The sequence below is a fragment of the Python bivittatus genome, unplaced genomic scaffold, assembly GCF_059951505.1.
Source record: "Python bivittatus isolate LINGU-HERP-01145 unplaced genomic scaffold, Pbiv_v1 ctg000430_np1212, whole genome shotgun sequence".
Taxonomy (NCBI): Eukaryota; Metazoa; Chordata; class Lepidosauria; order Squamata; family Pythonidae; genus Python; species Python bivittatus.
The window spans coordinates 4,020,999-4,081,946 of NW_028277071.1; the positions used below are offsets into that span (position 1 = coordinate 4,020,999).

Genomic DNA, 60,948 nt, shown 5'->3' on the forward strand with positions numbered 1-60,948 from the left:
TGGGATATTGATATCATCCATGGGGTTATATCCCTTGCAATTCATACAAAGGAGGTTCTGGGATTCCAGAATTTTGTTCAGATGAGGAACCCCACTTTAGATAAGGAAGATGGGTTTCTAACCCAATTCTGGCAGGAGACATTTGATTGTTTGCTCCCAACCTCCATGCAAGAAAGAGAGGATGAGATGATCTGCACTGGGGAGGAGAAACTGGAGAACCTCCCAATGACTGTGTTTGAAATGGGAATAACTGCCCACAGCTACAGTATCTACAATGCTATCTATGCTGTGGCACATGCTTTGCATGCCCTGTATTCATCTGTAAGCAATCAAGGACTGAAGCAGAGACAGAATCTGCCATGGAAGGTAAGCCCTTGAGAAGGATAATGTGGAACATCCACCCTTCCTGAAACTGGTCCCTGCCAGAGGGAATGGACCACAATTCCATGTATTTCCAGGCAGAAAGAATATGACTATGCGTGCTGGGCATTGTGGGTGTTCTTATCACTGAATAAGGAGAGACATCTCTCCTGTTAGCTCTGTAGTGCTCATAGCATCCACATCCAGTTTATTCTAGACACATTTATTCTAGAGTTGATGTGATTGTTTCCATGAAACCAATGAGTTATAGCTTTTTATGTTCCATTGTCCAGGATCACCTATGTCTGGCTATACCTGGATAAGGGTGATTGTACATCTTCTTTGCTTTGATGTATATTAGTCTTGAAGTTCTCCCTGCACTAATGGAGCATAAATGAATGCAACCTTGTTTTGCTCCTGCTGAACCTTTTAAATCCCGATGTAGCTAGTTTTGAATTTATCTTGTTACCCAATACCCGAGTTTTGGTCAAGGAATATGGGAACAATTCAACCTCCCAATTTCACTGGGTTGGAAGAAAGATTAATGTATTGCTATTTCCTTCTGTTTTCATTTTCAAAGGCTGTGATGCAACCAGTATATATATTTAAATTAGATTTCTTGGTTATAATACAAATACAACACTCTGGTATGGCCATGTTCTCTCTCTCTCTCTCTCTTTTTTCTTCTTTTTCTTTTTTCCTCTCTCTCTCTTCTTCTCTTCTTCCCCCTCCCCCTCCCCCTCCCCCTCCCCTTCCCCTTCCCCTTCCCCCTCCCCCTGCCCTCCTCCTCCTCCTCCTCCTCCTCCTCCTCCTCCTCCTCCTCCTCCTCCTCCTCCTCCTCCTCCTCCTTCTTCTTCTTCTTCTTCTTCTTCTTCTTCTTCTTCTTCTTCTTCTTCTTCTTCTTCTTCTTCTTCTTCTTCTTCTCATACTACAAGCTAAAAACTACTTCTAGTTTCAGGCATAAATTGTACAATATTTCAGGCACATATACAGTTAATCATTATAGAGAATGTGGCAATATTGATCTTCCACTGAACATTTCTGTTAATTGCATTATAAGATTCCTTTAAACACACACACACACACACACACACACACAGAAACCTCGTTACATATCATACATCATATCAGCCCACATAATTATAGACTCTGATATGAAGAAGTTGGTTTCCATCATATGACCTTTTTTCCCTGTCTTGTATTTAGCTCCACCACTTTCTGAGAAGTGTATCATTTAATAACAGTGCTGGGGAAAGGATTTCTTTTGACTCAAATCAGGAATTCCTTGTGGGATTTGATATTATGAACTGGGTTACATTTCCAAACCAATCCTTTGCTAGAGTCAAAGTTGGAACGATCGACCCGTGGGCACCTCCTGGCAAGCAGCTGTCTGTTTCTGATGATGACATTGTCTGGCCCAGTTGGTTCAATCAGGTAGAGCTCCTATCATTTGATGTCTAGTTTAATTCTTTTCCCAGTGTTGCAATGTAGCTGGATCTTCATGGAAAGAAATAGCGTTGTTTCTCATCAAGTAACACTTTTAGTTTTTTGTTTTCAATCAAATTTTGACCTAAGGCTTAAAAAAAAACACCTGGAAAAAATCTAGTACATTACTTCTCTATCCCTTTTCTCCTGTAAACGTTGTAGGAGAGCCTGACCTGTTGGAGAACATTTCAAATGTTCTTTGCTGGAGAATATTTCAAAAATAGCCTCCTCAAATTCCAGATTCTAGAACACAATAAAGATTCCTTATGCCCTTTATACTCCATCTATCTCTGTAATATTCTGCAATATTGCTTGGTTGTAAATTTATAAAGTGAACAAACCGCTCAGGTCCGCTTTCAGTATTCCTCCCTTGTCACATCTGGAACCTAATAAATCAAACAATACTACATCATTTCCTTAAGCATAAAGGGCAAAAGCAGCCATTTCTGTAGGTATTTTGACTTCTGAAAATTATCACAGATTTATGTCTGTGCCCATTTCTGCATTTTTAACAAAGAATGGGATGGCTTTAAGGGTGCTGTTTGTACTCACCCCTTTAAAAGCCACCCAGAGTCACTCATTGCAATGGGCTGCTATAGAAATCAAAGAAATAAAGAAATAAAAATTTCCATATCCATAGACAGAATTAGTAGGCCAAAGTATATCAGGAAATATTAAAATGACCAAAAAAAAAAAGGCAAAATTAATCCTAAATAAATGTGGGAGGGGGGGAGTGAAGGGAGAGATGGCATTCTCTACTCATGCTCTAAAGGATTCTTAGTTTATGACTTCATGTACATGAAAAGAAGAGATTTTATCCCCTGGATTGGTCAGAATTTGAGTTTGCCTCAGAGATGTGCTTTCTGCTACTGCTTTGACTAGTTCTAGGCACAGCTTTAGACAAGGCTGTATTCTTATAGCCAGGTATGCTCTTAAAAGGGCAGAAGCTTTCTTGAATATTGCTGATAGATAGTTCAGAGGGCGTGCACAATTTCCATTCTCCCTGTTGCCTTCCTCACCTTTGTCTCTTCATGTCACACAAGTGAATCCAGTTGTCAATGTTTTCTCCTGTGCATCTCAGGGTTTTGGGCTGTTGGTGGGCCCAGTTTCAACCCTCACTGCAACCCATCTCGAAAGCTTGTTTTCTGAATGGCTTACCATCTTCTTCTTTCACTTGTGGAAGGTGCAACCTCTTTCCCTGTGCAGTGATAAATGCCATTCTGGTTACAGAAAGACCAAAATTGATGGGAAACCATTTTGTTGCTATGATTGCACTCCATGTCCAGCAGGGAAGATTTCAAACCAGACAGGTAAGAGAAATTGCAAGGGAGAAAGCATTTGAACCATTTGCGCACGCACAGACACACACACACACACAATTTATTTATTTATTTATTTATTTATTTATTTATTCATTCATTTATTTATTCATTTATTTATGCTTTTCTATATGGTATCACTATACAAAGCAAACAGAAAATGAGATCCAAAGTCAGAGAAAGAGAGAAAAGAAATAAGAAAAGGAAGAAAACATACAATTCTGCCTTCCAGCCGTCTTTCTTTCTAGTAATTATCATCTTAATTTTTCCCCCTCAAGTTCCTATATTCTGAATCCTGAATCAGTCGCATTTTTTTTTTTTTACAAAGGCAGTCTCAAAGAACCAGATTTGTTACTCCCCCCCCCCCTTTTCACCCAAATTTAAGTTTTTGGATGTTAAAAACAAACATTTACTGACCTTTGTACAAACAGGTAAGAGAAATTGCAAGGCAGAACCCATTTGAACCATTTGCGCACACACACACACACACACACACAGTTCATTCATTCATTCATTCATTCATTCATGCTTTTCTATAGAGTATCATTATACAAAGCAAACAAAAAATGAGATACAAAGTCAGAGAAAGAGAGAAAACAAATAAGAAAAGAAAGAAAACATACAATTATGCCTTCCAGCCATGTTTCTATTGAGTAATTATCATCTTACTCTTTTTCCCCTCATTTTCCTATATTTTGAATTCTGAATCAATCACATTTTTTTTTACAAAGGCAGTATCAAAGAACCAGATTTCTTGCTCTCCCCCCCCCACCTTTTCATCCAAATTAAAATTTTGGACATTTGTACAAATTGTCCCAAATTCCCAAATTCATCCCAAATTTACAAATCCATTCTATTTTTTTTAAAAAAATCTCTAATCAAGGAAAAATATGTTCGGGAATTCTTAATAAGCGACCTAATAAGAATTTAAGTTTCTCTTATATTACTAACTCCTTTTAGGAACGTGCCCCAGAATTGATGTTAATGTTTATCTAGAAAGTAATATATTTGAACTCTCCATGATCCAGGAAATCTTAAAATCCCATGACAGGATACTAATTTTTGTTCAGAAATAAAATAAAATAAAACAACTTAAATTTTCTGAAAACGTTACCTACAGATATGCAAAAATGTGCATTGAATTAAGTCTTACAGAGAAATAGCTAAAAATATTATTTATTATTCAGCATATTTTGAGATAGCCACATTCAATTTTTTCCTCTCAGCTAGGTGATTTCCCCACAGAGTTATGAGAAAAAAGGCAGTTTTTGATGAAGGATGGCTCAAGAACACCTAACTATTTTATCTTGCTGTCTGCCAAAGATTTCCAAAAAAGACGTTGAGTCTTTGCCTCCCTTGGGTTCCAGGTTTGACATGTAATTGGAAAAGATTGGTGCATAGTCAGCACATTCTAATCTTCCTTATAGGCTGTTCTGCATTAAATATGTGCTGTGCAGAAAATGCAGCCCGAGAATTACATCCCCCCACCCAAATATTGACTTTTTTTTCTTCCAGAGCCCTTCATGCATAGATGCCTTTTGGAGGATTAGATCAAACTTTTCAAGGGCCAGGATGAAAAGAATGTCAACAGGCAACTGCCATTTAGATTGAATTGTGGGAATCAGAAAGCAAGCTTATCATTTTGCAATGAAAAAGAGGGCACAGGTTTTGAATCCAAGAGGGTATAAAGTGGAGCATCAGCTTTAAATGCCAGATGGTATCAACTGGCAGAAACAGCTTTAGCTGTAGTGTTATAATTAATTTTAAAAATTAATTTTAAAAAATCTATCTTTACCATGCCATATTGAATTTCTAGGAAATTTCCGTCAGCGTCGAGGTTGCCCAAGGGATCTGGACACCAGCTGAATTACACATTTTAATGAGATAAAGGGGGTTATTATTAAATATATGTTTTTAAAAAAACATTACATTCCATATTTTTCCATATTTTCATACATATATCATGTTTTCATATTACTAATATATTTATTTATTTATTTATTATTAAATTTATATGCTGCCCATCTTCCCCAATGGGTGACTCCTAATATATAATTTTGGTTTTGGCTTTCCTTTACATTTTGACTCTATATACATTTTAAAGTATTCCCAACACAGCAGGAAAAAGCTACTTTAATCTTATACTAGCATAGACTTTCACTGCTGGTCTGTGTTGCAGCAATCAGAAAGCACCTTGGCTAAAATCAGAAGTTAGGACATCTGGTTGGAAGGACAGGAGCCCAGTCAGTCCCTCCTCAGTTTCCTTCGGGTTGTAGAGCAGACTCCCTTGCCTCTGAAGATGCCAACCACAGTTTCCAGTAAAATGTTAGGAAATCTCTCCTCTAGACTATGATCCCTAAACCCTGAAGCCCAAGACTGCCTGCTTTAATCTTGGGGGAAGCAGCTTGCTCTGTCCCTTTTCAGGGAAGTCAGAAGTCAGGAGATGCTGTTTTTCTGCAATGGGGTTGGTTCTCCATATAAGCCTCTGTGGTATGTTTGTTGGGCTCCAACTTTATCCACCTTCCAGAAACACCTGAAAATTGAATTTTTCCATAGGGTATTTAGGTTTGATGCCAGGTATTGTTTTGGGCTCTATGTGTATTCCTCTTTTAAATTATGATGATGATATTATTTGTTTTTCTTACTTGTGAGCTGTTAAGGGTCTATGGTGATGGACTATTAAATAAATAAATAGTCCCCTCTGCCACCGAATGTTCCAACCCTCAACAACAACAACAAAAAGTTAATTTACCCTGTTCTCATTCTGTCAAACTTTCTTTAGTTTAAGAGGAAAAGGCTAAGGAAGTTAAAATCCATGAACCTTGTTCATTCCATAACTTGTAATTCCATAGTATGGCATGTAAGATGTTATGGCTTTAATAAGTATGTGCTATTTGGTATGAAACTGCATCTTCTGAGATTGTTGTCAAAAAGCAATTCATACCAACTTTGCTTAATATATTGGTTGCATAGTAGTAGTATTAGTAATCATGATCATGATCATGATCATCATCATCATCATCATCATCATCATCATCATCATCATCTATTATCGATATTATTTTTATTATTAGAAAAGTTCCCATGTATCTTAACTGAACTATGTCTATTTGCTTTCCTAGATATGGATGACTGCTTCCAGTGCCCAGAAGATCAATATGCCAATAATGATCAAGATTCGTGCCTTCTCAAGGATCTAAGTTACCTCTCCTATAAAGAGATTTTGGGGACTGGTTTGGCCACTTCAGCCCTCATGCTTTCTTTCACCACAGCTTCTGTGCTAGGAATATTCGTGAGATACCAAGACACTCCCATCGTCAAGGCTAACAACTGCAGCCTCTCTTTTACCCTCCTCATCTCCCTCCTCCTCTCCTTCCTTTGCTGTCTTCTGTTCATTGGGAGACCCACAAAAGTGACCTGTCTCCTTCGACAGACTGCTTTTGGGATCATCTTCTCAGTGGCAGTTTCCTGTATGTTGGCCAAAACCATCACTGTGGTTCTTGCTTTCATGGCTACCAAGCCAGGATCAAGGATGAGGACATGGGTGGGGAAAAAACTGGCCTTTTCTGTTGTTTTCTCGTGTTCCTTTATTCAAGCCACACTTTGTGCTGTCTGGCTGGGAATCTCTCCCCCCTTCCCAGACATCAACATGCACTCCATAGTGACTGAAATCATTGTGGAATGCAATGAAGGGTCAGTTGTCATGTTTTATTGCGTCTTGTCTTTTATGGGCTTCCTGGCTCTTGTCAGCTTTATTGCAGCTTTCCTGGCCAGGAAGTTACCAGACACCTTCCAGGAAACCAAATCCATCACATTCAGCATGCTGGTGTTTTGCAGTGTGTGGCTGTCCTTTGTCCCTGCCTACATAAGCACCAAGGGGAAGTACATGGTGGCTGTGGAGATCTTCTCCATCTTATCCTCCGGTGCTGGGCTCCTGGCTTGTGTCTTTTTCCCCAAATGCTACATCATCATGGTGAGGCCTGACCTGAACAAAAGGGAGCATCTAATAAAGAGAAGTATTTAAACCATGTTGTCTTTTTGTTGCCTTTGTCAACAGCATTGTGGGGTGGCTTGTTTGAGACTGCAACTCTTTTGAGACTGTTACATCAACATCATGAGGCCTGATGTAAATAAAAGGGAGTCTCTAATAAAGAGAATTATTTAAGCAATTTTGTCCTTTCTCTTTTACCAACATGAGATTAGCATTGTGAGGTGAATCTCTTGAGGCATCAATTTAGAGAGATACTTTAAAGGTCAGATAATCCATTTTCATGGCCCTTGAAATAAGTCCAGTGTATAACCCAAGATACAAAAATTATGCAGTGAAGTTGTAGTTATTGGCCCTATTTATGTGATATTCTGAATCAGATAATCCTCTCACTCATAATTGTAAGGTTTACCCCATCCGTCTAGAGAAACTCTCGTGACACATGTGTTCAACAAAGAAGTTTATTCAAGCATAACATACGTAATTACAGACAAAGCCAGAACTGGCTTGGCATATTTTTCAATACAATTTATAGTTCCCCTGTTCCCACGCTTTGCCCCGTTGCTATGTTACAAATCACCCGTGGTAATTCCCCCCTTCACCGAAATGGCAGATTCAGTTCAGTTCTTTTGTCCTTGATTGCTTTTCACCCCCGTTGCTGGGACCACGCCTTCATTAGTTCTTTCTTTTGCGGTCAAAGCCGTGGTTTTCCTAATCGTGGTTTTCCTAATCATACGCTGATCGCTTTGCCGCTCGCCTCTGCTCAACCTTTTGTCCACGGCGCTCGAGGCTAATGGGTGCCAATTCAAAACATCCGCTCTGTGGTTTCAGTTAAGCGGTCCCAGCTGGCCCATTAATCAGTCCATGGTTTCACTTCCCCTTTTTGCTTTGCTACACTCAGGCAGTGGAACTGACTCAGCGTGGCTCGGCAAGTCCCTAGCCGTGCTGCGCCGGCTGAATCAGACAATAATAAGCTTCTTTGGTGTTAAATTTAATAATTTTAGAAGTTAAGAATATATCTTCATTATATCTACTAAAAAGAATTCTATACAATGTTTACAGGAAGTTACAAGGCCGAAATTAACATGTATAAACATTTCCTAGATATAGTTAAAAGAAAATAAAATGGTACAGGTTACTGAATACTGTAACATTTAAAATTAATAAAACAACTGCATACAAAAATAATTGATGAACTTATGAAAGTATTTTTTGAGTAAAACATTGAAATACTGATATACTGAGTGACTAATGTATTATGTGCTTGGAAAGAAAGAAAGAAAGAAAGAAAGAAAGAAAAAGAAAGAAAGAAAGAAAGAAAGAAAGAAAGAAAGAAAGAAAGAAAGAAAGAAAGAAAGAAAGAAAGGTAAGTTGATAGATGATAGATTGAGTAGGTAATATTGAATAGGAAAGTTGCTGGTGTAAAAGGGTTCTGGTTCACCTCCTGCCTATACTGGGCTGCCTAATTTGGCTTGCTGTACCTGGAGAATATGTCAACCCCATATTGCTGGATTGTGTTTCTATCTCTTGATAGCTCCACAGCCCAAAGGACTTTACATGAGAAGCCACATTGCTGTCAATCATTCTGGATTATGGCTTTCCAGAAAGAGGGGAAAAAATGAAGAAGGATCATGGCAACCAGGACATGGCTGGAAAAGTAAACTTTGAGGAAGAAATAGAGCCAACATCTGTGGGCCCTAAATTCCAGGGGGATCATCCCAATTTCTAAATTAAGAGCTACATTTGAAACAGAGTCAAGTAGTCAGAGAGTGCCACTTTGGTGTAATTGTTAAGGCACCAGGCTAGAAACTGGGAAACTCTGAATTCCAGTCCAACTTTAGGCATGAAGCCAGCTGGGTGACCTTGGGCCAGTCAATCTCTCTCAGCCCTAGGAAGCAGGCAGTGGCAAATCATTTCTGAAATCTTGCCACGAAAACTGCAGGGACTTTTGCAGGCAGTCACCAGGGGTCAACATTGATTTGAAAAGAAAAAAAAAAAGTACTCAGAATATTACTGTAAGGAATCTGGATGTAACAACATCTAAGGGCTTTGAGTTATATATGTGCATCTTGGAGATGGATTGTGGTTTGAAGAGGATGATGGCAGCAGGCAGCATACGTTGCCTCCTTCGGTACGAAAAAGGCCCAGAATGTCCTTAGCATTCTTGTTTTCCTTTTCAGAAATAGATCCAAATGGTTCCTTGCAGATTCCAGAGGGTTGGAAAAGTATCCCAAGATACTGAAAGAAGAAAAGGACTCTGTATTATTGTTGTTTATCTGGCAATGATGCTTGAGGCATCTAAGTCCCTTTAAAAGAAAAAGAAAAACACAAAAGGGTTTTGGAAGAGTTTATGATGAGCCTTTCTTCCCTACAGGCCAAGTAGATTCAGAAAATCATGGGCACATTACTAGCAGAGCAAAGCAGAGCCAGCTGCCCATTGTTAATGCTAGAGAGCTGGCATTCTTCTTTGGTTCAGGGGGTGAGTATCAGTAGAGATCTGTTCCTTAGTGTGATTTTGGTCTTTATGGTCAGCAGATAGGACTATAGATTCTCTCTAGAGGGCCCTGTCTCTCTTTTCCTTTCTGCTGAAGAAAAGTAGTGCTAGATTCCTATCATAGACCAGTTCCGGTAGCCATAAATGCATGGGATTTGGACATCCATGTGCACTTCACTGAATATCTCCACTTCTGTATTTTTCATGACCGGTTGCATCATTTATAGCACATTCAGAAAAGTTTGAAGATATTCTGGGAATCTCTATAAAATTTATCCAAGCCAGAGTGCTCAGGTTAGGAGCCATCTTGAACTACTTTGCCCTCTGATTTTTAGCATGTCATGAACATGCACAGATTTCAAATTAATGCAAATCTCATGAAAAATATTCTTCAGAAATTACTCAACTTTTTTGTTCACTTCCCCCCACTCCAACATCCTTTGGGATACATATTACAGTATTGACCTAATTGCACCCTGGGAATATGCTGACAAACCTCTGTGCAATACCAGGAGAAACATATTTTTTTCCCCTCACTGCTTTGAATAATGGAGAACTCTGGTGAGGTAATCATCTGCCTGGTCTTTAGAATCTTGACTGACTTCTCCTTTCAGTTTGGCAATTCCCTGTAAAAGATAACAGGACATTGCCAGTCTGTCACTTTAAAGCTAAAGGATGCTTCAAGCATTACCCTTGAAATTAACTCAACAGGTAGAAGTTTGTTGTCAACTTCCTTGGTTTTCCAGTTGAAACCTGGCTGTTCATTTGGAGAATACTCCTCCAATCATGGGGGAAGTGAACAGTTTTTTTACAGGAAGATTTTCATATATTACAGTTGGGATGTTGGTATTAGGAATGCTTCCTATGAGTGTTTGCAAAGTTTCTTTTTCAAAAGGAGCTAGCAGTGACCCCAGTCCCTTTGTTCACAAATACCATGAACCAGGGGACCTGATTCTTGGTGGAATAATTTCTCACAGCTTTGTAGCTTCAGAGAAGATCACATTCAGAAGACATCCTTTTGAAGACATTTTTGTTGAATTTATGTAAGGAGTTGATGCTTTAGACCTCTATTGTATCTCTGTCCTGGTAATCATCCGAAGTGATGAGAATGCAGTTTGCTTCTTGTTTTGTGGGGAGAAGAGATGAGGTGAGGTGTGTGTGTGGGGGGGGGGGGGATTTCTGCTTCCAAATGATTTTTTCTTTTTTATATCACCAATCTAGAGGAGGAGACGGAGGATCTGGAGTATTAACACTGGAAATAATATTTAGAAGCACTTACACACAAACACACACACACAGACACCTCTCTCTCTCTCTCTCTCTCTGCTCTTGCAAAAGTCAAAATTGTTTAAGAGTTTTAAATCTTATATGTGGATCATTTCTCTGTGAAAGGTTAGAAATTCAAACATCCAATCTCTTTCACTGTTTTCTTTCCAAGAGGTAGATGATACGTAGAGAGATAATTATTTCAGTCAATGACCAGAAAGAACAAAACCTATATAAACTCATTAAAGGACAAAGTTTTCCAAGATAAATTTCCAACCTGACAATTATTTAACTCTATGAAGGTAACCATTTCTTTCTATCTTTTAAAAACCACCAAGTATTTTATTTTAGAAAGACCAGGAGGGTTTCTCATCTGTACAAACTCTCCCTGAAGTTTGCAGAGAAAGGACAACGGCCTGCACATTAACTCCTTTTTTGTTTTTTATTTTAGGGAATGATGGACATGATCCAGATGTAAAAATGGGTAGCATTACTTCTACCATAGATCTCCTGAGAAATATATACAACACATTTTGTACAAGTAGAATTAATAGTGGAATTATATTTTTAATATTTAGCTGTTACCTTCTAAATTTATGGTAGTACAGATGTGGAAATATTTCCAATATATTGGATTTGAAATCAGATAGTAATCATGTCCAGACTGATTAATATTGCAAGTAGGTCTCTCAGCAAATGATTGTACTTAAGGGAGTTTTTAATTGAATTGCAGATCACTAACTCAGATCTATCAACACATCTTGGCTCTTGTATTTGCTGTAAAGGAGATTAATGGAAGTCCCCAGATCTTAACCAATGTCACCCTTGGCTTCAACATCTATAACAACTATTTTAATCCAAAATTTACATATGCAGCTACAATGGAAATTCTCTCCACACCACACAGATTCATCCCAAACTATAAATGTGATTTCAACAACAACCTGGTAGCAGTCATTGGAGGACCTCACTCAAATGATTTTCTTGACATAGCAACTATTCTGAGTCAGTACAAGATTGCACAGGTACTTTTTTCCTCCATGAACAGCAAAAAAGGAAAAAGAAATTCAGGAAATTGTCCACAATTCCCTTTCCTGTTAGAATGGAAAGACTTTTTAATCTGTGGGGTGGGTATTGGTGGGCTCCTATTCTTATTCCAGGAAAACTAGATAAATGCCATGTTCCTCTTTTCTTCACACTAAGGAATCTCTACCTAAATCTGTTAAGAAGTGGTCATTGGATGTGAAAATTGTAATAAGATCAGGACCCCATGATCCCAGTCTGTTGCAAGCAACACAATCAGAGGAATCAAAATATGCAGTGCTTTATTGGGGGAAAAATGCATTTCTTGTGGAGCAAACCCTACTGTTTTCTCACTTTGATTCTGCTTTTCCAATTGCATTCAATTAGCTTGCATATTCTTCAGCTCCAGAGGTGAATAGACCAAATCAAGCAATTCCCTTCCATTGGATGTTCCCAAATGCTGATTATCAATACCATGGGATTCTCCAGCTGTTCATATATTTCAGGTGGACATGGATGGGCATATTTTATAATGATATTGGCAGTCAAACAGAATTATTGCTCCGGAAAGTATTGCCTTTCTTTTCACAGCATGGCATCTGTTTTGACTTCATTGAAGAGATAGCTGGTGGGACATTAGATGAGACTGAACGGTTTTTGGAAGCAACCCAGGCCAAAGTAAGCCTTGTCATGAACAGTACAGCTAATACAGTGATCGTCCATGGAGAATTTCAGAGTGTAGTATTTTTATGGATGTTACTCCAACTTTCAGAATATGATGATATGGCAGGAAAAAAAACAAAAGTCTGGATCATGACAGCAGATGTAGACTTTTCATCAATTCCGCTTCAAAGAAGCTGGAGTGTTCATTTTCTCCATGGTGCTATATCTCTGGCAATTCACTCACAAGAAGTGTCAGGATTCCAGAAATTTGTTGAAATGAGGAATCCTTTATGGCATAAAAGAGATGGCTTCCTGAAAGAAATTTGGCAGCAGGTCTTTAATTGTCTGCTTCCAAACCCTACCAGTGGCCCAATGGAAGGGAATGTCTGCACTGGAGAGGAGAAGCTGGAGACTCTCCCTGTAACCATGTTTGAAACAAGGATGACTGCCCACAGTTACAGTGTCTACAATGCTGTCTATGTTGTTGCACATGCTTTGCATGCCCTCTATTCATCTATAAACCAGCAAAGATCAGGGGTGACATGGAAACCTGTTCAAGAGCAGTCATGGAAGGTAAATCAGCTTCTTGGAATATTGCAAGATATCTCACTCTATCTGTTGATGCAAAGCAAAATTACACACCTGCTATGTTTAACTGATCCCCGGAAGATGTTTGTGAGATTTTCATATTTCCATGAAGAAGAGCCATTGTCTTCTTCATGTGGGGTACATATACTGTATTAAAATCTCTGGCTCAAGTATATCTGTAGAGCAAAAAGCTGGGGTGAGCTGCCCCATGCTTTGTGTTCTATACATCTTTAGTTAGGCTTTTTTTTTGGGGGGGGGGATATTTCTACAATTCCAGTTCCAGTTCCCAGCTGTTGCAGCTGCTGCTCCCATAAAAGTTATCTTGTCCCTTTATCTTCATAAGAATGGCTAACATTCATTGCAGATCTTTATTTGGTTATTGGTTTTGTACTATTTTTCACCAAGAAGAGGAATGCTCTTGTCTCATTTTCATATTGTTCTAAACATTTTTAGTTTTTCAAAATGTATCCCCTTATAAAATCCCACTAACTAGGTCTATGACTTCCTGAGTATGATGTCTGACAGATATATTGGGATCATGACTCGTTTCAACTCAGAAAGAGATATTGTTGAAGTTCAGAAGGGTTTTAAAAGGAAACATTTCATAGGATCTTCCTCTACTCCAACTTCTGTATATTTGAATTTTAGTTTTTGAGTTCTACCATCCAATTTTCCTGCTTTCTGGCATCTTATTGATAGCCCTGCACTTGCTATATAACCAAGATGCTTATATCTTACAACTATAATCACATACCCATCTCACTATAACAGCGTGAAGTTGCATAAACCTGTTTGCTCATCCTTATTTAGTTTTCTTTTTCTTTTTTATTTTTCCTACTGACATCATATATTTTTGTAAAAATAAACAAACAGACAAAAGGGAGTGCTGAAAATGATGCCAGCCTCATTTGGACCCAAAACCATTACAATTGAGATTTTTCAAGCTATCTTTCTATAAAAAGTAATGCTGTGAATCTAGTAACTATTCAAAGTCCTTATATAGACACACTGGTTTGGAAGTTTTCAATACTTTATCTAACATCTATCATCTATCTATCTATCTATCTATCTATCTATCTATCTATCTATCTATCTATCTATCTATCTATCTTTCAAATTTAGAGACTGCTCATCTCACAAAAAGTGACTCCGGGCGATTCACAATAAAACAGGAATAAATATTAAATTACAATAAAACAATCTAAAATACATTAAAAATAAAAGTGAAACACACACACAAATAGTTCCATCAGCCAAAGAGCATCCAAGATGTTGATGGTCAGTAAGATATTAACATATGGGAGCATCTTCAAGGTGCTAGCCACCCCCAGGGTTGGTTGCCCCTTTTTTTGCCCCATGCCAGTTGGCAGAGCCAGGTCTTGACTACTTTCTGGAAGGACAAGAGAGTTGGGGCCTGCCTCACCTCCAGGGAGAGAGTATTCCATAGGGCAGGGGCCACGCAGAGAAGGCTCTCTTTGTGGACCCCACCAGTCAACATTCTTTCATCAACAGGGTCCTCAGCATACCCTCCCTGCCTGACCAGGTGGGATGGGTGGATATAATGGGGATGAGACGGGCCCTCAGGTAACCTGGTCCCATGCCATTATGTAAGACATGTTAGGTTTGTAGAAGAATGTCAGGTTTTTTTCCATAAGAAATAAAAATCTTATAATTTGTGGGAAATCTGCTGAAAGATTAAGTTGGCAAAACTTTATTAATCATTTGTTTTTAGAATAAGAAGCCTGAGATTCCATTTCCATGAAGACAATGATGCAAACTTACATCTAATATACTATAATAGTGCTGAGTATCTCTTTTCTGATTTATTTATTTAATTAATTTCTATGGCCACCTATCTCAATCAACTGACTCTGGATGGCTTCCAATCACAAAATCAATTAAAACCAATTGCAAACTCAATACAAAAAATAAATATAGATAGCAGCCAAGAGAAGTCATAAGCATAGATGGTATTTGAACTAGGAAACGGGGCCCTTAACACACTCTAGATCCCAGGCTCAGATATACAATCAAGTCTTCAAGGCCTTATGTAAGGCCAACAAGGTTGGGTCCATCCTAGTCCCTGGAGGGAGAATGTTCCAGAGGGTGAGGATATGGCAGAGAAGCCACACCTACTAGTCCCCTGCACCTGACATTCCTTGGCTGATGAAATCTGGAGCTTGCCCATCCTATCAGATGGGTAGAAAGAACCAGGAGAAGACAGTCCTGCAGGTAACCAAGTTCCAAGCCATGAAGGTCTTTAAAGGTGTCAACTAGTACCTTGAATTGCACCTGGAAACATATGCATCTCACAAAGTAGCAGTGGGGCATGTGTTGAATATCCAACACCATTTACTACCCAAGCAGCTGCCTTCTGCACCTGCTGAAGCTGCCAAATTCTCCTCAAGGGCAGACTAATGTAGAGCACTTTGCAGTAATCCAGACTGGAGGTCATGGGAGCATCAGGGACTGTGAGCAGAACCTTGCATTACAAGAATGTTGCACAACTGGTGCACAACCCAAAGGTATGCAAAGGCCCACGTAGCTATGACTGCTAACTGCTGTTCTAGCAGGACCCGTGAGTCCAAGAGTACCCTCAGATTGTGTACCAGGTCCATTTGGGGCAATCCTACCTTGTCCAAAACTAAAGGTGGATAAAAAATTGACACTGGAAGGTCAAAGTACCCAAAGCCACTCAGACTTACTTGAGTTGAATCAAAGCCCATTGCACCTCATCCAGGCCCCTACAGCCTCCCAGCACTATGACAGCGCATCCCTGGCACAGCTTGGGGTAGAGATATAAATCTGGGTATCATCACCATACTGATGATACCTCACCCTATACCTTTGATTCACTTCACCCAGCAACTTCATGTAGATCTTAAAGAACAGGAGAGAAAGGGCCGAGCCCTGTGGCACAACGCAAAGTAGGGACCCTGGGATGGACCTCTCCCCCCCATCAACATTGACTGGAACTGATCCCAGAGGAAGGGGGAGAACCAACACAACACAGTGCTACCCACCCACAAGTCCCAAAGCTGGTCCAGTAGGATTCCATGATATATGGTATCAAAAGCCGTTGAAGGTTCAAGAAGAGTGAGAATGGATGAATTATCCATATCCTGCTTTTCCCAGTGGTCACGTGAGGGAATGCAGTAGAGAACCAGGTTCTCAGGAAGGAGAGAGTGCATTGCAGGAAGGAATGGGGGGAGGGATACAAGAGCAAACACAGTCCACACCGGGAGCATGTCTGAGGATACTCATTCCCTAGAATCTCCCAGGGTATATCCATTGAAGAGAGGGTGCACCACCATCTTCTTCTGAGCCAGTGGGAACATCCCCTCCCACAAGGAGGAATTAATCACTGCCCAGACCCAATCACGCATGGCTGAATTAGCAGCTACAAGAACCCTGCCCACTGCCTCTGGTTCAACAGTACCAAACTCCTCGCAGATAACCGTGCAAGACTCAGCCCCCACAACCTCCACTGGTTCTGCCTGAAGGCTGGAGTCCAATGCAGAGGGAATCCAAGGAACTTTATCTTCTATTTGCTGGCATTTATCATATTGGTAACATAAACCTTTTGCAAAAGCATTAGCAATAAACTGTCATAGCATGCTTTTATCTCTTTTCCAACTTTTTCATCCTTGCCATTTAGCTTCACCATTTTCTGAGAGGTGTCTCGTTTAATAACAGTGCTGGGGACAAGATTTCCTTTGACAAAAATGGAGAATTTGTTGGAGGATTCAATATAATAAACTGGGTCACGTTCCCAAACCAGTCCTTCCTTAGAGTTAAGGTTGGAACCATTGATCCAGAAGGACTCTCACATCAACTGCTGACCATTTCAGAGGATGACATCATCTGGCCCACCTGGTTCAATCAGGTAGAATCCATCTCATGTCAATATTGATTTATTACCTTACCCAGTATTCCAGGGATGTTCACCTAAAGCTAACACAATTGCATTCTTTTCTCTTGAGTATTGTTATTTTAAAATAATAATAATAATAATAAAAAACGTGACCAATAGCTGAGCAAATCAGACCAATTAGAACATGTATTTATTTCGTATATTGTCAAGTGACTATTCTCATAAAATATATAGGTGAGCTAACAGGACCACTGCATCTGACAGCGGAAACATCCAGGTGATGTGTGGAGTAACAAGCAGTCTCAATGTATCTTCCTCTTGGCCGGATCATACCATTGTTATAAATTATGGGCGTGGAATTATTTATGTTTCTGTGTGTCATTTCAGCTGAGTCAGGGAATAGGGGAAGGTGGCTTTCAGCACCACAATCTCAACATGCTGGAACTACAATCTCTGAATATTATTTCCAATATATTAACATACTTTTATTTCTTTCACGGGCAGGTATCACCTCTCTCCCTGTGTAATGATAATTGCCCTCCAGGATACCGAAAGACCCCAAAAGAAGGAGAAGCATTTTGCTGCTATGACTGCTTTCCATGTCCTCAGGGAAAGATCACCAATCAGACAGGTAAGAGCTCCTATGAAAGATAGTGGATGTTCTGGACTCTATGAGCCAGAAAATAGTGATCAGAGAAATATTGAATACATCTTGTATTAAGGTGTTCTGTGGTCTTTTGCCTGAGAGGCATCTTGGAAATCCTTCCAAACTTTGGCTGAATTGAAAAAAGTTGATAAGCATTTTTTATATACAGTAGATACTATAGCATGGTTTCATAAATATCTTTGAGATATTTATTTCTTAACAGAACTATTTATAAAAAATAAAATGGACATTTGTCCATTATCATAATCCAAGCAGAAATGAAGTCCACAGGAGGACACTAGGCCAAATTTTAAAAAGATACTTTTATCAAATATGTCTTTTATCTTCTTAGATTATTGGTCTCTCAACCATCTCTTGACACTCTACTTCTGTTTGCTTTTCCAGATATGGACAAATGCTTCCAGTGCCAAGAAGATCAGTATCCAAACCATAACCAGGATTTCTGCCTTCTCAAGTACATTACATACCTCTCTTTTGAAGAAACGTTAGGAAGCAGCTTGCTGACAGTGGCCATTATCCTTTCTTTCACCACAGTTTCTGTACTAGGCATCTTCCTGAAGTACCACAACACTCCCATTGTCAAGGCCAACAACCGCAGCCTCTCCTACACCCTCCTCATCTCTCTCCTCCTCTCTTTCCTTTGTTCTCTGCTTTTCATCGGTCGACCTGTGAAGATGACTTGTCTCCTTCGACAACCGGCTTTTGGCATCATCTTCTCACTGGCTGTTTCTTGTATCTTGGCCAAAACCATCACTGTAGTTGTAGCTTTCATGGCCACTCAGCCAGGATCTCAGTTGAGGACATGGGTTGGGACAAGGCTAGCCCTTTCCATTGTTCTCTCCTGCTCATTTATTCAAATTCTTCTTTGTAGTGTGTGGCTGGCAAGCTCACCCCCTTTCCCAGACTTTGATAAGCACTCTTTCATTTCAGAAACCATTGTGGAATGCAAGGAAGGGTCAGTAGTCATGTTTTATTGTGTCTTATCTTTTATGGGCTTCCTGGCCCTTGTCAGTTTCATTGTTGCCTTCCTAGCCAGGAAGTTACCAGACACTTTCCAGGAAACCAAATCCATCACATTTAGCATGCTGATGTTTTGCAGTGTGTGGTTGTCCTTTATCCCTGCCTACATGAGCACCAAGGGGAAATTTGTGGTGGCTGTGGAGATCTTCTCCATCCTGGCCTCCAGTGCTGGACTCCTGGCTTGTGTCTTTTTCCCCAAATGCTACATCATCATTGCGAGGCCTGACCTGAACAAAAGGGAACATCTAATAAAGAGACTTTGTTAAACCATATTTTGGGAGGGGCAATTGGGCAATCTTTGTCTAAAGTGGGATTAGAACTATGAGCTGAATTTCTAGAGGCAGCACCTTGGAGATGGACATCGGACATGATTTATGTTCATGATCAAAGAATACAAGCCTAAGCAATAGAGGTGTATGTACTGGAATTTGCACTCGTTGGTTCTATTTATAGAACAGTTGGACTCCATTGTAGACTTTGAAGCTGAATTTTCACAATATACTAAGCTTCTCAGCTGTTAAACTCACTGTTTTATTTCTTGGTGTGTGGGTGTGTTTAATTTTAACTCCTTTTGTCAGTGAACTGTTTAAACTTAAATAATAGATAACTTCATTAACCATGTTAAGTGGGTTGTGTGAATCCAGTGCTAGAATGATTAAAGGAAGAAGGGATAACAGTTTTCTATTCAAGGATATAATCAAATAAGCACATTGTTTTTTAAAGGAGGTTTTGATACATAGGGCAATATAAACTCATAGGACATCATTAGGAGAGAGCTTGCTCACTGCGGAAGCTAGAGCAGAGAATATACATTTAATGTATAAATACAACATAAAATCTGCTGGACATAGGCTTCCATATAATCAAAAGAAGGTAGCTCTTGGCAATCCTTGAGGGAAAAGGAGTTCTTCTGCCCTTTGCGAGATTACCTGGGATTGGGGGCAGAGAGAACCATTCTTCTTTTTTGCATGTTGGTGTTGTGTAGGCATTTCTGTATTTTCTGGTGTGTGCATACAGTATTTTTGAACCCCAAACCTCCATCTCAATCTCAATTTAAGAATCTCAATTTCTTCACTATTCTTACCTATATCAGTATACTATTTATCTATCTACCTATCTGGTGCTGAGAGTCAAAAATGCCTTGATGGCACATAACCAGTCAATCAATCAATATCACTGTACAGGATTCCTTAGCATTAGGCAATTAGAGACAGAAAAAGTAACTATTTCCTACAATTATTAATATCAATCAATCAGTTTATTACAGTCATAGACCAGTACAACTAAAAATGCACATAACATGTCTACTTACAAATCTTAGATATAATAATATCAAGTAAAATCTATATCATAATTATAATTTGGCCGCCTAAATGTCATTTATACATGAAGTCAAACGGCCTATCCTATAGTGTAAGTATTACTACTTAAATTATGATATCCTACAATTATTGATCGTTAGCTAAAATAAGGTGATGATAAAATGATAATATCTAAAATTGAAGTGTGTTGGTGATATTTCTGTCTGTTTTTTCATGGTCACCTACTTAGTGCACCCCTACAATTATTAATATCAATGTTACGGAAGCCCCATCTCTATCTCTGGAGCTAAGAGGTAGAGAATACTGAGTTTATAAGATATATAGGCTGTGATCATGGATTGGGAGTTCAGGATAAACAAACATTCTAATCTACTTAGTACCAGTCTCACAGCAACTTCCAAAAAGAAAAAAAAAAGAAAAAAATTGGAATAGTTTTTTTAAGGGAGATTTTCATTATTCATATAAACATTGTGGCTTTTGAGGAGATCACATTTAGAAGACATCCCTTGGAAGAGATGATTGTTGAACTCATGTAAGGAGGTGGATATTTTAGGACCCTATGAAGTATCTGTCCCAATAATAATCAGAAAACAAATGATATTCCTGATTGCTAATTCTTTCAATGGGGTGGGAAATCTCTACCCACATATTTTTCTCTTTCAATTCACGAGCCTGTTACTACTGACCATTATATTAGAGGAGAAATAACTGTAGCATTAATATAGGAAGAGGACCATTAAAGTACATATAGAAATAAAGTAATGAGTGTATAAAGTGCAAAGGCAAAATTCATCCTTCAACATTTTGGGTCAATATAAAGTAGGGAAATAACTTGCTTAGATGCAGAGTTTAGAATCCTATCATGAAGGAAATGCTTTTGATTGGAAGTTTATTCCAAATACTTCTCTTTGATTTTTTTTAAACAAGAAAACAGTGTGCTTTCAAATTATGGAAGCAATTCTTGTAACACCATACAGATATTATATATGCTTGTGGAAGTGAAAATTGTTTTAAATATTATATCCAGTTCTGGGACCAGAATTTTTCTCACTAAGCTATGCAGTCACAAAGCTCAAAGTCTGGCGACCATATCACTTAGCAACCACAATCCAGGCACTCCCCACTGCTGTCTTTAACCAAATCCCATCAGCCATTAACCGAGGACTCACCCCAATCCAAGCCATTCCAGGCTTGGTCCTTCCCAGCCCCAAACCCTTGTTCCTCCAAGACTGTCTCCCATTCAACTCCCCCAAACTGCCTATTCCTCCCCATCTCTGACTTTTGGCCACCCTGCACCCTGCTTCATGGGGTGGCAAGTAGCCTCAGAACCACAGCTGCACCCTGCTTAATGGGGTGGCAAGTAGCCTCAGAACCACAGCTGCATGATGCGCAAAGCCACAGCCACCACAGCCTGGCCCAGCCCAGCCCAGCCCAGCCACCCTCACTGTCCTGCACTCTGCTGCCCCAGCTGCCCTTCACCATCTTCTTGCTTCTGCTGTTGATGAGGCATGTCCGGCTTGGCCCTTCGCAAGGCAGCTGCTGGTCATGCGAGGCCTTCTTCCCCAGGACTTGCAAGGAAACCTCTGTGCGTGACCTTGGGAAGAAAGCCTTGTGCAACCAGCATAATGTATAAAGTGATTTATTGAAAAAGAAAAAAGTCTAAACCATAATTTCTTGTGGAACTAACTCTTGTGTTCTCTTACTTTCCTTCTTCTATTACTCTTGAATTTGCTTACCTTGCCTATACTTCTGCTCCAGAGACAAATAGTCCCAACCAACCAGTTTCTTTCTACTAGATGTTTCCAAATGCTGATTATCAGTATCATGGGATTCTCCAGCTATTACTACATTTCAAAGGAACATGAATTGGAGTATTTTATATGGGTATTGGCAGTCAAACAGAATTATGGCTCCAGGAAGTATTACCTTTCCATTCACAGCACGGCATCTGTTTTGACTTCATTGAAAATTCTCCAGTGGGAGGATAAGAGAACTTGATGTGGTTTGGGAAGCTACCCTTGCAAAAATAAGCCTAGCCTGGGACAGCACAGCTTATACAGTGATCTGTCATGGAGACTTTCAGAGTATAACATTTTTGTCAGTGTTACTCAAACTCTCAGGCTATGATAATACAGCGGGGGGGGGGGGGGGACACCAAGGTCTGGATGATAATAGCTGATTTGGATTTCACATCTGCTTTGTTTCAGAGAAGCTGGAGCATTAATTTCCTCCAGGGTGCTGTCTATTTGGCAATCCAATCTAAGCTATTTGGCAGCATTTAATGGTCTGCTTCCAAACATTACCACTGAGACAGTGGAGGAGAACATCTGCACTGGAGAGAAGAAGCTGGAGACTCTCCCGGAATTCCTTTTGAAGCAAGCATGACTGTCCACAGATACTGTGTCTACAATGCTGTCTATGCTGTCGCCCATGCTTTGCATGCCCTATACTCAGCCTTACACAAGCCAGGATCAGTGCTGATGTGGAAACGTCTTGCATGAAACTCATGGAGGGTAATCTCTTGAGCGCAGTACTGCAGGACCTCTCACCATAACTGTTGTTGAAACAGCATAAGTTGTAAATAATTCTTGTTTAACTGATCCCTTCCAATATTTGAGCCCATAGCTCTTTTTTTTTTCTTTCCCATGAGAAGAACTAATCTCTGTTCTGACTCAGTTTTTCTGGGGTTCCTGCCTCATGCATATGTGCAGAGGAAAGGGTTAGATTGGGCTGTCCCATGCTGTTTCTTCTGTCTACTCTGAATTAGCATTTTGGATTTCATTTCTGGAAATATTCGAGCTTCCAGTTATCCGTCAGTATAATGCCAGTAAACATTTACTCTGAGCTGGTTTTGTATTATTTCCTTTTATTCATTACAATATGATTTACAAGCTGATGGCATCCAAACAAATCAGCCATCGATAGAGACATAGAAATAAACCACATTTACACACCATTCACAACAGACAATAAAAAAGCTAAGGAAGAAACCAAAGGATCAGAACATATCCTCTCAGGCAGGCTACACCCAGACAAGCAGGGCTTAACAGCAGACAAACAATCAAGCAGAAAACAATACCCTAACCAAGGAACTACCAAGGAGAAAACCACATTTCCTCTTTTATGGGCTTCCAGGCTATTGCCAGTTTTATTGTTGCCTTCCTACCCAGGAAGTTACCAGACACCTTCCAGGAAGACAAATTCATCAGGCCAGCATACTGGTGTTCTGCACTGTGTGGTTGTCCTTTGTCCCTGCCTATAGCAGCACCAAAGGGACATACGTGGTTGCTGTGGAGATTTTCCTGGCTTGTGTCTTTTCCCCCAAATGCTGCATCAACATGATGAGGTTAGATTGGAATGAAAAGGAGAATTGAATAAAAGGAGTGAATTAAGCTGGAGAGAAGCTGGAGAGTCTCCCAGGAATTCCTCTTGAAGCAAGCATGGCAGCAGTTTTAAGCATTGTTGTAAAGAGTATTTTATGAGCATTTGTAATTCTTTCCATAATATATGGAGTTAGAGCTACATATAGTTTCACTTGGTGCAGTGGTTGAAGGTAAAAAGGCAGCTGTATGCATTCTTAGTCAAAGCAGCTGCAGTTAGTAAAGCATTTTTCAAAGCAGGCTGTGATAGTTGGGGATTTTCAAAAGGTAAGATTCACAGAATTTGAGGCAACCCTGGTACAAATCCCCCAGTTCATTGATGGAGTCTTTATCTCAAAGAGTAGACCCATGTAATTAAGAACCAAGCTTTTGAAGAGCTTCTAGAGAGGAATGTGTAAGATCCAGAAATATAAATGTGGTTTTCTAAGGAAGTCACATGCTTTGCTGTGCCAAGGGACTGAACCCCATAAGTAAACCATGCTGAGCTTCCACCCAGCTCATAACTGAGGGTCACCAAACGTTAGCTTCAGACTCTACTGTCCTGTTGTCACTCACATGCCTTTCAGCTAGCCTCTCAGATCTCTGAAGTTGAACCTTTGAGCTGTGGATCTTCAATCTGGCTGGAATCAAATGACATTAACTTCTGTGTCAAAGTTCCTGGCAGGGGGTGCAGCAGGGCACAGGGTCCCTTTAATTGGCTAATTCTGTCAATGTCAGAGGGGAGTTCTTGTCTTCAGCACTGCTAGAATCTCTAGCAATAGATCTCAATGCTTTGGCTCCAGTAGAATGTCTAAGTCCTGCTGGCATGAAAGGATAGCAAGGGTTACCTTCACCACAGGAACATTTCACTATGCAAGAAGACAACTTAAGGTGGGTGCATCACCCCATTCAAGAAGTGGTAAATGAGAAAGTGAAGCAACTTAAGCTTTACACTCCAAAAGATTTTGAATAGGATGAGTGTTTAGTGAGATGAGTTACATTTATGGATTATCTATTTATCTCAGTTTCAGAGAGCAACTCATACTAATCAACCTCCCTGTATCATTCTCCATATCTAAAGGTAAAGTTGCAACCTTCTACATTATCTGTCAGAACCTCAGAAACAGCTGAAAAACCATTGAACCCACAGGTTGGTTTTGATAGAGTTTGTTTAGCAGCCATCCTCTTCTAATTTCTCAATTCCAAGTCCCCACTTTAAGTCAAAACACTTTTAATGGGGTGATTCAAATAATCTTTGATCATCAAATCAAAGCAAGAGCATCAAGTGAGAAAAAATTCTTTCTTCAAAGTTACATAGAAAATTAGTAGGTAATGACAGCTTCATGTTTACTTCTATCTCTTGGGAATATGCCCAAGAATCTATTTGAAGCAGTAAACATATTTTCTTCTCCCCAGTGATAAAAATGCTAATCTCAATTGCAGGACAACTAATCACATTACCTGGGATTTCTCCATTGCTTTTCCATCCCCTTGCAGGCTCATTGACAGTAACAAGGAGCTATTGATCAAGACGGATAGAAGCTTTAAATATAACCAGCGATGTTCAGAGTTGGGGCAATACAGAGACATGCTGTTCTATCCCCTTAGGGTATGATAGTGTAATCTTTGCTGCCTGTTTGGAGCTTGAGAAAGTTACAGAAATAATTGTATGTAGGATGGCAATATTTTTAGCATTCCTAATGGTCTTGTTCCCTGAAAGTCTTTGCAAAGTTCACTTTCTAAAATGCACACATGATGAGCTAAAGCAGCATCTTCCTCAATATTATCAACCAGGAGACTTCATTATTGGTGGCATCATTCCTCAAGCTTTCCTTGCTGTCACAGAGATCACCTTCACAAGCTATAGCTTTCAGGACTTTATTGTTGGAGAAGTGTAAGGAGCTTGATACATTCACACTCCCTGACACCGCATTGTTCATGTTCTTCTAAAATTATATGCCACTCTTACTTAGTATCCAAAGTTTATGTAATGCACAAACCAGTATTTCATGTAAAAATCCCCATCTTTTCTGATGGTTGCATCATTCATTGTACTATCCTAATGTTTGATAGTGTGCAGATTAATTAATAGAGAATGTGTAACAATAGCTACAGAGCACTTCAGCTTGGGGAAGTTCCATGCTTTCTCTCTTTGCCCTACAACTATTAAAGGATGATTTTATTAGGAAATACATTTTCTACTCATGATATCACATCATCTCCCTCTGATGGTAGTTATGATTTGTTAATTTCATTTCAGATTATTGACTCAGACCTACCAACATATTTTAGCCTTGGCTTTTGCTGTAAAGGAGATTAATGGCAATCCAAAGATGTTACCCAATGTGACTCTAGGCTTCAACATCTATGATAACCATTTCACTGAAAGATATACTTATGCTGCTGCAATGGAGCTTCTCTCTACATCAGACCAATTTATCCCTAACTATAAATGTGATTTCCAGAATGAGCTGGTAGCAGCTATTACGGGACCAAATTCAATGCAACTTCTTGACATGGCAAACATCCTGGCCTACCACAAGCTTGCGCAGGTAAGCAGTGTCCTTAAACCCTTGCTCTTCTACTTCCATTGTAATTACTTCCTTACGAAAAATGTGTATTCATAAACATTTACCGAGCAAACCTCTTAGGAGGAAAATCTGGGTTACTCAACCTACATTCTATTTAGGTAGAGAAATCTTCAAGTGGCAAGAGAATATCTGCGCAATACAAACCAGTAACTTGATTTCCTCTAGGTCTTAACCTTTCCTGTCCCCTCCCTTTTCTTCAGTTTGCATACAACTCTGCTCCAGAGACAGATCTCCAAGGACAAGCTCATCTTTTCCACTGGATGTTCCCCAATGCCGAGCGTCAGTGTCGTGCGACTCTCCAGCTCTTGTTGCATTTTGGTTGGACATGGATTGGAGTGTTTTGCATTAACATTGGCAACGCTGCAGAAGTGCTCTTTCGGAAAGTGCTTCCCATGTTTTCCAAAAGGGGTATCTGCTTTGAGTTTGTTGAAGAAATGCCTAGTGGATATTTCAGCGGCAACTCTGAAAAAGTGGATGGGACCAAGCAAATATTGACACGTGCCTTCAACAGCAGAGCAAAAGTTATATTCTTTCATAGTGAATTTCGAAGTCTTCTTAATTTAAGGGCTTTACTTAAACTTTCAGAATTCGAGGACGTAACATATAACACAAAGCTCTGGATTATGTCCGCAGATACCGATTTCTCATCTGTTCTCCTTCAAAGAAATTGGGATATTAGTATCATACAGGGGGTTATATCCCTTGCAATTCATACAAAGGAGGTTCTAGGCTTCCAGAATTTTGTTCAGATGAGGAACCCCACTTTAGATAAGGAAGATGGGTTTCTAACCCAATTCTGGCAGGAGACATTTGATTGTTTGCTCCCAACCTCCATGCAAGAAAGAGAGGATGAGATCATCTGCACTGGGGAGGAGAAACTGGAGAACCTCCCAGTGACTGTGTTTGAAATGGGAATGACTGCCCACAGCTACAGTATCTACAATGCTATCTATGCTGTGGCACATGCTTTACATGCCCTGTATTCATCTCTAAGCAAGCAAGGACTGAAGCAGAGACAGAATCTGCCATGGAAGGTAAGCCCTTGAGAAGGATAATGTGGAACATCCACCCTTCCTGAAACTGGTCCCTGACAGAGGGAATGGACCACAATTCCATGAATTTCCAAGTAGAAAGAACATGACTATGTGTGCTGGGTATTATGGGTGTTCTTATCACTGAATAAGGAGAGACATCTCTCCTGTTAGCTCTGTAGTGCTCATAGCATCCACATCCAGTTTATTCTAGACACATTTATTCTAGAGTTGATGTGATTGTTTCCATGAAACCAATGAGTTATAGCTTTTTATGTTCCATTGTCCAGGATCACCTATGTCTGGCTATACCTGGATAAGGGTGATTGTACATCTTCTTTGCTTTGATGTATATTAGTCTTGAAGTTCTCCCTGCACTAATGGAGCATAAATGAATGCAACCTTGTTTTGCTCCTGCTGAACCTTTTAAATCCCGATGTAGCTAGTTTTGAATTTATCTTGTTACCCAATACCCGAGTTTTGGTCAAGGAATATGGGAACAATTCAACCTCCCAATTTCACTGGGTTGGAAGAAAGATTAATGTATTGCTATTTCCTTCTGTTTTCATTTTCAAAGGCTGTGATGCAACCAGTATATATATTTAAATTAGATTTCTTGGTTATAATACAAATACAACACTCTGGTATGGCCATGTTCTCTCTCTCTCTCTCTCTCTCTTTTTTCTTCTTTTTCTTTTTTCCTCTCTCTCTCTTCTTCTCTTCTTCCCCCTCCCCCTCCCCCTCCCCTCCCCTCCCCTTCCCCTTCCCCTTCCCCTCCCCCTGCCCTCCTCCTCCTCCTCCTCCTCCTCCTCCTCCTCCTCCTCCTCCTTCTTCTTCTTCTTCTTCTTCTTCTTCTTCTTCTTCTTCTTCTTCTTCTTCTTCTTCTTCTTCTTCTTCTTCTTCTTCTTCTCCTCCTCCTCCTCCTCCTCCTCCTCCTCCTCCTCCTCCTCCTCATACTACAAGCTAAAAACTACTTCTAAATTCAGGCATAAATTGTACAATATTTCAGGCATGTACACAGTTAATCATTATAGAGAATGCGGCAATACTGAACTTCTACTTAATATTCCTATTAATAGCATTATAAGATTCCTTTAAACACACACAGAAACCTCATTACATATCATACATCATATCAGCCCACATAATTATAGATTCTGATATGAAGAAGTTGGTTTCCATCATATGACCTTTTTTCCCTGTCTTGTATTTAGCTCCACCACTTTCTGAGAAGTGTATCATTTAATAACAGTGCTGGGGAAAGGATTTCTTTTGACTCAAATCAGGAATTCCTTGTGGGATTTGATATTATGAACTGGGTTACATTTCCAAACAAATCCTTTGCTAGAGTCAAAGTTGGAACGATCGACCCGTGGGCACCTCCTGGCAAGCAGCTGTCTGTTTCTGATGATGACATTGTCTGGCCCAGTTGGTTCAATCAGGTAGAGCTCCTATCATTCGATGTCTAGTTTACTTCTTTTCCCAGTGTTGCCATGTAGCTGGACCTTCAGGGAAAGGAAATAGCATTGTTTCTCATCAAGTAACACTTCTAGTTTTTTGTTTTCAATCAAATTTTGACCTAAGGCTTACAAAAATAAAAAACACCTGGAAAAAATCTAGTACATTACTCCTATATCCCTTTTCTCCTGTAAACATTGTAGGAGGAGAGCCTGAACTGTTTGAGAGCATTTTAAATGTTCTTTGCTGGAGAAAAGTTGAAAAACAGCCTCCTCAGATTCCAGATTCTAGAACACAGTGAAGATTCCTCATGCCCTTTGTGCTCCATCTATCTCTATGATATGCAATATTGCTTGGTTGTAAATTTCTAAAGTGAACAAACCGCTCAGGTCCTCTTTTAGTATTCCTCCCTTGCCACATCTGGGACCTAATAAATCAAACAATACTGCATCGTTTCCTTAAGCATAAAGGGCAAAAGCAGCCATTTCTGTAGGTATTTTGACTTCTGAAAATTATCACAGATTTATGTCTGTGCCCATTTCTGCATTTTTAACAAAGAATGGGATACTTTAAAGGTGCTGTTTCTACTCATCCCTTTAAAAGCCACCCAGAGTCATGTATTGCAATGGGCTGCTATCAAAATCAAAGAAATAAAGAAATTAAAATTTCCATATCCATAGGCAGAATTAGTAGGCCAAAGTATACCAGGAAATATTAAAATGACCAAAAAAAAAAGGCAATATTAATCTTAAGTAAATGTGGGGAGGGGGGAGAGACGGCATTCTCCACTCATGCGCTAAAGAATTCCTGCATTTTATTCTTAGTTTATGACTTCATGTACATGAAAAGAAGAGATTTTATCCCCTGCATTGGTCAGAATTTGAGTTTGCCTCAGAGATGTGCTTTCTGCAACTGCTTTGACTAGTTCTAGGCACAGCTTTAGACAAGGTTGTGTTCTTATAGCCAGGTATGCTCTTAAAAGGGCAGAAGCTTTCTTGAATATTGCTGATAGATAGTTCAGAGGGCGTGCACAATTTCCATTCTCCCTGTTGCCTTCCTCACCTTTGTCTCTTCATGTCACACAAGTGAATCCAGTTGTCAGTATTTTCTCCTGTGTATCTCAGGGTTTTGTTGGTGGACCCAGTTTCATCTCTCACTGCTACCCATCTCTAAACTCTGCAGATTCTGAGTTTGAAAGCTTGTTTTCTGAATGCCTTACCATCCTCTTCTTTCACTTGTGGAAGGTGCAACCTCTTTCCCTGTGCAGTGATAAATGCCATTCTGGTTACAGAAAGACCAAAATTGATGGGGAACCATTTTGTTGCTACGATTGCACTCCGTGTCCAGCAGGGAAGATTTCAAACCAGACAGGTAAGAGAAATTGCAAGGGAGAAAGCATTTGAACATTTGCACACATATTTATTTGTTTATTTATTTGTTTATGGTTTTCAATATAGTAACATTATATAAAGCAAACAAAAATGAGATACAAAGTCAGAGAAAGAGAGAAAAGGAATAAGAAAGAAAACATACAATTCTGCCTTCCAGCCATCTTTCTATCGAGTAATCATCATCTTAATCTTTTTCCCCTCATTTTCCTATATTTTGAATCCTGAATCAGCTACATTTTTTGTTACAAAGGCAGTCTCAAAGAACTAGATTTCTTACCCACCCTTTTTTTTAATTCAAATTAAAGATTTGGACATTTTTACAAATTGTTCCAAATTCCCAAATTCATCCCAAATTTAGAAATCCATCCTATTCTTTTAAAAAAACTTTAATCAAATAAAAATATGCTAAGAAATTTTTAATAAGCAACCTAATAAGAATGTAAGTTTCTCTTATATTACTAACTCCTTTTAGGAATGTGCCCCAGAATTGATGTTCATGCTTATCTAGAAAGTAATAAGTTTAAACTCTCCATTATCCAAGAAATCTTAAAATTCCATGTGAGGTTACTAATTTTTGCTCAGAAATGAAATAAATAATTTAAATCTTCTGTAATCATTACCTACAGATTTGCAAAATTGTACACTGAATTAAGTCTTACAGAGAAATAGGCTAAAAATATTATTTATTCTTCTGCATATTTTGAGACAGCCACATTCAATTTTTTCCTCTCAGCTAGGTGAATTCCCCCCAGGTTTATGAGGAAAAAAGGCAGGTTTTGCTGAAAGGATGGCTCAAGAACACCTAACTATTTTATCTTGCTGTCTGCCAAAGATTTCCATAAAAGACGCTGAGTCTGCCTCCCTTGGGTTCCAGGTTTGACATGTAATTGGAAAAGATTGGTGCATAGTCAGCACATTCTAATCTTCCTTATAGGCTGTTCTGCATTAAATATGTGCTGTGCAGAAAATGCAGCCCTAGAATTACATGCAGTCTCCCCCCACCCAAATATTGACTTTTTTTTCTTCCAGAGCCCTTCATGCATAGATGACTTTTGGAGGATTAGATTAAACTTTCAAGGGCCAGGATGAAAAGAATCTCAACAGGCAACTGCCATTTAGATTGAATTGTGGGAATCAGAAAGCAAGCTTATCATTTCTCTACGGAAAAGAGGGTTCAGGTTTTGAATCCAAGAGGGTATAAAGTGGAGCCTTAGCTTTAAATGCCACATGCTATCAACTGGCAGAAATAGCTTTAGTTATGGTGTATAATTAATTTTTTAAAATAATTTTTAAAAATCTGTCTTTACCATGCCGTATTGAATTTCTAGGAAATTTCCCTCAGTGTTGAGGTTGCCCAAGGGATCTAGACACCAGCTGAATTACACATTTTAATGAGATAAAGGGGGTTATTATTAAATGTATAAATGTTTTTTAAACAATTAAAACATTAAAATGTTTTTTATACAATAGATTTCTTATTTGTTCATATTTTCATACATATATCATGTTTTCATATTACTTATATACAGTCATGTGAAAAAGAAAGTACACCCCCTTTGAGTTCTATGGTTTACCATTTCAGGACATAATAAAAACCATCTGGTCCTTAGCAGTTTTCAAAAGTAGGTAAATACAACCTCAGATGAACAATAACACATGACATATTACACCATGTCATCATTTCTTTTACAAAAATAAAGCCAGAATGGAGAAGCCATGTGTGAAAAACTAAGTACACCCTTACTGCTTCCATAGGTAGGAAGAGACTAAGTAGCAGCCAGGTGCTGCTAATCAAATGCCCTTGATCAGTTGATCATCAGCAAGTGCCTACCTTTATAACATCCAAAGTTTTAGGAGTTTGCTAGTCTTGAGCATTGAGGTGTGTGTTAACACAATGCCAAAGAGTAAAGATATCGGCAATGATCTTAGAGAAGCAATTGTTGCTGCCCTTCAAAGTGGGAAGGGTTATAAGGCCATTTCCAAACCATTTAAAGTCTATCATTCTACCGTGAGGAAGATGATTCAGAAGTGGAAAACATTCAAGACAGTTGCCAATCTTCCCAGGAGAGGATGTCCCAGCAAATTCACCCCAAGGTTAGGCCATGTGATGCCCAGAGAAATTGCATAAAATCCAAGAGTTACATCCCAGCTCTACAGGCCTTGGTTAGCATGTTAAATGTTCAAGTTCATGACAGTACCAGTAGAAAAAGACTGAACAAGTATGGTTTGTTTGGAAGGGTTGCCAGGAAAAAGCCTCTTCTCTCTAAAAAGAACATGGCAGCATGGCTTAGGTTTGCAAAGTTGCATCTGAACAAATCACAAGAATTCTGGAATGCTGTCCTTTGGACAAATGAGACCAAAGTGGAGGTGTTTGGCCATAATGCATAGTGCCAAGTTTGGCGAAAACCAAACACAGCATATCAGCACAAACATCTCATACCAACTGTCAAGCATGGTGATGGAGGGGTGATGATGTCGGCTTGTTTTGGAGCCACAGGACCTGGGCACCTTGTAGTCATTGAGTCGACCATGAACTCCTCTCTGTACCAAAGTATTCTACAGTCAAATACTGTATGAGACCATCTGTCCGACAGCTAAAGCTTGGCTGACCTTGGGTCATGCAACAGGACAATGATCCCAAGCACACCAGCAAATCTACAACAGAATGGCTGAAAAAGAAAAGAATCAAGGTGTTGCAATGGCCCAGTCAAAGTCCAGACCTCAACCAGATTGAAATGCTGTGGCGGGACCACAAGAGAGCTGTGCATAAACAAATGCCCGCAAACCTCAACGAACTGAAGCAACGTTGTAAAGAAGAGTGGGCCAAAATTCCTCCACAATGATGTGAGAGGCTGATAAAGTAATACAGAAAATGATTACTTCAAGTTATTGCTGCTAAAAGTGGTTCTACAATGTATTCAATCATAAGGTGTACCTAGTTTTTCACACATGGCTTCTCCATTTTGGCTTCCTTTTTGTAAAATAAATGATGAGATGGTGTAATATATCATGTGTTGTTGTTCATCTCAGGTCGTATTTACCTACCTTTGAGAACTGCTAAGGACGATTTTTATGATGATTTTTATTATGTCCTGATACATAAAACCATAGAACTCAAAGGGAGTGTACTTCCTTTTTCAGATGACTGTATAATGTTGCTTTTGGCTCTTCTTTACACTTTGACTCTATATACATTTTAAAGTATTCCCAACACAGCAGGAAAATGCAACTTTAATCTTATACTAGCATAGACATTCATGGCTGGTCTCTGTTGCAGCGATCAGAAACCACCTTGGCTAAAGGCCAATCTGAAGTCAGGACACCTGGTTGTAAAGACAGGAGCCCAGTCAGTCCCTCCTCAGTTGCTTGCAGGCTGCATAGCAGACCCCCTTGCCTCTGAAGATGCCAGCCACAGTTGCTCGCAAAACTTAAAGAAAGTTTTCTCTAGACCATGATCCCTAAACCCTGAAGCCCAAGACTGCCCACTTTAATCTTGGGGGAAGCAGCTCACTGTGTCCCATTTGTGGGAAGCCAGAAGTCGGGAGATGCTGTTTTTCTGTAATTGCATTGGTCCTCCATATGGGCCTCCCATGGGAGGTTTGATGGGGTCCAACATTATCTACCTTCCAGAAACACCTAAGAATGGAATTTTTCCAGAGGGTATTTAGGGTCTGATGCTAGGTACTGTTTTGGGGTCCATATGTATTCCTCTTTTAAATTATAAAGATTATGTTATCATATTTTTTCTTATTTTTGAGTTGCTAAGGGTCTATGATGATGGACTATAAAGTAAATAAATAGTCCCCTCTGCCCCCAAATGTTCCAGCCCTCAACAAAAAATGGGTTAATCTACCCTGTTCTTCTTTATCTCATTCTGTCAAACTTTCTTTAGTTTAAGAGGAAAAAGCTAAGGAAGTTAAATTCCAAACACCTAGTTGTGATTCTGTAGTATGGCACATAAGACATTATGGCTTTGGTAAATATGTGCTGGTTGTTATAAAACTGCATCTTTTGACATTACTTTCAAAAAGCAATTCATACCAACTTTGCTTGATATATTGTTTGCATAATAATAACTATTATCACTATTATTTTTATTATTAGAAAAGTTCCCATGTATCTTAACTGAACTATGTCTATTTGCTTTCCTAGATATGGATGACTGCTTCCAGTGCCCAGAAGATCAATATGCCAATAATGATCAAGATTCGTGCCTTCTCAAGGATTTAAGTTACCTGTCCTATGAAGAGACTTTGGGGACTGGTTTGGCCACTTCAGCCCTCGTGCTTTCTTTCACCACAGCTTCTGTGCTAGGAATCTTCCTGAAGTACCAAGACACTCCCATCGTCAAGGCCAACAACTGCAGCCTCTCTTTTACCCTCCTCATCTCCCTCCTCCTCTCCTTCCTTTGTTCTCTTCTCTTCATTGGGAGACCCAGGAAGGTGACCTGTCTCCTTCGAAAGACTGCTTTTGGGATCATCTTCTCAGTGGCGGTTTCTTGTATGTTGGCCAAAACCATCACTGTGGTTCTCGCTTTCATGGCCACCAAGCCAGGATCAAGGATGAGGACATGGGTGGGAAAAAAACTGGCCTTTTCTGTTGTTTTCTCATGTTCCTTTATTCAAGCCACACTTTGTGCTGTCTGGCTGGGAATCTCTCCCCCCTTCCCAGACATCAACATGCACTCCATAATGACTGTAATCATTGTGGAATGCAATGAAGGGTCAGTTGTCATGTTTTATTGTGTCTTGTCTTTTATGGGCTTCCTGGCTCTGGTCAGCTTTGTTGCAGCTTTCCTGGCCAGGAAGTTACCAGACAGCTTCCAGGAAACCAGATCCATCACGTTCAGCATGCTGGTGTTTTGCAGTGTGTGGGTGTCCTTTGTCCCTGCCTACATGAGCACCAAGGGGAAGTACATGGTGGCTGTGGAAGTCTTCTCCATCCTGGCCTCCAATGCTGGGCTCCTGGCTTGTGTCTTTTTTCCCAAATGCTACATCATCATGGTGAGGCCTGACCTGAACAAAAAGGAGCATCTAATAAAGAGAATTATTTAAACCGTCTTGTCTTTGCGTTGTCTTTGTCAGCAGCATCGTGAGGTAGGTCTTTTGAGATTGCAACTTTGAGAGGTTCTTGAAAGGTCACATGTTCCATTCTCATCATGTTTGAAATAACAGAAGGGGACAGGCACAAGCAGAAGAAATTTTGCACAGAAATTTTGCACTCAGTGCCTAAATCAATTGTTGAACTAGCAGCTGCTTTCTCACAAGATATTAAGATTGTTTCTTGTTAAATTTCATTATTTTGGAGCTTGGTTTGTCCTTTGATTCAAATTCTTTTTGTTAATGTCTTGTCCTTATATAATAGACAGGTCCCCAGGTCCTGATCTAATCCTCAGATAATGGATTAATTCATTTAGCCAAGATATGTGGGTGAACACAGCTCTAGAGCAGTTGAGAGTAAAGAAATAATAATCAGATTTCTATTCAAGGATAAAAGCAAGCAGACATGTTTTCAACATCAATTTGGAGAACTGGGGATTTTCAGAAGGTAGTTTTCACACATGAGGCATCATGAGGAACGTGAAGGAGATTCAGCTGGATTGCACAAAACAAGGATCACAGTGCCTTTTAAAAATGAAGAGTTTAAAGAAACTGCCAGCCTTCTCAGATCTCATTTCTTGAGTTAATGATGGTGAAGCCCCTAAATTAGGCACAGCAGCCCTGACATAAGAGGAAAGCTTGATAATCGGTCTCAAGGGTTGACTGTAACTAGTTTATCCATGATCTTATGCCTCATACCAGCTGCTGTGCTCTGTATTGGAAGGAGTGGCAGTGACATTCCAACTTCAGGTGTTGGCAGCACATCTATTTGTTCTTCTTGGTCTTCTTGAGTCTGGAATGTAATGTGTAGTTGGTCTGTCTCAAGTTGTGAGGGCAGCTTCCTCTTTACTATGTTGAATCATTGGGTAACTAGCTGTTTCTCAGTTAGTGTGAATGAACGTTTTCTGTCCACCCATAGTTCCCTCATATGTTTTATATATCCCCACTCATTAGGTCAACTGTTGTAGTAGCATTCCATCAATTCCAGGTTCTCTTGTCCATTCCAGCCAGGATTCAAACCCTGGTCTCCCATGTCAAAGGGCAGTGCTCAAACCATTCACTATCCAGCTGCACATACACACACACATACATATTTAAAGTGACTAGAGTCATCAATAAGTTGGATAAGAAGAGGGTGAAGAAACTCAACCATAGGGGTTAGATGGGATTTGTTCTACAATTTGACTTTTCTAACTGAATGAATGTAGATTTCATCTTGAGAAGTCAATCAATATCAGTAGAGATCTGTTCCTCACTGAGTTTTTAGTCTTCATGGGTCGGTAGTTAGGACTATAAATCCTTTCTAGAGGTCTCTGTCTCTCTTTTTGTTTCTACTGAAGAATTGGTGCCAGATCCCTTTGGCTTTTGTGCACTGCTACCATCTAGTGTGTAATCACACTGTTACAGACCAATTCTGGCAGGCCTAAATGCATGGGATTTGGAAATCAGTGTAAATGTCAGTGAATATCTCCATTTCTTTACTTTTCGTTACAGCTTCCAGCATTTATAGCATATTCAGAAAACTTTCAACATATTCTGGGAATCTCTATAAAATTTATCCAATCAAGAGTGCTCAGGATAGGAGCCACCTTGAACTTCTAGCGGTTCTGTTGCTTAGCAAAGATTTCAAGTTAAGGCAAATCTCATGGGAAACATTCTTCAAAAGTTACTCATCTGTTTTGATCACTTCTTCCCCCTTGGAACCCTTTGGTTTGGGTTGTTAGAAAATGTGCACTAATTGCACCCTGAGAATAAGCTGAAAACTCTCTGTGCAATACCAGGAAAAACAGATTGTTTTTCCTCACTGTTTTGAAGAATGAAGAACTCTGGTGAGGTAATCATCTGCTCTGCCTTTATAAACTTGATTGACTTCTCCTTTCAATGTGGCAATTCCCTGTAAAAGACAATAGGACCTACCACTTTAAGGCTAAAGGATGCTTCAGAAATTCACTTTGAAATTAATTCAGTAGCTAGAAGTTTGTTATGAACTTCCGTGGCTTTCCAGTTGAATCCTGGCTGTTCATCTGGAGAATATTCCTCCAATCATGGGGGAAATGAACAGTTTTTTTACAGGAAGATTTTCATATGTTGCAGTTGGGATGTTGGTATTAGGGATACTTCCTAGGAGTGTTTGCAAAGTTTCCTTTTCAAAAGGCAGTGAATCCAGTCCATTTCTTCATAAATACCATGAACCAGGGGACCTCATTCTTGGTGGTATAATTTCTCTGAGCTTTTTAACTTCAGAGAAGATGATATTCAGAAGACATCCTTGGGAAGACTTTTTTCTTGAATCTATGTAAGGAGTTGGATGGTTTTGAGCTCTATTGTATATCTAGCCTGGCAATCCTCAGAAGTTATAACAGGACAGTTTGCTTATTGTTTTGTGGGGGGAGGAAGGTGGGGGGAGATGGGGAGTTTCTGCTTGCAAATGATTTTTTCTTTTTCATTTCACTAACCTAGAGGAGGAGGAAGGGGAACTGGAGTATTAATATTGGAGATATTAGAGATACATAGAGTTAGAGATTTATTTCAGTCAATGACCAGGTAAAACAAAACATACATAAACTAATTACAGCAGAAGCTTTCCAAGAGAAAGAACCAACTTGGCAATTGTTTAACTCTATGAAGGTAACTATCTCTTACTACATGTGAAAAATCACCAAGTATTTTATTTTAGAAAGACTAGAAGGATTTCTCATGTGTACAAACTCTCCCTAGGAGCTACTGAACTTTGCAGAGAAAGGACAATTGTCTTCACATTAACTCCTTTTTTTTTTTTTTTTTAGGGAATGATGAATATGATCCAGATTTAAAAATGGCTAACACTAGGTCTACCATGGATCTGCTTGAGAAAATTTGTATGAGAAAATTTCTATAAGTAGGATTAATGGTGGAATTATATTTTTAATATTTAGCTGTTACCTTCCAAATTAATGGTAGAATATATGTGGAGTTATTTCCAATATATTGGATATGAAATCAGATAGTAATCAAGTTCAGAGTTATTACTCTTGAAAATGGGTCTCTCAGCAAGCAATTGTACTGAAGGGATTTATTATTTTTCAATTGAATTGCAGGTTACTAACTCAGACCTATCAACACATCTTGGCTCTCGTATTTGCTGTAAAGGAGATTAATGGAAATCCCCAGATTTTAACCAATGTCACCCTTGGCTTCAACATCTATAACAACTTTTTTAATCCAAAACTTACATACGCAGCTACAATGGAAATTCTCTCTACACCAGACAGATTCATCCCAAACTATAAATGTGATTTCAAGAATAATCTGGTAGCAGTCTTTGGAGGACCTAACTCCAATGATTTTCTTGACATAGCAACTATTCTGAGTCAATACAAGATTGCACAGGTGGGTTTTTTTCCATGAACAGCAAACAAGAAAAAAAAATGAAGAAATTGTCCACAATTCCTTTTCCCATTAGATAGGAAAGACTTTGAGATCTGCGGGGTGGGTACTGGCAGGCCAGTATTATTTCTCCAGGAAACCTGGATAAATGTCACCTTCCTCTTTTGGTCACACTAGCATGTCTGTAACTAACTCGTGGTCATATGATGTCAAAATTTTATTAACATCAGTCTATGCTCCCAGTCTATTTCAAGCAACACAATCATAGGAATAAAAATATGCAGCGTTTTACTGGGGGGGAAATGCTTTTTTTGTGTGTGTGGAGCAAACCCTTCTGCTTTCTTGCTTTCATTCTGCTTTTCCAATTGCATTCAATTAGCTTGCATATACTTCTGCTCCAGAGGTGAATAGACGAAATCAAGCAATTCCCTTCCATTGGATGTTCCCAAATGCTGATTATCAATATCATGGGATTCTCCAGCTGTTACTATATTTCCAGTGGACATGGATGGGCATATTTTATGTTAGCACTGGCAGTCAAACAGAATTATTGCTCCGGAAAGTGTTACCTTTCTTTTCACAGCGTGGCATCTGTTTTGACTTCATTGAAAAGTTACCTGGTGGGATGATCGATGACACTGAGATGCTTTTCGAAGCAACCCAGGCCAAAGTAAGCCTTGCTGTGAACAGTGCAGTTAATACAGTGATCTTTCATGGAGAATTTTATAGTGTAGCATTTTTATGGATTTTACTCCAAGTTTCAGAATATGATGATATGGCAGGAAAAAAAGCAAAGGTCTGGATCATGACAGCAGATGTGGACTTTTCATCAGTTCTGTTTCAAAGAAGCTGGAGCATTCATTTCCTCCATGGTGCTGTATCTCTGGCAATTCAGTCACAAGAAGTGTCAGGATTCCAGAAATTTGTTGAAATGAGGAATCCTATATTGCATAAAAGAGATGGCTTCCTAAAAGAAATTTGGCAGGATGTATTTAGTTGTCTGCTTCCAAACTCTACCACTGACCCAAAGGAAGGGCAAGTCTGCACTTTAGAGGAGAAGCTGGAGACTCTCCCTCTAACTGTGTTTGAAACAAGGATGACTGCCCACAGTTACAGTGTCTACAATGCTGTCTATGTTGTTGGATGTGCTTTGCATGCCCTGTATTTATCCATAGACCAGCAAAGCTCAGGGGTGACATGGAAACTTCTTCAACAGCAGTTATGGAAGGTAAATCTCCTGATTAGGGTAGTGCAGGATATCTCACCATATCTGTTGATGTGACAGTAACATTACAAACTTATTTCATTTTACTGATCCCTGTGAGATGTTTGGGATCTGAGATCTTCATCTTTCCATGAAGAAAAATCAATGTTTTCTTCAAGTCAGGTGCATGTATGAACATCTTTGGCTCAAGCATATCACCAAAGCAAAAGGTTGGGTGAACTGCCCCATGCTGTACATTTTTAATTAGCACTTCTGTTTTGATTTCTACAAGTGTCCTAGGTTCCAGTTCTCATCCAGTAGAACTGTACTCCCATAAAAGTTTATTCCAAACTGCATGTGAATTATTTTCCTTCACTTGATGATGAGAACCATTTCTCCACATTGAACTCTCTCCATTATCTTTGTAAGAATGAATAACATGCATTGCAGACTTTATCTGGTTTTGATTTTGCACTATTTTTCACTAAGAAGCATTTATGCAGAGGAAGGAAATTAGTCTCATGTTCATTGTCATCCTCTGATCCAAAATGTTTGGTTTTTCTAAAGGGATCTCCTTTTAAAATCCCACCAACTAGATCTATGACTTCCTGAGTCTGCCAGATACATAGGGATCGCATGTCATTTCAAAACAGAATATTTCCTTTCTGTACTTCAGAGGGGCTTTGTAGCAAAATATTTTATAAGATGATCTTCTACTGCAAGCTCTAAGTGCAATTCTAGTTTTCACTTCTAGAACTATGCAGTTTTCCTATTTTCAGGTATCTGATTGAGAACCCTGTACAATTTTATTCTACTTTGCATAGAAATTAGTTTGTTATACCTTTCATCTATTATCACATATTCATCTCAGTATATCAACATAAGGTTGCATGAAGTTACTTGCTCATTCATATTTTTTTTTAAAAAAAAATATTTTTAATTTTACTTTCATATTGTGATCATATACTTTTGGAAAAGATGTGGGAGAAGATAAAAATGATACCAGCCTCATTTTGATCATGAACTGTTACAATTGAGATTTTTCAATTCCATTAAATATGTGTATGTATGTGTGTGTGTGTGTGTGTGTGTGTGTATATATATATATATATATATATATATATATATGTGTGTGTGTGTGTGTGTGTGTGTGTGTGTTTGCAACTTGTGTGTGTGTGTGTATGGAAACAGGTGGATAGCTTAGTGGTTAGAGCACTGCTCTTTGACTCGGGAGACTGGGGTTCAAATCTTAGCTGGTCTCTCTCTCTCTCTCTCTCTCTCTCTCTCTCTCTCTCTCTATATATATATATATATATATATATATATAAAATTCCCCTCTTGCCCCTCTGGGTGATCTGTGTCTTCCTCAATCTTGGGTTCTCTACCAGAGGCCTGGGAGTTTGAGGATCCTGCACAGAATCTTAGCCGTTCCTAGCACTGCACTCTTCTGGACAGAGAGCTCTGAGATTGTTCCTGGGATCTGTTGGAGTTACTCTCTCAGCTTAGGAGTCACAGCCCTGAGTGCTCCTACCACCACTGGGACCACTTTGGCCTTTACTTTCCACATCCTCTCTAGTTCTCCAGCTTCTCATACTCCTTCTTCCTGATGTTGCTGTCACTTGGCACCACTACATCTATCATCACAACTGTCTTCTGGTCCTTGTCTACTACCACAATGTCTGGTTCATTGGCCAGTATCTTCCTGTCCTTCTGGATCTGGAAGTCCCACAGGATCTTAGCCCGGTTATTCTCCACAACCTCTGTGGAATCTCCCATCTGGACTTGGGAGGGTCTAGCCCATACACTGTGCAGATGTTCCTGTACACAATGCCAGCTACTTGGTTGTGCCAATCTCTTTTATCTCTTGTCACATGGACAAGACAAGGTGTGTGAGTATGTATATATATATATACAATGTGTGTGTGTATATATAAAACAAAGCAGCTGGATACGGTAATGATTAGAATACCGCTTTGATGCGAGAGACCAGGGTTCTAATCCTGCCTGGTATCTACCTTACCAGTAGGGGTCCTTGAGGAAAGACCCCCAATGCTTCAAATATGAGAGTGACATGAATTAAAACAGTCATGCCGACTCAGACGTTGTCCAGATTAACAAGGTATATCTCAGATCTTGGAGAACCAGGACATATATATGAGATATATTTGATATATGCACTGGATATACATCCAGTACAGTGCAAGGGACAGCTAAGATACTGCAGAGAACTCTCAAACTCCCAGGCCTCTGATAGAGGACTCAAGATTGAGGAACACACATACCACCAAGAGGGGTGAGAAGGGATTTTTTAAATAAATATATAGTAATATCAATCTATTAACTCTTGAAGGTCCTTTTATAGACACACACTGGTTTGGAGGTTTTCAATATATTAGGTCAGTCCTATTAGATTTGTAGAAGAATGTCATTTTTTTTATAAGAAATAAATGCATGTTTTATAATTTGTGGCATATCTCCTCAGAGATTAAGTCTGCAATACCTTATTAATATATTTTTTAGAATGATAGGAAGCTTACGATTCCACTTCCATGAAGACAACGATGCAATCTTACATCTAATGTACTATAATAGTGCTGAGTGTTTTTGCAATGTATTAACAGTAAACCATCATCTCTTTTCCAACTTTTTCCTCCTTGCTGTTTAGCTTCACCATTTTCTGAGAGGTCTTTCATTTAATAACAGTGCTGGGGACAAGATTTCCTTTGATGAAAATGGTGAATTTGTAGGAGGATTTGATATTATAAACTGGGTCACGTTCCCAAACCAGTCCTTCCTCAGAGTTAAAGTTGGAACCATCGATCCAGAAGGACTCTCACATCAACTGCTGACCATTTCAGAGGACGGCATCATCTGGCCCACCTGGTTCAATCAGGTAGACTCCATCTCATGTCCACATTGACTGATCACTTTACCCAATATTCCAAGGATGTTCACATAAACCTAACACAACTGCTTTGATTTCGGTTGAGTATTTTTGTCTTTAAATATTTAAAAAAATGACCAAGAGCTGAGCAGATCAGACGCATGAGAATATGGATTTATTTAGTATATTGTCAAGTGACTATTCTGGTAAAATATATATTCTATTTTGCCTTGTTTTTGTTCAGTCATGGGAGTTGCTGGGGAATCTGAGTCCTTCTCGGAATTAGTTCAATATCCAAGTGATATATGGGGGCACACTAGGTAGGTTAGGTGACATTTTGCACAGTGGGACCCAAACTGTACACTTTATGGGGGCACTCTCAGCTATGGTCATTGGCTTTAAAGCCCTGTTCCTTTTTATTTAGTGAGCAGAGCATACGCTACACATTGAAATGATAAGGATATGGTTGTGGGATGTGCGTGGCATTTCGAGTTACTGACTATCTCTGTACATGCTCCTGGAGCCTTATGTACTTGTATGAGACATTGCAGTGCAAGGATCAGCGAAGAGCTTCTGTTCTGATGTCACAATATATATTTTCCTTATCCTGGAGTCATTATCCCTGCAGACACATTTGTCAGTTTATTCACCAATATATGAAAGATATAATGTTATGGAGTGGTGATTCCCCCCCCCCCTCCGATTAGATTTATGCAACTTATATTAAGATCTAAACAATGATGTCTAAAAGGATATTGATAAATCATATTTGTGACATTCTTTTCCAAATATCCTCAGTATTTTCTGAATATTTCTGGTAAATTTCTGTTAAATGATGAATTTTCTTGTGGGGAGAATTTCAGTCCTTCCCTGAAAAAACTTGACAAAATGACCTCCCACCACATGTGGCCAAAACTGCAGTGGGAGAAGATTTCTGAGCACAACTCTGGTTCTAAGCTTAATATTGCTGAAGTTCATCTACAGAAGAACACAGTATATTTTCATCTTTCTATGCCTTTCCAGAACAAAAACAATATGCCAATGGCAAAAAAAACAGGAAGGAAAACCAAGCAAATTGGGATAAAAGTGATTAAGAGAAAAAATTCAGGGAGATTAGATTTACTTGCTTATTTCTGAGGAAAAGAATATGATACCAATCAATTGTTTTAATGGGTTTAAGTATATTATTTTCTTGGCACTGGCCAGAGGTCTTCTTTCAAGTGTGTCCCTCTGAATTACTTAGCTTTGATTTTCTTCAGAACCAGAGGCAGCCACAGGATCCAGAGGTTAACCTGGCAATAATAAAATGTGTGTCCTTAAATTCATAATTTAGGAGAGGTAATCTAGTGTGGAGTAAGGTGTCAATCTTCCTCTTGGCCTGATTGAATCATGGGCCTCAAATTATTTCTGTTTCTGTATGCCATTTCAGCTGAGTCCGGGAGGATGGGAAGATGCTCTTCAGCACCACAGTCTCAACATGTTACAACTTCAATCTCTGAATACGATTTCCAAATATGTTAGCATATTTTTATTTCCTTCATGGGCAGGTATCGCCTCTCTCCCTGTGTAATGATAATTGCCCTCTAGGTTACCGAAAGACCCCACAAGAAGGAAAACCATTTTGCTGCTATGACTGCCTTCCATGTCCACAGGGAAAGATCACAAATCAGAGAGGTAAGAGATGTTGTGAAAGATATTGGATGTCCTCCATCATTTAGACATCACACTCAATTTCCTAAACATGTATAACTTTTCACAACTGAATACCCCATTTCTACTGGAAACGGGGGACTGTATGATCCAAAGTTTTTCTTTTGAAATTCTTTCTTTCTCTCTTGTGATTTACTATCAGGTGAAAGTTTGAGAAAAGAGTGATTAACGGAATATAGAATATATCTTGTATTAAGGCATCTTTGAAGTCCTTTTAAGGTTTGAATGAATTCAAACAATCTCAGTATGAATCTTTTTCTTATTCAGTGTAGGATGTTTATAAATACCTTTGAGATATTTTTGCTTTTTAGAATAAATAACTAAATAAATAAAATGGACTAATATTTTTATCCAAGCAGAAATCCACAAGACTATGCCATTACTATTATTATTATTTACATTGTAAACCACCTGATTTGCTGTCTCCCAAGGACTCATTTCCTCTAACATATATTTCCAATATATGCCTCTTATATCATCATTCTCAGACTGCTGACCTCTCAGCCATCTTTTGCTTTTTACTTATATTTGTTTTCCAGACATGGACAAATGCTTCCAGTGCCCAGAAGATCACTATCCAAACAATAACCAGGCTTTCTGCCTTCTCAAGTACATCTCTTACCTCTCTTATGAAGAAACATTAGGAAGCAGCTTGATGACAGTGGCCATTATCCTTTCTTTCACCACAGTTCCTGTACTAGGCATCTTCCTGAAGTACCACAACACTCCCATTGTCAAGGCCAACAACCGCAGCCTCTCCTACACCCTCCTCATCTCCCTCCTCCTCTCCTTCCTTAGTTCTCTGCTTTTCATCGGTCGACCCGTGAAGATGACTTGTCTCCTTCGACAGACTGCTTTTGGGATCATCTTCTCAGTGGCTGTTTCCTGTATGTTGGCCAAAACTATCACGGTGGTCTTGGCTTTCATGGCCACCAAGCCGGGATCAAGGATGAGGACATGGGTGGGGAAAAGACTGGCCTTTTTCATAGTTCTTTCCTGCTCCCTTATTCAAACTCTTCTTTGTACTGTGTGGCTGGGAATCTCACCCCCCTTCCCGGACTTTGATATGCGCTCCTTCATCTCTGAAATCATTGTGGAATGCAATGAAGGGTCAGTTATCGTGTTTTATAGTGTCTTGTCTTTTATGGGCTTCCTGGCTATTGTCAGTTTTATTGCAGCTTTCCTAGCTAGGAAGTTACCACACACTTTCCAGGAAGCCAAATCCATCACGTTCAGCATGCTGATGTTCTGCAGTGTGTGGTTGTCCTTTGTCCCTGCCTACATGAGCACCAAGGGGAAGTACATGGTGGCTGTGGAGACTTTCTCCATCCTGGCCTCCAGTGGTGGGCTCCTGGCTTGTGTCTTTTTCCCCAAATGCTACCTTATTATAATTAGACCTGACCTTAATAAACGGAAGCACTTAATAAAAAGAGTAAATTAACCAATATGGTCAACAATAGTTACTTCATTTTTTCCCCCTCCACTAGTGGAACCACATTAGACAGGCTGCAATTAATCTTATTCAACAGTAATTTGAGACTTACCTTAAAGGGAATATTATGAGCATTCATAATTCTTTCTTAATAGAAGAGATTAGAAACAAAGTGCTGTAAATATCATTTTAGTTGGTGCAGTGGTAGATGAGGAAATAATGAATATGAGATATATAGTCTGTGAGTCAAAGCAGCTACAGTAAGTAAATTGTGTTTCAAACCAAGCTGTGACTATTTTGGTTGTTCTAAAGAGATGATTAGCCCAATCTGAAGTAACCCTGGTTGAAATCATACAGCTCATTCTTTAGGGTCTGTTCTATACTTAGTTGAGCATACTTTAAAAACCAAGTGTATTCACAGCACCTACAGCAAAGGCCTAAGATCCAGAAATACAAGTAGGAATTTTAAGAGAATTATATGCCATGACAGACCATCTAGAGGCCCCGGTTTGCATCATGTTGACTTCAAACACTTTTTTTTTTTTTAACTCAACAGCTTTTCTTGCAGCAAGTCTTTCTGTTAATATTCAGGTATGGTTCTCGTACAGAGAATCAATCTCTTCCTTTGAAGCATCTCTGGCTTTGAGTGGTTCACTAGCTGGATCTCCTTCAATAATCTCAATAGGCCGTCTTTTAGGGGGAATTGTCATCCTATGTGTGCAGTTGTCTGTCTAACTTCAGATCCAGTTTCTTCATATCCTTCTTATTCTGTAGATTAAAGGATTGATTAAATATCCTCTGTGATCTTCAGGGCTAGGAGTATAATGAAGTGGTGTCTAAAACACAATGGTTATCCTATAGTGGCCTGGCATGCAATTCACACTTGACTTGAAAATGTGAGCATCTTCTCTCTTTGGTGTGAGAGATGGAGAACTGCTTTTTGAAAAGAAGTTTTTTTTTTTTTTATGATTGCCATTCTTTGGGTGCTGATAGTATTTTTTCCCTAAGATTCTGTGCAAGATTTCTTTTACAAACTGCACTAAACATGAGCCCAGTATTCTTCATAAATGTTATCATCCAGGGAAGCTCATCATGGGCAGTATAATTTCCCAGTCATTCATTGTTACTAATAAGATCACATTCCAAAAACATCCCTTACAGGAAATGGAGTTTGACTCCATGTAAAGAGTTGGTCATATTTTTCAAACTCTACCATGCCCATATCTGTCTTTCACAATGCCAACTTTTTCTTTTTCCTTTTTTCATTTCAGGAGTACATAATATTAACACTGTCTCCAGGACTGTTAATGTCTGCAACAGCAGTTGTTATATTAACAGCTTTATTATTTATGAACAGAAATAAAGATATTCCTGCATATTTTTATGCTTATTGCACTGTATAAAAATTGGGGGGAGGGAGAATGGCTCCCAATTAGGCAACCTGAAAGTAGTCAAAAATACTATTTAGTACATTTAATATACTAGCTTTCAAATGGGAAAAAAAAATTCCAGGGAAGGGAAGGGAAGGGAAGGGAAGGGAAGGGAAGGGAAGGGAGACAAATCATAGCATACTCTATCATCTGTAAGTATATAATTGATATAAGTCATAATTCCCTCCTAGTTTTTATTGTTTCTCATTACTAGATAATAGTGTGTGTGTGTGTGTGTGTACTTATGTACATGAGCATATTTTATGTGTCTATGTGTGTAAGTTTGCTTTTAACTTCCACAGAACAATGGCTATATAGTACTGGATTAAAAACATGGATTCCCTCTTCCCTGATCTCCTGTCATACTCTGTATTCATGACAACATCCTTAGCAAACATATTGGTTAGGGTTAAGTGTTCTTCTGTATTAAATTGGAAATATGTGAAGGGTTCTTCTGAACAAAATAAATAATGTGGAATTTGGGATTATCCCCAGATCTAAACTAATTCCACCTTCTGCTTCAACACCTACAACATTTTTAGTGCTTGACATACTTACACAGCCACAATGCAGTTGATCTCTACACCAAGCCAATGAATCCCTTACTATAAATGTGACTTCCAGAACAATCTGGTAGCTGAAACAGAAGGCGTTTTTGAAAGGAGAAAAGAAAACGATTCCCCTTGGTCTGTAGGTTTGCTGAATTTATTTTCTTATGGATGATGACCAATCATAAATGCATATCTAAACACATGATAACTGTTTGAGACTCTTATATGCACAGTGTTGAAAGGTTTGATATTACCCACAATATCAAATGGATGGTGAAGTTGATGGAGTTTGCAGAGATGGCAAGTCACCATGATTAGAGAGCAGACACTAATTAAGTTTAATGCTGATTGGAAACCCCTTTTGGACTTTTTGGGCAAAAAAAAAAAAAAATGAAATTATGATACGTGGGTTTGATGACTAGAAAAAATAATAGATGATAGAAAAATGAACGTTATTTTGTAACCATAGAGTAAGAGTTCACTTGAAATTTATACCTATAATTGTTGTAAAAGAAAATCGGAAATAATTTCTTTATATTTCATTTATCTTTCTTTTTTTCTGCACTTTTGGCTTTGTTCTTTCCTTTTCTCTGCTCTTTTTTCTTCTCTTTATCTTAAATATTAGTTTCTGTTAGTTTTTATTTTCTTGTTTAAAAATTTTTTTTTTTGTTAACTTGTTTTACCTCTCCAGATAATTGTTTAAATAGCTTTCCAACTTCTTACATTCTTCTTTCGTCTCCTCTTTCATCTTTACAAGACTTTCACCCATTTTTCAAAAGCTGCCAATTTGGTATCAAGCGATTTAGTCAATTTAGTATCAAGTGATTTTGCAAATTTATTACCCAATTCCACAAATATTTTCTGAAGCAAATCTGGTGTAATTCCAGTGTTGTGTACCACAGCTCTTGGGGAAGGACCTTAGTGTCCTATTGACTTTGTATAGCTCCAGGCATTCACAGATCCATCTATGTGACATTGAGTAATAGGCTTTCTTGTATTCAATCCAGGCTGTGCTAAGATTGGTCTGTCTAGACCTTTAGTCTTGGGTGACTGCTCTATCTATGAGCAACTGGTGTTTTGAGCCTCTGGTGTTGTTCCCAATGCCCTTCTGAGCTGTGATGTAGTGGTCCATATGGTCCTGTAGCTTGGTGGCTATGATGCTGTTAGGACTTTCCATATTGTGAGGAGGCAACTTACTGAACAGTAATTGGCCAGTGCTGTCCCTTGTGGGGGTCTTTCATGATCAGCATTGTCCTTCCTTGTGTTAGCTAGTCTGGGTGGGTGCCTGCTGCTAGCAGCTGGTTCATCTGCGCTGCAAGGCTTTCATGCACTGCTATTAGTTTCTTTAGTCAGTAGTTGTGAATCATGTCTGGGCCAGGTGTTGTCCAGTACTTCATGTTCTTGACCCACTGTTGGATGTCTACTACTATGATGGTAACTGATTCCTGTTCTGGGAGATTGCCCTGGTCTGCTTTCAAGTCCTGTAGCTATTTTGCACTGGTGTTATGTGTCTTCTCTTTCTCCCAAAACTACTTCCAGTACTGTTCAGTTTCTGTTGTTGGTGGCTCTGCGGTTACTGTGTTGCTGCACTGCAATTGGGAATGCACCTTGGATGATTCTTAGCAGAACAGGGCATTTATCTTCTTGCCCTCTGCTTCTCTACTGTATCTACTTAGCCTGGCAGCCAGTGCTGTGAGTCTTTGTATAGCAGTCTCTAGGGCTTCAGATGGTGTCAGGTCCATGTATTTTTTCAGTAGCTGAGTCTTATCTTTAACCTCCACACCCTTTGTAATTCCATTAGCTGACTAACTTCTCTCCAAGTGGCCTTGATCTTAGCCTCCAACCTAATTTTACGGGGGTGGTGGTAGTATGTACTGCTGTTCTTCTTGATCATGTGGCCAGGCATCTCAAGGATTACAGCAGCTGTAGTGTATACCAGTTCATTGATTTGAGTTATGGTGGTAGTAGGGATTGCCGTGAGGGCTCTATTAGCATCTTCTAGCATACTATCTGATGGCACTTCTCCACTGAGCCTTGGTAATCAGTCTTGAGAGATGATTACAGCTAGTTTATCCATGATCTTATGCCTCATATCAGCTTTTGTGTTCTGTAATGGCAAGGGTGGCAGTTACATTCCAGGTTCAAGTGTTAGTTGCACATCTAGTTGTTCTGTCGGGTCTCCTTGAGTCTGGAATGTAATGTGTAGTTGGTCTATCTCAAGTAGTGAGATCAGCTTCCTTTTCAATATGTTGAAGCATTGGGTAACTAGCTATAGTATTTCTCAGTTAGTATGGATGTAGCTCTTCTGTCCATCCATATATATGTTCTGGTTTTCCAACATCTGATGTTGACCATGTTAACCAGGTGAAGTCCGAGCTGGCACGACTCTCTTAATTTATGTCACTCTCATATTCTAGTTAGGCAGCTGAAGTATTAAGGGGTCTTTGCCCAAGGGCAAAGTAGGGACCTACTAGTAGGGACCTACTAGTAAGGTAGGTACCACCAAGCATTCAAAACCTGGTCTCCTGCAGTCATCAATAAGTTGAATGAGAAGGGGATACAGAAACTCAACCATAGGGTTTAGAGGGAATTTATTCTACAATTTGACTTTTCTAACATAATGAATGTAAATTTCATCTTGAGAAGTCGATCAGTATCAATAGAGATCTGTTCCTCACTGAGGTTTTAGTCTTCATGGGTCAGTAGTTAGGACTATGAATCTTTCCTAGGGGTCCCTGTCTCTCTTTTTGTTTCTGCTGAAGAATTGGTGCCAGATCCCTTTGCCTTTTGTGCACTGCTACCATCTAGTGTTTAATCACACTGTTACAGTCCAATTCTGATAGCCCTAAATATGTGGGATTTGGAAATCCATGTACAGTTCAATCAATATCTCAATTTCTTTATATTTGATTGCAGGTTGCATCATTTATAGTACATTCAGAAAAGTTTCAACATATTCTGGGATAAAATTTACTTAAGCAAGAGTGCTCGAGACAGCACCCATCTTGAACTTCTAGGCCTTCTGTTTTTAGCATCTCATGAACATGCACAGATTTCAACTTAAGGCAAATCTCATGAAAAACATTCTTCAGAAGTTACTCACCTGTTTTGATCACATCCCCCCCCCCCGCCCCTGCATCCTTTGGTTTAGGTCGTTACAAACCTTGGCCTAATTGCACCCTGAGAATAAGCTGAAAACTCTCTGTGCAATACCAGGAAAAACATATTTTTTTTTCCCCTTCACTGTTTTGAACAATGAAGAACTCTGGTGAGATAATCATCTGCCCTGTCTTTATAAATTTGATTGAGTTCTTCTTTCAATTTGGCAATTCCCTGTAAAAGACAACAGGGCATTGCCAGTCTGCTACTTTAAGGCTAAAGGATGCTTCAGACATTCCCTTTGAAATTAGCTTATTAGCTAGAAGTTCGTTGTCCACTTCCTTGGTTTCCAGTTGAATCCTGGCTATTCCATTGGAGAATACTCCACCGGTCATGGGGGATATGAATAGATGTTTTACAGGAAGATTTTCATATGTGACAGTTGGGATGTTTGTCTTAGGGATACTTCCTAGGAGTGTTTGGAAAGTTTCCTCTTCAAAAGGCACTAGCAGTGACCCCAGTCCCTTTGTTCACAAATACCATGAACCACGAGACCTCATTCTTGGTGGTATAATTTCTCACAGCATTGTATCTTCAGAGAATTTCATGTTCAGAAGACATCCTTTGGAAGACTTCTTTGTTGAATCTCTGTGAGGAGTTGGATGCTTTTGACCTCTATTGTATCTCTATCCTGGTAATCCTCAGAAGTCATGACAGGACAGTTTGCTTATTGTTCTGGCAGGGGAGGGAGGTGGGGTGGGGTGGGAATTTCTGCTTGCAAATGATTCTTTCTTTTTCATTACCCTAACCTTGATGAAGAGAAGGAGGATCTGGAGCACTAATATTGGAAATAATATTTAGAACGATACACACACACACATACACACACTCACATCTATATCTATGTCTATCTATATCTGTCCTTGTGGAAGTCACCATTTTAAAACTTATATGTGGATCTTTTGTCTGTGAAACAACAGAGAAGCAAGATCCATTTTTTCACTGTCTGCTTACCAACTGATAGATGATAGAAAGAGGTAGATAGAGATAGAGAGATAATATTAATTACAGCCAATGAACCTATAAAACGAAACATATATAAACTAATTACAGCAGAAAGATTTCAAAGAGAAATTTCCAACTTGGCAATTATTCTCTACAAAGGTAACAATTTCATAATCCCTTTGAAAAAAATTTTATTTTAGAAAGACCAGAAAGGATTCTGATCTGTACAAACTCTCCCTAGGAGCTACTGAACCGTGCAGAGAAAGGACAATTGTCTCCACATTAACTCCTTTTTTTTTTTAGAAAGAATGAAGAACATGATCCAGATTTAAAAATGGCTAGCATTAGTTCTACCATGGATCTGTTGAGAAAATTTACATACCAGACTTTGTACAAGTAAGAATATCGGTGAATTATATTTTTAATATTTACCTATTACCTTCTAAATTAATGGTACTGCATATGTGGAAATATTTCCCATGTATTTTATATGAAATCAGATAGAAGCCAAGTTCAGAGTTAATAATACTGAAAGTGGGTCTCTCAGCAAAGAATTGTACTGAAGGGATTTATTATTTTTCAATTGAATTGCAGATTCGTAACTCAGACCTATCAACACATCTTGGCTCTTGTTTTTGCTATAAAAGAGATTAATGGAAATCCCCAGATCTTAACCAATGTCACCCTTGGCTTCAACATCTATAACAACTTTTTTGATACAAAACTTACATACGCAGCTACAATGGAAATTCTCTCCACACCAGAGAGATTCACCCCAAACTATAAATGTGATTTCACGAACAATCTGGTAGCCGTCATTGGAGGACCTAACTCTAATGATTTTCTTCACATAGCAACTATTCTGAGTCAATACAAGATTGCACAGGTAGGGTCTTTTTTTTTTTTAATGAACAGTGAAAAAAAAGAAGAAGAAATATTCCATAATGCCCTTTCCTGTTAGATAGGAATGAGTTTGAGATCTGTGGGGTGGGTATCCCATGATCCCAGTCTATTTCAAGCAACACAATGATAGGATTAAAAATATCCAGTGTTTTACTGGGGAAAAAAATGCATTTCTTTTGGAACATACTTTTCTGCTTTTTCACTTTCATTCTGCTTTTACAATTGTATTCAATTAGCTTGCATATTCTTCGGCTCCAGAGGTGAATAGACGAAATCAAGCCTTTCACTGGATGTTCCCAAATACTGATTATCAGTATCAAGGGATTCTCCATCTGTTACTATATTTCAGGTGGACATGGATGGGCATATTTTATAATGATATTGGCAGTCAAACGGAAGTATTGCTCCGGAAAGTGTTGCCTTTCTTTTCACAGCATGGCATCTGTTTTGACTTCATTGAAGAGATATCCGGCATGATGTTAGATGAGGCTGAAGTGTTTGTGGAAGCCACGCAGGCCAAAGTAAGCCATGCCATGAACAGCACAGCCAATACAGTGCTCTTTCAAGGAGAATTTCAGAGTGTAGCATTTTTATGGTTTTTACTCCAAATTTCAGAATATGATAATATGGCAGGAAAAAAAACAAAGGTCTGGATCATGACAGCAGATGTGGACTTTTCATCTGTTCTGCTTCAAAGCAGCTGGAGCGTTCATTTCCTCCACGGTGCTTTATCTCTGGCAATTCAGTCACAAGAAGTGTCAGGATTCCAGAAATTTGTTGAGATGAGGAATCCTTTATGGCATAGAAGAGATGGCTTCCTGAAAGAAATTTGGCAGCAGGTCTTTAATTGTCTGCTTCCAAACTCTACCGCTGACCCAAAGGAAGGGAATGTCTGCACTGGAGAGGAGAAGCTGGAGACTCTCCCTGTAACCGTGTTTGAAACAAGGATGACTGCCCACAGTTACAGTGTCTACAATGCTGTCTATGCTGTTGCACATGCTTTGCGTGCCCTCTATTCATCCATAAACCAGCAAAGATCAGGGGTGACATGGAAACTTCTTCAACAGCAGCCATGGAAGGTAAATCTCCTTAACATTCATTGTAGATCTTTATTTCATTTTGGTTTTGCCCTGGTTTTCACCAAGAAGCAATTGTGTAGAGGAAGGAATCTAGTCTCATGTTCATCTTTATCCTGTGATCCAATTTTTTTTTTTTTTTTTAGTTTTCCAAAAGGAATCTCCTTATACAATCCCACCAACTAGATCTATAATTTTCTGAGTCTTCCAGACACATTGGTAACAAAGGTGATTTCAAAACAGAAAAATTTTCCTTTGTAGCAAAACATTTTATCCTCTACTTATAAGCTTTACATGGAAATTTAGTTTTGAGTTTTCACTTCTAGAACTATGCAATTTTCCTATTTTCAAGTATCTCATTGAAAGCCCTGTACAATTTTATTCTATCTTGCATATCATTTGCTTGGTTACACCTTACATCTATTATCACATATTCATCTCACTACATCAGCATAAGGTTGCATAAAGTTAATTGTTGAGCCATATTTGTTTTTTTTATTATTATTTTTTTAATTTTATTTTCATACTGTTGTTATATGCTTTTGGAAAACATGAGGGAGGTAATAAAAATGATACTAGCCTCATTTTGACCCTGCCTTACCAGTAGGGGTCCTTGGGGAAAGACCCCTTAATGCTTCCTCTGCCTACCTTGAATATGAGAGTGACATGAACTAAGAGAGTCATGTTGGCTCAGATGTTGCCCAGATTAACAAGGTGCATCTCAGATGCTGAGGAACCAGGACATATATATGAGATATATTTGATATATGCACTGGATATATATCTAGCTAAGATATATATAGCTAAACTACAGCTAAGATACTGCACAGAACCCTCAAACTCCCAGGCCTCTGATAGAGGACCCAAGACTGAGGAAGACACAGATCACCAATAGGGGTGAGAGGGAATTTTTTTTTCTTTTTTAATATAATACCTTGAATGTTGCAACTGTTGAAGGCCATTATATAGCCAAACACTGGTTTGGAGGTTTTCAATATATTAGGTAAGATATGTTAGATTTGTAGAAGAATGTCATGTTTTTTGCATAACAAATAAATAATTTTTTAATAGTTTTTGGGAAATCACTTCAGAGATTCAGCCTGCAAAAACTTATTAATCATTTTTTTTCTTAGAAGGATAAGAAGCTTGAGATTCCATATCCATGAACACAATGATGCAGTCTTACATCTAATGTTCTATAATAGTGCTGAGTGTCTGTTTCCTTCCTTGCTGACCTTCATCATATTGGTAACATAAACATGTTGCAAAGCCAATAGAGGCTAATATGTGTGGTTCAGGGTTGAACTGTGGAGTCCTTGGGGTTCTCTGAGCTTGGTTGTTTTCTTGCAAACATTTCATTACCTGGCTAGGTAACATCTTCAGTGCTAGAATGGGGTGGGGTTTGCTCTCTGTTTATGTACTGTGGCATGCCCTGCCAGTGGTGGGGCTGGGGGTTTTGTTTTGTTCCTCTGGTAGTTCCTTGATTAAGGTATTGTTCACTGCTTGATTGTGTGCCTGGTGGTAATCTCTGCTTATCTGGGTGATGATTTCTGGTGAGGAGATGTTCTGGTCTTTTGTTTTCTTCACCTTTAGGTTTCTTTGGTCTAAATCCACCAGCCACACAATCAAGCAGCAAACAATACCCTGATCAAGGAACTACCAGAGGAACAAAACAAAACCCCCACCCCCACCAATACAAACAAGGCATGCCACTGCATATAAACAGAGAGCAAACCCCATCCCTTTCTAGCACTGAAGATGTTACTTAGCCTGGTAATGAAACGTTTGCAAGAAAAACAACCAAGCTCAGAGAACCTCAAGGACTCCACATGTTGCAAAGCATTAACCACAAACTGTCATACCATGCTTTTATCTCTTTTTCAACTTTTTCCTCCTCGCTGTTTAGCTTCACCATTTTCTGAGAGGTGTTTCATTTAATAACAGTGCTGGGGACAAGATTTCCTTTGATGAAAATGGTGAATTTGTAGGAGGATTTGATATTATAAACTGGGTCACGTTCCCAAACCAGTCCTTCCTCAGAGTTAAGGTTGGAACCATCGATCCAGAAGGACTCTCACATCAACTGCTGACCATTTCAGAGGACGGCATCATCTGGCCCACCTGGTTCAATCAGGTAGACTCCATCTCATGTCCACATTGATTGATCACTTTACCCAATATTCCAAGGATGTTCACATAAACCTAACACAACTGCTTTGATTTCAGCTGAGTATTTTTGTCTTTAAATACACATTCACACACACACACACACACACACACACACACAGACCCGACCAAGAGCTGAGCAAATCAGATACATGAGAATATGTATTTATTTAGTTGACTTCAAATGACTCTCATGGGAGTTGTTGGGGAATTTGAGTTCTTCTAGGGATAGATTCAATATCCAAGTGTTATATGGGGGCACAATGCAAAGGTTAGATGACAAATTATGGAGTGGGACCCAAACTTTACAACTTATGGGCGCACCCTCAGCTATGGCCACTGGCTTTAAAGCCCTGTTCCTTATTTTTTAATGAGCAGAGCATACGCTACACATTAAAAGGGTAAGGATATGATTGTGAGGTGTGTGTGGCATAGTCAGATCATTGTAAATGCTCCTGGAGCCTCATGTACTTGTATGCAACATTGCAGTGCAAGTATCAACTAAGAACTTCTGTTGTGATGTCACAATATATGTTTCCTCATTCTGGAGTCACTCTGCCTGCAGACAGAAAACTAGGAAGGAAAAGTAAGCATATTGGGAGGAAAGAGATTAAGAGAAAAAATTCAGGGTGGTTCAATTTACTTGCATGCTCTTGAGGAAAAAAAATCTGATATTAATGAATCATTTTAATGGATTTAAGTACATTGTTTTCTTGACACTGGCCAGAGATCTTCTTTCAAGTGTATCCCTCTGAATTACTTAGCTGTGATTTTCTTCAGAACCAGAGGCAGCCATAGGATCCAGAGGTTAACCTGGCAATAATAAAATGTGTGTCCTTAAGTTCATAATTTAGGTGAGGTAATCTAGTGTGGAGTAAGAAGGTGTCAGTCTTCCTCTTGGCCTAATTGCATCACTTTTATGAATCATGGGCCTGGAATTATTTCTGTTTCTGTGTGACATCGCAGCTGAGTCAGGGAGGATGGGAAGATGCTCTTCAGCACCACAATCTCAACATGTTATAACTTCAATCTCTGAATACGATTTCCAAATATATTAGTGTATTTTTATTTGCTTCATGGGCAGGTATCGCCTCTCTCCCTGTGTAATGATAATTGCCCTTCAGGTTACCGAAAGACCTCAAGAGAAGGAGGACCATTTTGCTGCTATGACTGCATTCCATGTCCACAGGGAAAGATCACAAATCAGACAGGTAAGAGATGTCATGAAAGATTCTGGATGTCCTCCATAATTTAAACATTATACTCAATTTCCTAAACATGTATAGCTTTTCACCACAGAGTACCCCATTTCAACTGGCAACGGAGGAGTATCTGAGCCAAAGCTTTTCATTTCAAAATTGTTTCTGTCTTTTGTGATTTACTAGCAGGTGAAAGTTTTTGAAAATAGTGATTAGAGGAATATGAAATACAACTTGTAATAAGGAATCTTTGAAGTCCATCTAAGCTTTGGTTGCATTCAAACAATCTCAGTAGGAATCTTTTTCTTATTCACTGTAGGATGGTTCATAAATATTTTTGGGATATTTTTGTTTTTTATACACACACACAAACACAGAAACAAAATTAAATAAAAATAAAATGAACTGTAATCAATTATTTTTATCCAAGTGGAAATCCACATGAAGAGTCTATGCTATTACACTTGTTGTTATTGTTATTTACATTTGTACACCATACAATTCTCTGTCTCACAAGGAATAGTTTCATTTTACATACATTTCCAATATATTTCTTTTATATCATCATTCTCATACTGGTGGCCTCTCAACCATCTCTTGACATTCTTCCTGTATTTGTTTTTCCAGACATGGACAAATGCTTCCAGTGCCCAGAAGATCACTATCCAAACAATAACCAGGATTTCTGCCTTCTCAAGTACATCTCTTACCTCTCTTATGAAGAAACACTAGGAAGCAGCTTGATGACAGTGGCCATTATCCTTTCTTTCACCACCATTTCTGTACTAGGCATCTTCCTGAAGTACCACAACACTCCCATTGTCAAGGCCAACAACCGCAGCCTCTCCTACACCCTCCTCATCTCTCTCCTCCTCTCCTTCCTTTGTTCTCTGCTTTTCATTGGTCGACCCGTGAAGATGACTTGTCTCCTTCGACAGACTGCTTTTGGGATCATCTTCTCAGTGGCTGTTTCCTGTATATTGGCCAAAACTATCACTGTTGTCCTTGCTTTCATGGCCACCAAGCCAGGATCAAGGATAAGGTCATGGGTGGGGAAAAGATTGGCCTTTTCCATAGTTCTTTCCTGCTCCCTTATTCAAACTCTTCTATGTACTGTGTGGCTGGGAATCTCACCCCCCTTCCTGGACTTTGATATGCACGCCTTCATCTCTGAAATTGTTGTGGAATGCAGTGAAGGATCAGTTGTCATGTTTTATAGTGTCTTGTCTTTTATGGGCTTCCTGGCTATTGTCAGTTTTATTGCAGCTTTCCTAGCTAGGAAGTTACCAGACACATTCCAGGAAGCCAAATCCATCACGTTCAGCATGCTGATGTTTTGCAGTGTGTGGTTGTCCTTTATCCCTGCCTATATGAGCACCAAGGGGAAGTATGTAGTGGCTGTGGAGATCTTCTCCATCTTAGCCTCCAGTGCTGGGCTCCTGGCTTGTGTCTTTTTCCCCAAGTGCTACATCATCATGGTGAGGCCTGATCTGAATAAACGGGAGCACTTAATAAAAAGAGTAAATTAACCAATATGGTCAACAATGTTTACTTCTTTTTTGCCCTTCCACTAGTATATTAGATAGTTTGCAATGAATCTTATCTGACAGTAATTTGTGACTTATTTTGAATGGAATATTATGAGTATTTATAATTCTTTCTGAATAGAAGAGATTAGAAATTAAGTGTTGTAAATATAATTTTAGGGTGCAGTGATAAGAGAGGAAATGATGAATGTGAGATGTATACTCTGTGACTCAAAGCGGCTACAGTAAGTAAACTGTGTTTCAAAGCAAGCTGTGACTATTATGGTTATTCTAAAGAGATGATTAGCCCAATCTGAAGTAACCGTGGTTGAAATCATACAGTTCATTCTTTAGGGTCTGTTCTGTACTTAGTTGAGCATACTTTAAAAACCAAGTGTATTCACAGCACCTACAGGCAAAGGCCTAAAATCCAGAAATACAAGTAAGAATTTTAAGAGAATTATATGCTGTGACAGGCCATCTGCAGGCCCCAGTTTGCATCATGTTGACTTTAAACACTTTTTTTTTTTTTTTTTAACTCAACAGCTTTTCTTGCAGCAAGTCTTTCTGTTAATATTCAGGTATGGTTCTCGTACAGAGAATCAATCTCTTCCTTTGAAGCATCTCTGGCTTGTGTAGGTCACTAGCTGGTCCTCCTCCAATAACCTCAATAGACCATCTTTTAGGTGGAATTGTCATCCTATGTCTGCTCTTGTGTGTCTCACTTCAGGTCCAGTTTCTTCATCTCCTTCTTATTCAGATTTGCTGACTGCATTTTACAGAAGCCTACATTCCACACATCAGAATTAGACTTTCTGCTGAGAAATGTTGTACTGTTGGTTTGGTCAATTTTCAAACACATAATTTCAATTACCATTGAAAGTAGGACTCCCAAAAATCTTTAGATTAAATTTTGAAGTGTCTTAATAGAACCAGCAGTAGCAGTAGTTGGAACATTTAGTACATTTTTAGTACTCATATTTTCTAAGGAATTGCCATGCCATGATAAACATCCCGGTGTCACATTTCTCTTGTATATCCTACAGCTTTTATTTCAGCTGTAAGAGGGGAAAAGAAGGAAGCATGAAGAGATTCCATTTTATAATGATCAGTGAAAGAAAGGACGCTTTAATTTTTACCCTAATCAAAAGGCCTTCAGTTGTATTTGGCTATAAAATAACTCTTAATAAAGATAGTATAGGTTGTGGAGAATAACATGGCTAAGAGCCTGTGGGACTTCCAGATCCAGATTGACAGGCAGGTACTGGCCAATGAACCAGATTTTGTGGTAGTAGACAACGGCCAGAAGACAGCGGTGGTGATAGATGTAGTGGTGCTGATGACAGCAACATCAGGAAAGAGTGTTAGAAGTTGGAGAAGAACCAGAGTCAGAAGGAGGAACTAGAGAGAAAGTGGAAAGTGAAGGCCAAAGTGGTCCCAATGGTGGTAGGAGCACTTGGGGCTTCATAAGCTGGAGGGTGGCTGCAACAGATCCAAGGAACAATATCAGAGCTCTCTGTCCAAAAAAGAGCAGTGCTGGGAATAGCTAAGAGATTTTGCAAAACCCTCAAATTTCCAGGCCACCGCTAGAAGACCTGAGATTGAGGAAGACAAGTACCACCTTAGAGGTGAAAAGGGATTGTTTTATATATTTATTTACACACACAAACATACACACACACACACACACACACACATACATACATACATACATATGAAGTGATCAGTCATCAATAAGTTTAATGAGAAGGGGATGTAAAAACTCAGCCATAGCGGTTAGAGGGGTTTATTCTACAATTTGACTTTTCTAACTGAATGAATGTGGATTTCATCTTGAGAAGTCAATCAGTACTAATAGAGATCTATTTCTTACAGAGATTTTAGTCTTCATGGGTCAGTAGCTAGGACTATGATTCCTCTCTAGAGGTCCCTGTCTCTCTTTGGGTTTCTGCTGAAAAATTGGTGCCAGATCCCTTTGCCTTTTGTGCACTGCTACCATCTAGTGTGTAATCACACTGTTACAGACCAATTCTGGTACCCCTAAGTACATGGGTGTTGGAAATCAATGTATACTTCAGTGAATATCTCCATTTCTTTATTTTTCATTACAGCTGGCATCATTTATAGCACATTCAGAAAAGTTTCTAGATATTCTGGGAATCTTTATAACATTTATCCAAGAAAGAGTGCTCAAGATAGGAGCCATCTTGAACTTCTACACCCTCTGATATTTAGCATCTCCTGAAAATGCAAAGATTTCAAGTTAATGTGAATCTCATGAAAACATTCTTCAGAAATTACTCATCTGTTTTGATCACTTCCCCTCCCCCAGCATCCTTTGGTTTAGGTCATTACAAACCTTGGCCTAATTGCACCCTGAGAATAAACTAAAAACTCTC

General features: G+C 39.1%; 4 protein-coding genes across 4 annotated transcripts; all 4 read left to right on the forward strand.

Moving 5' to 3' along the window:
- Positions 1–17,582: 17,582 nt before the first annotated feature.
- On the forward strand, positions 17,583–19,013 carry LOC103056046 (vomeronasal type-2 receptor 26-like). Its single transcript, XM_015891117.2, has 2 exons — positions 17,583–17,691; positions 18,112–19,013. Exon 2 carries the CDS (start codon positions 18,114–18,116, stop codon positions 19,011–19,013), a length of 900 nt encoding a protein of 299 aa, XP_015746603.2. The 5' UTR covers positions 17,583–17,691; positions 18,112–18,113.
- A 6,748-nt stretch (positions 19,014–25,761) lies between these two features.
- Positions 25,762–34,953, forward strand: LOC112542441 (vomeronasal type-2 receptor 26-like). The gene is made up of 5 exons (XM_088144034.1): positions 25,762–25,980; positions 26,220–27,053; positions 28,265–28,492; positions 29,633–29,879; positions 34,052–34,953. Exons 1-5 carry the CDS (start codon positions 25,762–25,764, stop codon positions 34,951–34,953), a joined length of 2,430 nt encoding a protein of 809 aa, XP_088000160.1.
- A 3,270-nt stretch (positions 34,954–38,223) lies between these two features.
- LOC112542442 (vomeronasal type-2 receptor 26-like) lies at positions 38,224–55,266 on the forward strand. The gene is made up of 7 exons (XM_088144035.1): positions 38,224–38,367; positions 38,948–39,034; positions 44,000–44,126; positions 44,702–45,594; positions 53,017–53,103; positions 53,464–53,661; positions 55,252–55,266. Exons 1-7 carry the CDS (start codon positions 38,224–38,226, stop codon positions 55,264–55,266), a joined length of 1,551 nt encoding a protein of 516 aa, XP_088000161.1.
- A 2,386-nt stretch (positions 55,267–57,652) lies between these two features.
- LOC148215288 (vomeronasal type-2 receptor 26-like) lies at positions 57,653–58,552 on the forward strand. The gene has a single exon (XM_088144036.1). The coding sequence runs from the start codon at positions 57,653–57,655 to the stop codon at positions 58,550–58,552; it is 900 nt and encodes a 299-aa protein (XP_088000162.1).
- The last annotated feature ends 2,396 nt before the right edge of the window (positions 58,553–60,948 follow it).

Excerpts from the sequence above, each read along its gene's own strand:
- LOC112542442 (XM_088144035.1), top strand. The coding sequence starts at position 38,224 with ATGGAAATTCTCTCTACACCAGACAGATTCATCCCAAACTATAAATGT. Across the intron at positions 38,368-38,947 it reads GTCAATACAAGATTGCACAG|CGTGGCATCTGTTTTGACTT; the intron begins GTGGGTTTTTTT and ends TTCTTTTCACAG. Across the intron at positions 44,127-44,701 it reads AAAGATCACAAATCAGAGAG|ACATGGACAAATGCTTCCAG; the intron begins GTAAGAGATGTT and ends TTTGTTTTCCAG.
- LOC103056046 (XM_015891117.2), top strand. The coding sequence starts at position 18,114 with ATGGACAAATGCTTCCAGTGCCAAGAAGATCAGTATCCAAACCATAAC.
- LOC112542441 (XM_088144034.1), top strand. The coding sequence starts at position 25,762 with ATGTTACCCAATGTGACTCTAGGCTTCAACATCTATGATAACCATTTC. Across the intron at positions 27,054-28,264 it reads GACAGAATCTGCCATGGAAG|CTCCACCACTTTCTGAGAAG; the intron begins GTAAGCCCTTGA and ends TCTTGTATTTAG. Across the intron at positions 28,493-29,632 it reads GGCCCAGTTGGTTCAATCAG|GGTTTTGTTGGTGGACCCAG; the intron begins GTAGAGCTCCTA and ends TGTGTATCTCAG.
- LOC148215288 (XM_088144036.1), top strand. The coding sequence starts at position 57,653 with ATGGACAAATGCTTCCAGTGCCCAGAAGATCACTATCCAAACAATAAC.